This window comes from Nothobranchius furzeri, chromosome 15 (genome assembly GCF_043380555.1).
Source record: "Nothobranchius furzeri strain GRZ-AD chromosome 15, NfurGRZ-RIMD1, whole genome shotgun sequence".
In the NCBI taxonomy this organism is placed as follows: domain Eukaryota; kingdom Metazoa; phylum Chordata; class Actinopteri; order Cyprinodontiformes; family Nothobranchiidae; genus Nothobranchius; species Nothobranchius furzeri.
In genome coordinates this window covers 58,775,983-58,832,727 of record NC_091755.1, presented here as the reverse complement: position 1 = coordinate 58,832,727, position 56,745 = coordinate 58,775,983, and the positions used below count along the sequence as shown (strand labels likewise).

Sequence of the window (56,745 nt, the reverse complement as noted above, 5' to 3'; positions counted from 1 at the left end):
TCCAAATGCGTAAAATGTGCATCAGCCGCTAGTTAGGCGCGCCGCGCGCACCGTCAGCTACGTCAGCCCAGACAAGAGCAGAGCAAACAGAGAAAGAATAGAGGATAATTGTGTCTGGATGTGGATGGAGATTACATTTTACAGCAGCCTGATCATCATTTAAATACGTAAACCATCACCTGTCTTCTAGTCCACGCTATCAGCATTATTTTAATTGGTGTGTGTGTGTGTGTGTGTGTGTGTGTGTGTGTGTGTGTGTGTGTGTGTGTGTGTGTGTGTGTGTGTTTTCCACATCAAACACTGGTCTAACCAACCAGACCAGCGTGTCCAGTAACTTATTAATGTTACAATTAAACAGTTTCACTTCATGTAGGCTAGGAACATTTCACCTGCCGTGGCCCGACCGCTTCTGCTCCACATAAACTTTTTGCGTGATCAAATGTCTCTACAGGAGCTTTCTGAGCTGAAAAGGCTATTCTGCTTCAGACTGGATGCGTCATGCGTCTCCATATTAGAGACGAGAACAAGCGCTGTTCAGCCAAAGTTTAATAATTCCATGAAAAGAACATTTTTCCAAGTGATTCTTCCCTCAGAGAGACCGGGTTTCCAGACTGCTTCAGTGGGAGGAAATCTCATCGCATGCACCGTGGTTCTGCGCTGCGAACCCCTCTGCAGATCTTCAGCCCACTGTCCACCGTGGGCGCTCCGAGCCGCGCTGAACACAGTGTCCAGTATAAAGTTCTGATGTTCTGATGGGAATCATGTCTTGATTGATTTAGTTACCTCCGCGATGTGCGTAACGATTAAAATGTCAGCTCATCCATGCGCATCCGTGTGCGTCGGGGTAATTCTTTCAAAACAACCAGCATCCTTGAGTTTATCCGTCAAAATAAACAGTCAAATGGAAATTTCTGTAACCTGCCATTTAACTGTTTTGCCTTCTTGTGAAGATTGTTGCAAAGAAAAACAACTAAACTTGATTAACCCCAGAGCCACGCGTACTAAGCTGTACTTCGTGACTGTAAATGAGGGGGAAACGATTTAATTGGATCCTTTTCTTTTCGACATGGTTTAATGTAAAGTTTCATTCAGTACAAACTTTAGTTGCACCAATCTAACGAGACAGAGCCTGGATTTGTGTTCTGAACAGTTTAAACATGTTTAAAACGGAGACATGCGTGACACGTCTAAAATTCGCACCTGCTCCGCTATTATGGAAATTAAACTAACAAGACGAATAACATGAACTTATTTTAGGCACAGACAACATCCCCCACAATTTTGAAAAGCTTGCAACACGCCTGGTCGCTCGTGTACGTCAAAGTTATCTTTCATAAAAAAGATAATCAATAAAACGATTTATATAAAGTGGATCCAGAAGTTGTAGCCCGTCTCTGCCTACAATATTCACCCTGTTGGTGGTTTTACTGAGCAGGTGCCACTTTTGTCATACGTTTCTTTTTAAAACATGTTTAGACTGTTCAGAATACAAATCCAGGCCCTGTCACATTTGATTGTTGTAATTAAACTTTGTAGGTGGGAAGGTCAGAAAAGGATCTGATCAATTTGTTTTTCCCTCATTTACAGCGACGGAGACAACGGCGCAGTGCGCCTGGCTCTGGTGTTAATCAAGTTTAATTTTATCTCTTTGCAACAATTTTCACAAGAAAACAGAACAGTTAAAAGCAGGGCTTGTGTTGTGTTGACCGGACAGTTCTCGTATTTGACTATTTATTTTGACGGAGAAAGAATAGAAAGAATTACCCCGACGCATGCAGACGAACTGACATTTTATTCCACTTAAATCGCAGATGTAGCTAAATCACTCAAGAAAAGATTCCCATCTGAACATCTGAGCTGGACATTGCTCAGCGCAGCTCGCTGTCAGCGTGCACTACATAAGGTCCACAGCGAGCTGAAGATGTGGAGAGGGGCTTGGAGCGCGTCGCAGAACCAGAGCGCATGCGGGAAGGTTCCTCCGACTGAAGCGAGACTTGTCACTTAGAAAATGTTCCCTGATTATGAAACATTGGCTGAATAGTGCTTGTTCCTGTCTCCAATGTGGCAGGAGCCGTCTGAGGAGAAGCCCAGAATCTCACATCCTCGTCAGCTCAGAAAGCGCCTATGACTACGCACAAGAGTGACGCGTCAACCCGGTCTCACAGTAAGACTGGGTTGGAACTGTTCAGGTTTACGCAGACAACATTTACATTTAGAATTGGCATACAGATGTAAAATTAATGCAGTAAAATATAAAGCATTTTATTTAAATATCCATTCATTATTTTACAAGCACAGAGAGCCGCATCAGATGGATGGAAGAGCCGCATGCGGCTCCAGAGCCGTGGGTTGCCGACTCCTGTGCTAGCCTACTTTATTGTCCCCAGCAATTTTTAAACCCCACTCAAGTGTATGGTTATTGTCCCCAGCAATTCTGAAAACAAACTGACGCCCTTGGTTGGATGAATTCATCATAGGTAGCTAGGTCCCGTTATCATTCAAAAGATCAAACACAAACATAACACCTTGATCATACCAGTCTTTGTAAAACAGAGTCTTGTTCTTGTGAGCCATATGTTGATTGTTGTTCCATAAATTACATGTGTGAGGGAAAAGTTGTGTTTGAAAGCCATTTTCCAAGTGTCCAGGGCTTGTTTGTGAAAGTTGGCAAGTTTAACAGGCAGTTTACCTGAGGTAAAGTTGCATGAAAGCAAGAACTTTAAGCTGCCACAAAAAAAAAACCATGGTTCATTATTATGTGAAAGACAACCAATTAATTTTGAATATATTGTTGATAGTTTGGAAATCCAATACAGTAGTACCCCCCTCTGAAATCTTTCTAATAAGTGTTTTCCTCTCTACATATTCATTTTTATGTTTCCAAATAAACTTAAATAAAAGTGAATCAATAACTGCACAGGTTTTGCTATCAACAAATAAAAGATAAAGCTGGGTATACTAACCTGGATAATCCTTCAGCCTTGGAGAGTAAAACACGACCTATAATGGTAAGATCCCTCTGCAGCCAGCAATTAAAGACAGATTTAGATTTTTCAATTTTGGGGTTGAAGTTTTTTGATATTCTTTCACTAGAGGATTTGCTTAATGTGATGCCCAAATATTTAACTTTTTTTTTTTTTTTTTTACCTCTGTGCCATTTATTGATACGGTGTCTAAATCATGTATGGCTAATATTTCACATTTTCTCTTATTAACTGTGACACCAGAAGCATCCGAGAACCTATTTAAAGCTTTAACAATAACAGGGACTTGAAGATCATTTTGAAGTAAATTGGTTGCGGTCTACATTACCCATAAGGCAACGCTACAACCCCGGAAGCCCTTTTCGTTCTTTCCGCTGTTGCTGAAATCCCTTTTGGATTTACACCGGCGGGTGAGAAGACACAATCTAACTTAATCCGCACATTTTTGCCACTATATTCTTTTTCTGACTTGCTTTATTGAAAACCTAAATTCCGTTTTGTGTATGTGGGGTGATATTATACGTGTTATCGCCAGCCGATGGCTTCCATTTGGATAGAATGATGCCCTGGTGCTTTAGCGGCTAACTTGCTACTAAAGCTTTTCGTGTGAATGAGCTTGTATCACTAAGCAAAGCCTGTCGTGTAGTTGTGTCACATAAATGCTTTGTGCAATGATTTGTGTCAGACAGCTTGTTAAATTTATCAGTTATAATTTATTATCAGTTGATTTGTTGAAAACAAAATGGACGGAGTAGAATAGCATGTCTTGCTACATAGCCAAGGTGCTAGCATGCTAACGTTGATCAAAACGTTTACTCAGTCTATGTAGTTACTCCTGTTGGCAGGCGGTTTGCGTCAACGATGTCCTTGCGTTTGCATATAGCTCGATAATTACATCTTTATAGACATTTGAACGTCAGGCAAAGCTGACCTTTGATTCTGATTTTGTGTTTCAACTGTTTCTCTTTAGCCAACATGGCAGCCCTCAGACCCCTAACAAAACCCAAGATTGTCAAAAAGCGAACAAAGAAATTTATTCGCCACCAGTCTGATCGATATGTCAAGCTTGCGGTAAGTGTGTTATACCTGTACACAAAATCACCGATTATAGGGAAGAATTGGGACTATTGGAGCTGAGTTTCACCAAGTTATTTTCATTTTCTCTTGACAGAAAAACTGGCGCAAACCCAGAGGTATTGACAACAGGGTCCGCAGGAGGTTCAAGGGCCAGATGTTAATGCCCAACATCGGTTATGGTAGCAACAAGAAGACCAAGTTCATGCTGCCAACTGGTTTCAAAAAGTTCCTTGTGCACAATGTCAAGGAGCTCGAGGTCCTGATGATGAGCAACAAGTAAGTTGTGAATGCTTCTAAGTGGTCATAGTTTATTGTAGCTGTTGAAAGAAATGAACGAAATTCGTGCACGGGTTATGCTGAAGTTAGCAAAGTAGCAGTGGAGGTTAAAAACCCTTAATGTCAAACTGCTAGTATTAAAGGAAATGCAGTGGCATTTTCTGAGTGAGGATAGTCCAGTTGGTCTGGAGTCCTCTGGTATGGAAAGACAGGGCATGAAGGAGCAATGGCTACAGAAGCTCTCTTTATTTTGTGGTTGAGATGTTCAGAAGCAGCTTAGATGCTGGCTCAGTGTGATGGTGAAGCAAGTCAGACTTGTTTTTGTTCATTTCCTTGAACTACATCTTAAAAATAAAGGGTAGCCCGTGTATAGAGGTGACTATAGGAGTGATTTAGTATTCTCAGTTAAGAAACTGCTGCATTTGTAATTGTAAACCAGTTAACCAAATCGTAAACGGGGAATGGCAGTTGATAGACATGCAAAATACTATTTGTGCCCATTTCAGCAGTATTCTGACAGGAATTATTGTAAATGCAGAGGTTTTCTGTCAGAAAAAAACAGTTCATAGTTAAATCATAGGTTTAGTAATGCCCGACTACCAAAAGTACTGCAGTGCAGTTCTTTCATAGTGTGCATTTAAGGGAAAATACGATAGAGGTAAAAGGATTATGAAGTAAACAGTTAATATTTGTTCTAATAATTTTAAGTAGTGTTTAGATCTATTCAAGATATTTCACTATCATAAATATTAAATGGCAAAAATAATTATTTTAATTTAAACAAATTATTTAAATTAATTAAAAACACTGAATAGCTATAGCGACTGTAGGGCTGGGCAAGAAATCGATAATTTATCATAATTGAAATTTCTGACTCTTATCAATCAATTTTCCCGTGTCAATAAATTTTATAATAAAAAAGTTAAGATGTGTGTACGTTGGCAACGTTCATGTCCCTTTAAGAAGCTGTACCACTTTGAATCTTGTAAAAATGTAACTCAACTTAATTCATGTAACAGCCCCATCTAGTGGACAACTTTTGTTTCTGCGCATACCTGTAGTTATCGTCCCTTTATTTTTATCGAGGTGAAATCCTCAATTTATCATGATATTGATTTTAGGCCATATCGCCCAGCCCTAATCGACTGTGTTGGACAGTTTTACAGTCCTTGGTTCTGAAGGTGAATAAAATTGTTTGGCATTTTGATTAAAATTTGAAGTTGTTTACTTATCATAGATGATCTAAATGCATTATTTTGCAGCCAAATACTATTTTCAAAAGTTGTTTTCTTTCACTGAGCCATTTCACTCCATCTTTGCTTAAAGAGCAAGTCACCCCCTACCAGAGCCTTAACTCCACTCCCACTTCATGTTTGAAAAATGCAACAAATGCTGTTGCCTGGCAGACCGAGAGGGCGGAGCTGCTAACAAATACACACAAACAGGCTCACGACAGCATTGTGACATCATAATGTACCAGTTTACATCATAGCATACCTCTTAGCCAATAGCGGTGGCAGATTTAAATTCAAAGTGCAGCGTAGAGTTTTTACCTGACAACGGCACAACACTGCCAGTTTTAGGCAGAATATTTAAATTTTAACTAAGATGCACTGAAGTGCCAAATTATTGACGACACGTGTCTGCAGCACGATTAGACCCTCGTTTATTTAGTTTATCAGCAAAAAAAAAGTTGATTTGGGGGTGACTTGCTCTTTAAAGATGTGGAACACTGAAAACCATGTTTTGATTATTCTGATTATAATGGGTCACTAAGATTTTCATGCGGGCTGAACATGACGACAGTCTTCTGCAATAAGCTTGGTTTATGCTTGATGCATTAACTTTCCGCTTGGTGATGCGGCTCGCGGATGGAACGCGCTTCACAGCTCGCAGCGTTAATGGTTCATGCGGCTTGTCTCTGCGGTGAGCCAATATTCTCCCAAACTGAACGGGGCAGCATGGAGCTCTACAGCATGCATACAACACTACACCATAGTAGAAGTAGAAATTACTGTTTACAATAGGGATGCAAACAATTAATCGATTATCAATTAATTGTCGATAAGAAATTACTCAAGAAAAATGATTTAATTGCAATTAATTGAAATTTTTGTCCGTAATTCCCCGCCAGTCCTCGCGGGGTGTGCTTGTTGCCAGACGTAGTTGACGCACACGCAGAAACACAAGCAAAGCTGGGCTCTGACGACAACAGACAAAGGAAAAACGATGGGTACACTGAGGATGAAGACGTGAAAATGGAGTGGTCAACGATAACGACCCCAAATGCACAATATGTGGAAGTATTTTGAAGTACAATTCCACAACTTCGTTGAATTACCACCTAAATGTGCCACATTCAGCCGTGCTACAAACAGCGTGAGGTTCTTAGCCTACATTCACCACAGCGTTGGGAAGAAGGGTGTGTGACTCCATGAAAGCAGAGGGCATTACCCAGCTAATATGTAACATGGTTACTACAGACATGCTGCTGATAAATGTTGTTGATGGACAGGGATTTCAAGAAGTGATAAAGTACATTGAGCTGGGGTACAATATCCCCTCTATAACAACCATAACAATTAATCTTTGATTAGGGAATATGGTTTGCATTTTGTCTTTACACGATACAGAATATAGCATTTTATGTTACGTTTACAGTAGATGGAACCGATTCAGAGGGAAGTTCAACTTTTCAGAAAAATTGCCACTTATCAATTAATCGATCATCGATCGATAAGATGAAACAACTATTGATTATTGAATTACTCGATAATTCGCATCCCTAGTTTACAACATGTCATTCCAGCAGTTTTTAACAGCGTCCTCATCTTTTCCGACAGTGCGAGCTATTTCTCTCCAAGAATTATTAACAACATGTTGATCACGGTGATCTCTGAGAGCTGAATCATACAAATGTCTGTATTTACGAACCTCTGCCATACTAGTTCTTGCCAGTCCACCATGTTTTTCCGTGTCCGACCGTCCACGTGGTTAGAAAATTTCCTAGGTGCGGAAATTTTGGGCCGTGTGGAGGGGCGTGGTTGTTGAAATGACGCAATTTCGCCGCACGGAGCGGTGCGAACCTCGCGGACGTCAAGCATAAACCAACCATTAGCTGCTGATGGTGAAACGCTGGGATTTTAAAAGCCTGACGGATCTACATCACAAGTGTCACCTAAAATTAACGGATTCACCCTTCTTGACTAACGACAGGGAATGTTGTTGGTTTACGGTCCAGAAAACAGCTGGGAATCAGAATGAGGTTTTATTGCCATATGTGCGAGAAATCACATTAGGAAATTGCTGCGGTACTTGGTGCAAAAAGAAAAAAATAAGAGAAATGTAAATAAAGGAAGTATAAATATAACCACGATACAAAATTATAAAGTGGTGGTAATTACTAGAAGCAGCTGCTATCAGTGAAGGTACTAAACAGAGCAGATCAGTTCAGGTACAAACACATAACAGGGTCGTGAGACTGAAACAGCGACTGGAGTGGGCAGCCCTAGGATTGTCATTCATGAGTCCCAACAACAGAGGGAAAGACACTGTTCTTGTGGCAAGTGTTGCTATGAGAATGTTTTAGCTAGTAGATGCTAGCCATTAGCATTAGCAACTCCACCACACATCAGAACTTCTCCAGGCTTGTGTTATTTGTGCAGATAAAACATCAGCGTTTTAGGGCAAACAGTCAGTGGTAGAGTTGCTGCTGTTATCCAATCAGAGGTGAGATTTCCACATATCCGACTACAAATCTTGTCGTCTGAAGCTGCTTTCTTCTCCATGCTGACACAAGTGCTTCTGGATAATGTTGGTGTTAAAATATTGTCCATGATGTAAAGAGCTTCCTTTCATTTATATCAAAAGGCAACTGAAATCACTGAATGAATTAAAAACCTAACCTGATCAGCAGTGGCTTGGTTTAATTTGATTTATTCTAATGCACTTGTTTAGATTTGTGGTGTAACATTTCCTGTGGAATATCAGCGTGTTCTGATGCTGCGTGTTGTCTTCACTTGTGTAGGACTCACTGCGCTGAAATCGCCCACAACGTCTCCTCAAAGAACAGGAAGCTGATTGTGGAGAGAGCGGCTCAGCTGGCAATCAAGGTCACCAATCCCAACGCCCGGCTCAGGAGCGAGGAGAACGAATAAACGGGTTCACAATAAATTCTTTAAAATCAAACTGGCTTGTGGATGTTTTTTGTTTGGGTCTCGCTGGGGTTTTCACAGATCTAGAGAATTTGTTCTTGATGAAAAACAAAACGGCAAAGCTGAAACGTGGTCTCAGGTTCGATTTGTCGTCCTCTGGAGATGCTTCCATTAAAGCGCGGCTTGTAGGGAAAAATGCTTTGAATTAGCCCGCTCAGTTCCTACATTGTTTTACAACGCTGGACGTAAACTCCCCACAGGAAAGGTTTCCATTGCATTCTGGCAGCCAGGCTGTGCCCCACAGCCCCAACCTCTCTGCCATCTGTTCCTTGAAACTGACGAAGATATAAAAAAAAAAAGGGATCATTCGGCCATTCAGCTTTGTGGCTGTGTATATCTGGAGGTAACTGACTAGTTATGTTTGAGAAAAACTTGGATCAGGATGCTTTTGCACTGAGAACCCACACCTGATTTGTGGAGTGTCCTGGAAGACTCACCTGATGGGACTGGACGTCGTCCAGAGCTGAGATGAGAACAGCAGGGCAGACGGAGACTGCAATGTCTAGATAAACAGCACCAGAAGGACGTATCGTTTTCCTTCCTTTTCGTTGGACACTAAATGAACATGTCAGCCAGGATAGTGTTTGGGAAAGGGCGGCTTGCTCCCAAACAGCTTTCATTTGCCCTCTCCCAGACAGATTCCCTGAAGAAAGGTAGCCGGTCTGCAGGAGGAAAGAGGAGGATGTTGTCTTTTTCTCTCCGATGTCACCTGGGCATCATCAGGGGCAGAGCTAAAGGTAAAAGCTTAAGATGAGTTTATTTGGACGAGTCTGCATTAGCCACTCGCTTCATAAGTTCGATGCATACATAAAATTTATTTTCTCCTGCAGCTTGAGCTGGTCACCATAAGATGGCAGTATTGTTAGTTTGTGTGTGTTGTAACTGATCAATAAGAATATTTGGTCTTAGCTTATTTCACATAATGACGATTTTAGCGGTTTCATGTCATTTAAGTTAAACGCACTATTTCTCTGTTTACTACATCGTTGCAGTTTCCCTGAAAGGCTACTCACTGTAAAAGAGGAGCTATTCTTTGCCAGTGTGTTTTATCCATTGCAACATTAACTGCTGCATGCAAAAGTCAGTGAAACATGGTGTATGAGATCTGTTCAAAATGTGTGCGGGGAACAAGCAGGGTGTCTTATATGCAGTCTGGATTTGTTCTACCTGTTATTTTTATTTCTCTACATATTCGGTGTCTGCAGTGAAAAAATTAAACCAGGCAGAGGAGGTTCAGAGGGGGGCTGCCTGTGGGGGTCGGGGACTGGCAGGCGTCTAGGCTTGTGTGCATGACAAAAGGCCACAGTTGCCTCTGTGTTTGAGTTAAAGGATCCCAGTGGGTCAAGAATTAGCAAAGGGTCCTTTAGACCTCTTCTCATGTGGGAACAGTTGTTTTCAGAAAGCTCCAGTTCTGTTTGTTTCTTCCTTGATTCATTTTCACACAATTGCAGTTTGAATGTGTCACCTGTGGTCAGCAGCGGCAAAACACCCAGACAGCTGTTCTGCACAGGAATTTTGAATATGCACTTCCCACCATGTGTGTATTTAAAGCTCTGCAACATGGCTGTATGTGAGAAAAACGTGACATAGTCTGACAGCAAATGTGCAGGTGGTGTTAATTGTGCCACCAGTTTTGTGTGTGTGTGTGTGTGATTTCGGTGTGTGAACTAGATGTGTGAGTGCGTGTGTTTGAGGATGTGGTGGGATAAAGTGTGAGTTTGTGTGTAGTGGGGGAGTGACTTCTCTGTGTGTGCCCGCCTCACTGAGCCCCTCTGGCAGGGAGGAAGAGAGCAGATGCAGAGAGAGAGGGAAGGAAGGAGAAAGGGTGATGTGTGAGCTCATGTTATGTACAGGGCAAGAGTAAATCTCATCTAAACACACGGACGGTTTGTAGGAACAGCTCAGAAAGCGGTTCAAATCTTCAATCTCCAGGTTTGGGATTTCATAGAAGATCCCATTGGATGGCACTTACACGTGCGAGGAAAGGGAGGAATCGTCCAGCAAGTTCAAACAGAAGAAGAAACGAGAGGCTATTTGAGAATCTGTAGCTCTAGACTTCACAAACAGGATGGAAATCATTCACAGAAATGTTGGAGTGAAGAAGCAGAGATGATTTTTCTAACCCATGTGAGTGCTTGAGACCTGGTCTCTTGGGTACCATCTCAGGTGGAACCTCAACCTCCTCCTCTGTACCCCAGGTCAGCTTCCTGAACTACAGCCATGCTGTGTGGTCTGAGGAGAGACACCAAAAGCAGCATTGGTAAGAACAGCCTCACTTTGATCTCCAGAGTCATCTTGCATTTGAGGCAGCTTGCAAAAAGCTGCTTAATTAGATAAATGCTCTCCTGAGAAGCAGCAGAGCTATCACAATGCATTTCCCACGGATGGATGTGTATGATCGGTACACTGCATGCATAATGGCTTTGATAGACTGAAAGAGATTTAAATGTGAATGGACTCTACCACCAGCCATGCCATGTGTAATTGGGGCAGACATGGCAACACACTGGATACGGGAGTGCTCATTTTATTAATAGTTTTCCATCTGAAAATAGCTTCATGATTCCACTGCTATCCTTCTCCCCGTGTTTAACCTACATTCTGGTTGGATGAGAGGGATGTCACACAGTACGCCGGTTCAAATGACAGGTTACCTCTAAATGCATTTTAGTTCTGCTCATCTACTAAAAATAAAGAACCAATAGATAACTTCTACCCGCTGACACATCTGCTATAGATATTTGTATCAATCAAGCATTAGTTGTTCCATTGTTGGGGCTGTTTCTATCCATCTCCACCCATGCCCTGGCTCTGAAGGTGAGTGATGGTTATTTTAAGCTGGAGGAGGATAGCTGACGGATAGCTTGATGTTACAATAGTGTTCAGTCACGTGTGGTCCATTGGGTCTGTGTAACCCACAGCTAATGTTGCCTTTTGACTGAGATGACAGCTGCTGGACTGTCAGGGCCCCCGGGAGCTCGTGTGGTTACCAAGCTTTTGCCTGGCCTAACGTGTTCATGATGTGTCATTCTGTGTGTGTGTGTGTGTGTGTAAGCTGCTGGACAGATGTAAAAAATGGGGAGATGAGTGAAATATCCTATGCATTTGTGTGTCTGCATAGCAGTAAATCCAATAGAGATATTTTTGTGGTTGAAGGCTGACTCATGCAGCCACTCTGAAGGCTGGAGATTCATCTTTACTCTTCGTGTCTTGGAGCTGCCCAAAGGTTTCAGGTCAGTGACGGTATGACGAAGGATCCATATCTCCCTGCTGTCTGAATGTTTCACTTCACTTAGACAGATGTGGAAAGTAACCGATAAGAGTGGATTTGATGTCTGCCTCGGTCTTGGGTTCAGTTCTCATAAAACAACACTTTTATGAATAAAAGGAGCAACTTTTTACTTCACAAACTGACAAATCAGTAAATTTGACATGTTAATTCCTGACTTGGTATCTGATGCATCCTTTGTTTTTTGTTTTGTTTTTACTTGTTCACACATAATTTGGAAGATATTCAAGTTGTTCAAGGGGGTGATATAACATTGAAACAGGCTCAGTGTATGGAGTTAGTATTGGGATGTTACAAACCCTGAAGCTGTTTAGGCGTTGTGGTAGAGGGGTAACATAAAAACTGGTGCGGAAAAGGAGGGGAGTGTAAATAAAAAGTATTTTTTATTAACAAATGCAACCACAATCACTCAGTCCTTGACTGGAAAATACAAAACGGATATAACTGATGAAGGCGACAGAGAAAAACTCAAAACACCTGAGACAAATGGTCTCAGGGAAGAAAACACGAGAATATCGGTACTAACAAACAAAAGACAAATGCCAGAACTAACTAACTAAAACAAATCTCGACGGCTATCTCTATTCTAAATATTATTACAAACAAAACTTAAAGCGAGCTCTAAAGCGGAAAACAAACTGAAATTCAAGCACTAGGGCAGACAAAACGGGATCACTAAACGAAAACGACTAATAATTACTCGATGGTAACACAAAAGGAACAATCTATCTTAATTATCACACTCATTCAAGTTCTTTATCGAATTTCACCAAATCTAAGTCGTTTGTCACTAAGATCAACCGAGGAGAGAAAGACAGGGTGTTAAGCTGTGAATCTCTCTCTCTGAGAAACTGAAGCTGCAGTCTTTTAAACCATCTGTCCTCATTAGTTGATGGTATGCAGCCGGGACAGCGGAGGCGGGCAGAGGTGGAGGCCAGCCTGACGAAGGACCTGTCCAAGGTCCTGAACAGCAGGGAGGGAGCAGGACTGGGCCATTCAAGGTGCGGGAGCCCAGGATCTGTAACATGGGACAATGTTACATGTAACTTGTACCAAGTTTTGTAACTTGTAACATATGTTTTAACTGTATATTTTGTTTTGTAGCATGCAATTTATATTTTGTAATACGTAACTTTCATTTTGTAGCAAGTAATTCAAGTTTTCTAACATATATTTTGTTTTGTAACACGTAATTTTCATTTGGTAACATAACTTTTCTTTTATGACATTTAATTCTCGTTTTGTAACATGTAACTTTATTTTGTATAATGTAATTCTCGTTTTGTAACATGTAACTTTTATTTTGTATAATGTAATTCTCGTTTTGTAACATGTAACTTTGCATAACATGAAACATTCATTTTGTAACTTGCAGAAAAAAAAATCAATGTAGAAGTTTCAAATCACAACTCTTAAAAGACACATCCCAGTCTACAGTTACCAAACTCAAGGCTGCATGTACAATACAATCTACTGTCATCTCCCGCCTCGATTACTGCAATGCCCTACTAACTGGTCTTCCAGCCTGTACTGTGAGGCCTCTTCAAATGGTCCAAAACGCAGCGGCGCGTCTGGTCTTCAATCAGCCAAAAAGAGCACACGTCACCCCTCTGTTCATTGAGCTCCACTGGCTACCGCTAGCAGCACGCATCAAATTCAAATTGCTAACACCAGCATACAAAGTCCGAGATGGTACGGCTCCCATCTACCTGAATCCTCTTGCAAATGCTTAAGTCTCGGCCCGGCCGCTCCGGTCATCACAGGATCGTCGGCTAGCAGTGCCCACACCATGCTCAGGACAATCCAGACTCTTCTCATGCATCGTTCCACAAATGTGGAATGACCTTCCAAGCACTACCAGAACAGCTGCTTCCTTTACAATTTTCAAGAAACTCCTGAAGACCCTGCTCTTCAGAGAGCATCTTCTTAACTAGAACCTTCCCTGCACCCGTCCCCCCTCTCTACTGCCCACTCCTTGTCCCCTCCTCTCCATGATTGATGCCAAGTTGTTGTTGTTATTGTTGTTGTTAGCCTCAAGGGCAACATGCCGATTATCACTTGTAAGTCGCTTTGGACAAAAGCGTCTGCTAAATACATAAACATAAACAAAGCATTTGCCCCAATTACAGCTTCCTTCCCAAAGAACCAATGACAGGCTTTGTCTTATCAGCCAATCATGTGTCTCAGAAATAAAATCCTGCTCTCATTCAAAATGTAAATTCTTTATTTACATCAGTTTAATTTTTCTAAAAACTACCACCACATACTGGTAAAGAGTGAGAATGTGAGCAAGTTTGGTTGTGAGCAGTACAACAGAGTGCCTTCTTACCATGATTGGACAGGAATCCATGACTCGTGATTGGCTAGTCAGACAAAGCCTGGCATTGGTTGTTTGGGAAAGGAAGCTAGACTTAGAAACTTTTTTCTGCAAGTTATAAAAGTTTCATGTTACGTATTGAAATTTACATGCTCCAAATGAGAATTACATGCTACAAAACAAATGCTACAGTTAGCAACCAAGCTACAAGTAACATGTAATATTGTCCCAATCCTAGCTCCATATAAGTGAGTCATCCAGTAGACAAAATCCTGAATCCCACAGAAATAGCTGTGAGCACTTCCTCATGAAGTGGATCTGTGCCTGCAAAGGTTCTTTTAGGTATTTTAATCCTGGATACACTGATTCATTGATTTTGACTTGAAAGGGTTGCATTTAAACTCAGATCATCTCAAATTGAGAATATATACAACTATCCATTTTGGCCAAATCTAGAGAAAAGAAGACAATGAACATTCTCATATGTTATGTTGCACATTCTGTTCAGACGTCTTTTATGAGTGACTCATTACAGTTTAACTCCATATCTGGTAAACTATTATTTTGCTAAAGTTGACCAGTCGTGGCAGCCATCCTGAATCAGGTGCACAAATGCACACAACTTTCTGAATATTTTAAAACGATTTAAATTGATTCAAGAGAGAATTTGACATTGCACACTTTAACAAACACACACATGCACAGACAAAGGCAAAAACATCCTCATCCTATCCCATTTGCTTTTCAGCAGCGGATGATAACAAGCTGGTGTGTCCAAATTTCATAACTGGATGAGTGAGAGTTTGGATTTTTGCAAGAAAGCAGCACAAAACCATTCTGTAGTGCATTTCTAAAGCAGTCTGTTATTCTTGCATGGTGAAAAGCAGTCACTTGTCCCTTTAGTGTAAAGAGAAATTGACTCGGCTCTTCCGTGGTTTTTCAGTGTAATGTTTAATCACTGTTCTGGACACCTGCAAAGGTTGATCCACAGTGGACAGGATTAGAGAAGTGCCAAGTCAGTTCCCCTCATCCCCATGACTGCAGGCATGGCTGCATTCAGGTTCAGATGGCTGTGCGGGGCTCTGTTAATCTGTGGACACTCATTTCTCACTGAGGATGAGAAACAGAAAAAATAAAATCTGCTTCTCAGCAGAGGAAATGGAACAGTTTTTTCCCAGTAGCAGCTGCTGCAAATGACATGAAAGAGATCCTCTTTTCCCTCCTTAAAGAACAGTTCTTTAACTACATGCTGGTTTCATGTTTAAATGGGTGAAGTTAATGTATCCATGTGTTAAACTAAAGGTGTTTTCTGCAGACAGAAAGGTTCTACTTAGTTTGGGGTTGTTGTGGAAACAAAGTTAGCTGAGCTGTCATGATCCCGGGTGCCATCTCTGCTCCAGTTATTACCCAGCGAGCACAACCATTGCTGCAATGATGCTTTCCACGGGTCTGATGTCTGTTTTTGTCCTGAACAAGCAGTCATGTTCATTTAGTCGTTTGCATAACCTTCTGCTCCTCTCTGCTGTCTCCACAGATGAAGGGCCATACTCAAAGGGGAGCAAAGAGGCAACTGACCAATCCCATTCGTCCCGCGGACACAGCCTTTCAGGTGCTATACTGTCAACTTTGACTCTACGTCATTTAGTTTAGCTGTCTGTCTGGATCACACTACCACTTTAAACTTTGCCTGTGTCCTTAAAAAAGAGGTTTCCTCTCATTTTTGTAGGATGACATTTGATGTTTATGTGTATTCTAAAATGTACCTCCCAGATTCCATTTGCTTTTGTTATAAATGCTTAGATAAGTTGAAAAGATGCTGGTGTGGCATACCTGTCATGGGTACTAAAGCACACTTGGCAGATTTCATGTTGGGTCATTTAGCAGCACATCACAACACAATGTTGACCACAAGACAGAATGAGTTCTCCAATGATGCCATAAAACTAAATATCCACCAATCCAGATCATATTTAATTAAGAACAAACTGGATTTTAAATACAACTAATTATAATTGTTAAATGCATTTTTATTTGATTTTCAGTTTTGTATTTTCTGCCGGTAAAAATAATTGATAGATTACAGATTATTTGCAAGTGGCCTTTTCCAGGTTAAAGCTGCAATGGCAAATTTGGTAAACAAATGAACTTAAAGCATTTTTTCATGCCTCTTAACAACGTTCTAACACAGTACAGCTATAAATATGTTGCGGATATTAAAAAAATGTTTTAAGAAAATGGTTCTCTCGCATTTGTCGCATTGTCAAAAGCAACCATTGGACCATCTCATTGGCGGTCTCACCAAACCGCCGCACTTCCGCACTTTTGTGGGTCCTCCACTCATTATGGACCCGCGCAATTTACAACAGAACACCACTGGTTTGAGAAGTTCTCCACTCAATAATATACGAGAAGGAGAAACAGCCAGCTGCTACCACTTCAACTTTAGGACAAACTACCAGAGACCCAAAAAGAAAAACAGCATTTGAAGTCACGGACAACTAAATGGCGACTGGTGTTTAGCACTATGTCATGTCCTTCGGCATCATGTGTTTCCAGTTCCATCAGAAGCGTCTCAGGGAAATATACCCATGGGGGGAGGGGTGAGTTCAAAACCTAGCTTGTTCTGTAGTTTTGCTAGAACAGCTTTAATAACCATAAACACGTGTTTTTCTAAAATCCTTACTAATGTCTTTCTCGTCTTTGGCATTCTGTTAACACACACTTGAATGCTCCAGACTAGCAAACCGTTTTTGTTTAATAATGAGTGAAATGTATTTAAATGCAACAGATAATTTTAAGTCATTCAAATTGTACAACTCCATCTCCCTCGTTGCCCTCGGACTTCAGTCCATCATTTGAAGGGACTAAGAAAGCACACCAGAGTGAGAACACATCTGTGTCTTAGAATAATTTGTGAGTCTTTCCTTGCCTCACAGACGGGGCAGTGCTGTCAAGCGGACACTAATTCTCATTGTGGATCTGTGCCTGCGTCCGTATCTGTCAGCAGAGGAGTACAGGGGAGTGACCACGGTGGAGCTGATGAAAAGGGAAGGCAGCAGCCTCGGCCTCACCATCTCCGGAGGCTCCGATAAGGATGGCAAGCCCAGAGTGTCAAACCTACGGCCAGGTGGGCTCGCTGCCAGGTGAGATCTTTGCTGTGTGATGTGAACCTGGCAGCTACCTCAAACTAACCTGACGTGTCGTTCTGCCCTCACTAACACATAATCCAAAGTATCACCATTAAAGGAAGGTCTTTGTTCAGAAGGTCTCTAATGACAGCTGATTTACACAATCGACGGTGATGAAACACAAATCTATGAAAACATCCTGCTCATCTATGCCGTTCCTCATCAGGACCGGAGACTTTTAAAGACATAGTGTGTTAATTTTTCTCAGGAGCTTGTCTTCACGTGTGTGAAACAGCTGGCTTAATGGGCGGAGACGCATATGAGGGTGGGGGTCAGAGAGGATACTGGAGCTCTGTGACGTCAGCCTGTGCCCGGTTAAGACACTTCTCTGTCTGCTGTCACCTTTGATTGGCAGCAGCCCAAAGGTGAGAAGGCCAAGATGGGCGGAACATGTATGTGATTAATTAGCTCTCCAGTGAGTCACGTGTTGACTCAGAATGCCAGATGTGAGACAGCATCTAGTCATCGCTGTCAGTGTCAAAGAGGGACAGACTTTCAGCCAGCTCGCCTCAGAACCCACGCTTTCTTCTACTGAGGTGTTCATGTGTGTTTGTCTGCTTCCTGCAGGAGAATACAGTCTAACCCTCCTTGATAGGCTTGTAAACTGGGTATCAGACACAGTCCATAGTTGGTTCCCATCATATCTCAAAGACGGGGGGTTTGTTGTTTCTATTGGTGATCCCCATGATATGTGAAGTCCCCCAAGGTTTGATTCTTGGACCACTGCTCTTCAATCTCAGCATGCTCCCCCTGGGTCAGGTCATACACAATAACAACATTGCCTATCATTATGATGCAGATGACACCTAGATCTACTTAGCTCTATCACCTAGTGACTGTGGTCCCCTGGACTCACCCGGTCAGTGTTTAGAGCAAGTCAATGACTGGATGCAGTTAAACTTCCTCCAGTTAAACAAAGACAAGACAGAAGTTATTGTCTTTGAAAATAAGAAGGATAGGATGGAGGTTATTGCTCAACTTGGGTCCAGAGGAATAGAGACAAAGATTCAGGTTAGAAATCTTGGTGTAATTGATTGAGACCTGAGCTTCACTGGTTACATTAAGGCTAAAACTAGATCAGTTTTATCATCTTCATCTGCACTTCCGTCACCAGAAGTCTCGACTGCGTGTTGCTTTACGGCAGTATTATGTAGACTTGCGGTTTAGAGACTTTAGCAATGGCAGATCCACCAAAGAAAGCTAGAAATCCCTTATCAGAGGAATGTAGGAAAAGAAAAAGAGATCGCGTTAGAGCAAAGACCAGAGTTAATATTGGGCTGGCTTTTCCTCACTGGAGAGCTCTTCTTGAAAGAACGGCATGTAGTACAGACACTGACCTAGCCGTGCTGCTAAAGGATAGGTAAGTACTAAATGATTTCACCGGGGTTATTGTGTTTGGTCAGGCATTAAGTTCTTATAAATCCCTGATAAAACTTTATTCAATGCTGAAACGTCGCTTGATGTGTTTGTTTGGGCATGCGTGTTGGAAAACAGCCAGTAAACATGCCTCTTATGCGCGACAGAGAGATTGAATTTTACAACGGTGACATAACGCAACACGCCTCGAGAGGGCGACAGAGAGCAAATATCTACAAAGTTCAGGAGTGTGTCTTTAACTTTGCCTTTTTATCTTAATCTTATATCTAATTGTATTTGTGTTCTTAAATGAGATTTTTAAATCTGCTGTTTTATATTGTCATGTTGATTTTAGTGTTTTATGTTCTTGCTCCTGGAAAGCACACTGAGTTGCTTCTGTGTGTGAAATGTGCTACAAATAACGCTGCCTTGCCTTATACAAATAAAACCACTAGCTACGATGAATTTTGTAAATTGTCATATTTTAGTTTTCCTTTTTCACAATGAGAGATAAATGGTAAATGGCCTGTATTTGATATAGTGCCTTCTAGAGTCCTGGAACCCCCCAAGGTGCTTTACAACACAGTCATTCACCCATTCACACACACTTTCACACACTGATGGTGATGAGCTACGATGTAGCCACAGCTGCCCTGGGGCGCACTGACAGAGGCGAGGCTGCCGAGCACTGGCGCCACCGGCCCCTCCAACCACCACCAGCAGGCAACGTGGGTTAAGTGTCTTGCCCAAGGACACAACGACAGCGACAGACTGAGCGGGGCTCAAACCTGCAACCTTCTGATTGCGAGGCGAGCACTTAACTCCTGTGCCACCGTCGACTCTACAGCAAAACAAATGATCAAGTTTATGAACAAAAGCAAGTGGTTTTGTAGATAATAGACCTCAGTGATGCAAGGCAGTTTCCTGTATTCAAGGATTTATCTTAGTGGTCTGTTTATGATGTGTCCGCAGGAGTGATCAGCTGAACATGGGCGACTACATCAAATCAGTAAACGGCATCAACTTGTCGAAGCTACGGCACGATGAGATCATCAGCCTGTTGAAGAACATCGGGGAGCGTGTGGTGCTTGAAGTGGAGTACGAGCTGCCTCCATTTGGTAGGTGAAAAGCAGACTAAAACAGAACGCTTTGGGGGAGAAGTACAATACTAGGATGTTGTTTTATGACTGATCTGACTTAGAAAATGTCATTTAATTAACAGAGATGAATTAATATCAAATCTTGTCATCAGCTGGCATCCTGCCTGCAAGATAAGCTGAGAAAAACACGTAGAAAACGTTTGTGTATTTAGGGAAAGTGTGATTGAAAGCTGTCACAACAGGGTGTTAGAAGTTAAAGGAGACACGCTGTTGGGCATTCGTCTCAAACACAAGCTCTTTTAGCCTCAGCATCACATCGGTAGTGAAGAAAATGTACAAAAAAGAGTCATGTTGATTCCTTTTGTGCTTCTTACCTGTAACTTTAACACACCTGGCTATTGCACCGTCATTAGGGCTACAGATCAAAAATGTATTTGAGGCTTTTTGGATGACTTTGCCCCTTTCTGAAGAGAGAACATCTGCAACAACCACACTGTCTTTCTACTGCATCTTTTAGAAGTGGCTTCAGATGTCTCCAGGTTGTGCTGATTTCTGTTTTCAAAAGTACATTTAGTGGGATAAATCCAGTGTTCCATGCTGTGGTGTTTCTACGTTTACTGAGTGGTTTTGCTCAAACAAAAGTCAGCCCACCGTTTTGGGGTTTGATACCAGATGATTTGAAAAAAATACCCATTTAGCAGCATCATTTTCAGACATGATGAAGTAATGAAAGAAAGTAAAAATGTTAGAATAACTTCAGGAAAGACGTGCACTAATTAAAATAGATTTTTGCTAACTTTCTCAACGTCAGCTCAGATTTCAGATTGCACAACCCAAATCCGTGTTTGAGGCTTAAACACTGACAGCACACTGGCTCTGAGCTTGACCCCTAAGCGGTGCAGGTCACATTGAGGTCACTGCACTTCCATGAGGCTGAAACACTCACCCCATGGTTTCCTTCACAGTTGAATTTCCTGTGTGTGCTCACAATTAAACCTAAATATTTCAACCTGTTTTGACAGTAAATCAACACACCGGTTCACACTTTACTCAGTGTGTATGGACTGTTAAGGATCCGCTCGTTCAAGTTGAAATAAATCAAATCTCATCTGCTGAAACGGCAGTTTAGGCTTAAACTTCATCCATTACAATGTTATATCTGTGCCTTTAGCTCACGTTTAACTGATGATCAGTTCTTCAGTCTGTCCTGTCCTCCTGTCTTGTAGTCCAGAACCCCTCGGGAGTCATAACCAAAACCATAGAGGTGTGTTTACACAAGGAGGGAAACAGTTTTGGCTTTGTCATGAGAGGTAGGTCGACGGGATGTTGCTGAATTTTATTAGCTTTTAAAACTAATTAAGACAAACAAGGAGGAGGTGTGAAAATGTAGAGGAAATAAACGAGTAGAATATTTCTCAAACAATGGAGGCCTGCTGTCCCCCTGGCTCTGACTGTATTTGCTCAGGTTTCATTGTTGTGTTTTGTAGCTGTGGGTTTGTTCTTTCTGTGCAAACTATAAACAATTTAGCATTTTTTTTAATTATGAGTTGCTTTCTTGTGGCTGCTTCTGCAGCAGTATCCACAGCGTGACTCAAAATTGTCTTCAGTCCTCCATAATAAAAGTCTCAAATAGAAATTCTTAAAAATCTCTGAAGCTTAGAAAAAGAGCATATTAACCTGTTGCTCTTTTATGCACTCGATGAAAACTATTTTTCTAAGCATCAGATTTCCTCGGGGAATGTGTGTTAGACTCTTGTTGTGAAGGTTTTGGAGGAAGTTTTTTGAGTAATCCTGTGGACTGAAATTTTTGACCAGTGCGTCTTCATCTCCTCCTCGTTTCTTCATTTCCTCTCTGTGGCCCTAAAATGCCATCATACCCTCATTTTCTTTCACTTGTGAATTTTCAGGGGGTTTCCATGAAGACTGGAGGAGGTCACGCCCTCTGGTGGTCACCAGCATTAGACCTGGGGGTCCTGCTGACAGGTTATCAATCAATCAAATCAATCAAAGATACTTTATTAATCCCAGAGGGAAATTAGAGCATTAGAGAATTAGAAGTGTTTCCTGTATTTATTGTATAAGCTGAGCCGTTAATCTGGACTGTATGCTTAAATCTGCACGAGTCATCCTGCATGTGCCAACTATATACTTATAGCTTCATTTTAAAATATGATCAGAAAAGAGTCCGTTACCCATGTGAACATAATTGCTGTAGCACATCCACGATAAATCTACGTAGACGTTGCCGTGTCTAATACTCAGACACGGCAGGAAATTGTGACTGTGATATAAAAAGTATCTACAAAACAGAAAGGGCACTGCTGATCCTGCGGCCAACACAACATAACACTTTGCTCCCTCGATGAAAACTGAGCTCCGAAACACTGATGCAAACATAATCCAGCATCAAAGTCTTCACGGCCATTTATCTTGTTTATCCTTCATCTCACCTGGGAGGAAACACGCACTGCTTAAGCACTGACTCTGACCGGTGCTTAAACGCTTCCATGAGCACACCGCTCTGCTCAAGTGTGTTGTGTTTTTTCTGTTTCACCATTTCTCCATGTGTGTGTCACCAGAGAGGGCACGTTGAAGGCTGGAGACCGAGTCCTGAGCATAGACGGGATGCCTTTGAACAGAGAGAGGCATGCTGATGCTCTGACCGTGCTGATGCAAAGCGGCCAGGAAGGTCTGTTCCTGATTGAGTATGACGTTTCTGTCATGGGTGAGCAATCACACACCCACACACACACACACACACACACACACGCACGCACGCACACACACACACACACACACATGTGTGCACACACACTCTGTGGAGGCATCATAGGGCAGCGGTTCTCTGAGGCTAAATAATGTGGTTGTTCAGCTGCATGGAGACGCCACCAGAGGCTTACAAGCCTGAGATCACATTGAGCATATAAAGGTTAGAAATATTAGGCTCTGTATTTGATCAAAATAACATTTTATCCTTCTAAAGTATGACACTAAAAACATAACTTGAAAGTTTTATATTGATTTTGCTAGAATAATTTTATTTCTTCATATTTGGGAACTAAAAACCAAAACTAAGTCGAAAGCGATGATTGGCGCCCTGCATGTAGGAGTCCAACTTTATTTCAGAGCAAGCGCTGAAATGACTTCTCCTCATTAAGTAAAATAAACCACCAAACACATGACATGGCTAAAAACCCAATTACAACCTCTGTTTGGTCATGGTGACTAATTCTAACTAATGTACTATGCGCAAACTGGGGCAGGTCACTAAGGACAGCTGACACACATTAAAAGTGTGTGTGTGTGTGTGTGTGTGTGTGTGTGTGTGTGTGTGTGTGTGTGTGTGTGTGTGTGCGTGCGTGCGTGCGTGCGTGCGTGCGTGCGTGCGTGCGTGCGTGCATGCATGTGTGTGTGTGTGATCTAGATCTAGAATAGAGAAATTGTTAATGGGAAGCAAACTGTCTTAATCAGTCCAGCTGTCTTAGATGGTTTTCTTTAAGCTACATTGAGCAGGTGATCTTAGGAAAGGAGAAGCCATGCTATTAAAGTTTACATTAGAGCCGATTACACAGTAATGCACATTACATTCACTGTAATGCACTTTCTATATTCTTATTGTCTAAGTCTTTATTTGCACTGTTAAAGACAAAATGCTGAAATTCAATCCTGAGTCAGCTCTGCATCATTAAGATTTCCAGATGTTTTTTTGTTTGATGTGAAAAAAAACTGGATATCCATAAAATAGCAAGTTTGTCAGCTGAAGGCAATTTATTGAGTTTGTTTCAATAGTTCTTTATTTTATATGGGAAAAACTAAATTAAAGATAGACCAACGTATTACACACCTGCTTCATGTTACACTGATAACAGTCCCCCACCAATCAGTGGGTACCCAGGCTTTTCGTTAAGGAAATTACATGAAATGTTGGTACAAAAGAAATAAACATAAAATAAATAAATGGTAAAGCAACAGACCAAAATGTCTTTCCTAATTTTAAAGCAAACCAGAGAAAAATATATTAATGTGATCAAAATTTGTCCAATAAAGTGAGAATTTGTTCTAATGTTGACAAGTTGTGTGAAAAAAATAGATAAAAAGTTGTTTTTCCATCTTTTTTCCTCACATTGTTCAGTAGTAAAACCACCAAAAGCAAGATGTGACTGTGAAAGAAGACACAGTAACACTTTACAATAAGGCTCCTTTTATTAGCATCACTTAGTGCATTATTAAGCATTAATAAACTATCAAATAAACCATTTACAACTACATAATATTAATGTTATTAAGTAATGCATTACTAAGCAGACACCCCCACCTGGCCCTTTGTCCTAACATTAATGACTCTTAATAGTTAATATTGGATATGTTAATAAAGGGATCATTTATTTATTAATGCACTAAGTAACAGTTATAAAGAGACCCTTGTTGTAAAGTGTTACCGAAGACACAACATACTGACGTAAGGTCTAGTAACTGAAGCATCTAGTCTAATCGGCGAGCTGATTCATGGACTGTTTTATTATCTGTTATAAATAGATTGTAATTTGTTAAAGTGTAATATTTGTCTGTTCCAGAGGCCGTGCAGCAGGCCTCTGGCCCCCTGCTGGTGGAGATCGTGAAAGGCCCTTCAGCCAGCCTGGGGATCAGCCTCACTAAAACGTTATACAGAAGCAAACAGGTTGTTGTTATTGACAAGATAAAGCCAGCAAGTGTGGCAGAAAGGTGAAGGAAACACTCGCTACACCACACAGAGTTTCCTGATAGGAGCCATCCTTGTAGAGTCTATCTCTGTCTCAGGTGTGGCGCCCTGCATGTGGGAGACCTCCTGCTGGCCATAGATGGGACCAGCACAGAGCTCTGCTCCCTGATGGAGGCCACACAGCTCCTGGCCAGCTCCTCGGAAATCCTCAAACTTGAGCTTCTTCCAGCCAGTCAGAGCAGACTTCCCATCAGGCCACACGACGCCGGTAGGTCCCAGAGGTCACACAGAGAAACAGAACAACACACACCTTTACAGAGAAAAGGCTGGGTAAGCAAGGCCTGCAGCTTCTGACAATTTAAAGTTTTGCTGCTTTTTTAAAAGCATTTTTAGCAATTTTGTCCGACTGAAAATGTCAAAACATTAAGGGAGTACAGAGTCCCGGGAGTGAAGCATCACCCTGGGTTTGTTGTGGTGTGTTTACCTTCTAATAATAATAGTTATAAAACAGAATCGATGTAGTTTTCTAGGTATTGTTCTAATAGGCAATACAACCCAAACATGTGGACTTACAGAGAGAGAGTTCATTTGCTCTGAAATGTTACCGATTCTAAAAAATCCCAGCTAATTTACTTATCTCTCCAAAACCAAGACCATGGGTGCTGTTTCTGGGAATGCTGCTCTGCTCCTCTTATCTACTGTGACGGCTCTGTTCTTTGCTATTTTACCTGCAGCTGTAAAGAGCTTGGCTGCCTCTCAGCTGTCTTTTCCCATACAGTCTGAATCAGGCCCAGTGTGTTTTTATGCGCACGGCGCACCGATGGCTCCAATCCCGCTGGCTTTGGCTCTTATAAACCATACACACACACGCACACACACACACACACCTTTTTCCCTGTCAGATGCTCTTGCCACATTCTGCAGATTTATCCTTATGGTCAGCAGCTGTGAGGAGCTGCTTCCTATTCCTGCACAAAAAGAAGCAAGAAGAAGAAATGCACTAAAGCAAAAACCATCCAAATAAATGCACCTTCCCTTAGAAAAGATTTTCTTTTGTAATGATTTTTACTTTGCACACAGTTCCACCATTGGGTTTAAATAGCAGCAACCCTGGAATCCTTGATTATCTGTGAAAATGTTCTTTCAAATGAACATTTTCCAGTTTTTTATTTTAATTTAGAAAACACTGAGTTACAAACACATGGCACCTGCCTTGCAGACATTTAACTAAAATACATAAAAATGTATGTGATTCTGACACTGATGAGTACACGTTTCCCCTTTGATCACTGTTGTTTCCAGCACATCACCTAAGCTGCTTATCTGTAACATTACAGGCGTCTTCTGTAATTTTCATCAAGAAACTGTACTTAAACGAGGCATAGTGCCATTATGAAAAGGCAATTTTCTCACAGCTTCTCTCCTCCGTGATGAGGCGTGATTAGAAGATGCAATTTGTTTAATCTGCTCAGAGGATTTAAGGCGACTGATACGACCACGAACAGATTAGGAGCTAGTGTTTTTCAGCTGAAACTGAAAGCACAACTTCTTGGAGTCCCTCAAAGTGAGTTTAGGATAAGCCACGAGAGCTGGAGCAACAGAGAAACTGGGGAAAGGTCCAGAAGTTCCGCTGCATGTGTATTTAGCAGGATTTGACCAGATTTCTCATATGAGGCAATCGTCCCAGCAACAGTCAGCAATCTTTCCAGCAAATCCTCCATCCATATGATCACGTTCTCACAGATTAGACCCCTCCAAATGAGGCAGCAGGGATTACTGTCGCATGTAGCTGTCACATGTAGCATTCAGTGACAGACCCAGCTGCATGAATCTCTGAGGGAAAGTTAATTACTGAGATGAGTGTCACACAGGAGGTCAACTGCTTTTCTTTGGCAGCTTCATGAAGGCGGTTTGACTCAATCAGAAGGTCGAACATAAAGGAGGAGCTGCCATTCAACATAAACAACAAGCAAACGTTTAATTCAGAGATAATCGTAAAAGAGAGAGATGAAGCTCATTATCAGAGGGAGCCAGATGTCTGCATTAACACCAATCAGCTCTCAGCTGTAGCCAATCAAGCCTCATGCCTCCCAGCAGCCAGTAGAGCTTCCTGATCCATGCAGCACTAGACTTACTCCCACTGTTTGTGCACCTTTAGGCTTTTGTGTGGATGTTAATGGTCAAAATGATCATCAGCTTGCTCGCAGTGTTTTGCAGACTTGCTAGTATTTGTATGTTTATTTATTTTTAACCTTTTCTCAATTTCCCCTAAAACACCGTTTCTCCTAATTGATTCTGAGAGGCTCCAAAAACACATAAAACTCCAGGATTTAATCTCGTGCGCCATTCCTGGGACATTAAATATCAATTACGCGTCTCTGAATTATTCTCTGAGCGTCTCCACAGCGCGGCTCAAATTTAGACACGAACATCAACCCGTGACAGCCTTTTGAATAGATGGAGGTGTTTTGGAGTCTCTGTGGAGGGGTGCATGCCTCATCTCTTAAGTGGATGTGTTTTCCTCCTTGCTGCTGCAGTTAAAGTGCAGAAAAGCAACCATCAGCCCTGGGACCAGAGCAGCAACTACTGCCATCACCCACATGCCAGCCACAGCAAGACATGGAGCAGCCCCAGCCACCCACACAACCAGCAGGACATGTGCAAATGTAAGTTATCACTTGTGACAGCTGTGCTGCTGGCAAGACGATTTAGCTGGAGCCCTTACATCAGCACAATCATTCAACCCGTCTGGGGTGTTCAGCCTCTTTTGTTGCCTGTGCTTGATGAGTGTTTTTGCTGTTTGATGCCTGATAGTGATGCTGTATTTCTGTGTTTCAGCTCTGGTGGGTGGGGGCTTCTCCCCATCCTCTACAGCCACCTCAGGCTTCAGTAGCCAAGGCAGCAACACTCTGCCTTGCCCCATCCCTCCCATCACTCCCAGCAGTCCTCGTAGCTCCACTGGTAGGAGGAGGATTAGGAAGAAGGACCACAAGAGCTCACGTATGACCTTCTTACTACTGAGGTTAAAACTGAGCAAGTGAGCTCATGTAAACCCATTTGAACTCCTTTACAAGTGCAGCATGATCACACATCTCAGTCAGAGTACATCTGATCCCCTGCTGACGTAAACATGACTCATTTTCCTTGTTTTCTTGTCTCTTCCTAAACCATCTCCAACAATACCTCTGTGCTATGTTTATCTGCCACATCTCCACTCATATCTGGCATGCACTCCCTCTCTCCACAGTATCCCTGTCGTCCAGCTCTGTCGGACCAGGGGGACAGGTTTTTCATGTGGAAACAAGCGAAGTCGTCCTGAGGGGCGATCCGCTCACCGGTTTTGGGATCCAGCTGCAGGGGGGTGTCTTTGCCACAGAAACACTATCTGCTCCTCCGGTCATCCGCTTTATTGAGCCAGACAGCCCAGCTGAGAGGTAGCAAACATAAATATTACAATGAAAGTCGCCTCACACCGGAGGCTCTCACTGCTACTCATTTATGAACCTAAACCTTTTTTTACACCAACAAACCCTGAGCAACAATTAGTGGTTTTTGTTCTTTCCTGTTTGTTTTAACCCTCTTTATATCCATAAAATGCAAACCATAAACTTGATTTGTAGGACTATTTATAGAGACAGATGCACATGTCATGATCTATTTTTGTTTCTTTCAACCGTCGTGTTCAGTCAGCATAGTCTAGATAAACAAACCCCTGCATGTGAAGAGTCACTTGTGTAGCTTATTAAATGTATAAATGATTGTTAACATCATCCTTTCTTTTGACTTTATGATGTTTCAGAGCCACAAATGCAGCCCAGAGCAAACAGAAAAAAGTTTAGTTCATGAGTGAACACACACCTGTGTGTTCATGTGTGTATTAAATGCATCTAAACTAATTAGGAAGAAAACGTGATGAAACTATTTAAAATCATGTTGAAACTGCCTGACAGAAAAACATATATTAAGCGTGTCTGAATGCTAGAGATTCATGCAAAGATGTTCTTTAGACTGTGAGGAAAATGTAGTTGTGTTTGCACTAATTGGTTACATAAGCATGCATAAAGTCACAATAATTATGATAGTTATGCAAGGTTTAAAGTGTGCGCATTTCAGGCTGAGATCTGTTAAATTAAACTTTTTTGAACCATCTACTTTCACATTTTTATTTGATTATTTAGATTATTACATAAACATTTAGAATCATTTTAATCCAAATATGGTTTTGAATAATATACGAGGCTGAATGCGTTCAATGTTTTTAGTGTAACTTTAGCGCCCCACATAACTTATCTTCTGTGGCCTTGACGCACAAAACTGAGATCAAACTTTACAAAATACTTGTTCACCAGTTTCATTGATCATTTATGCACAGCGCCATGAGCTGGAACCACTGAAAGGCCAGTGGTGTTACTCTGAAGTGGGTGAGAGCAGCAGAGGGGGTCACAAGATAAATGTGATGGGACAACAGATGACTAAAAGCAGGAAACGCATCTGCTGCGCCTCATTTTCACAGCTATGCTGCTGGCAGCTCGGCACAAGGGACATTAGCGTTGGTCAGTTGGTCAGCCGGCCACCACTTATCTGCTAAACTTGTGGCGCTCCCATCTGCTTTGTGATTGGTCTGTGAAACTCTTCTTCTTGGCAGGGTTATAATCTTGGTAGAGTATAAACTGTGTTAGAATATTCCAGTTAAAATAAACTTTTTGATAAGATTACTGATGGAGGCTATTATGCACACCAACAAGGTGTGTGTGTGTGTGTGTGTGTGTGTGTGTGTGTGTGTGTGTGTGTGTGTGTGTGTGTGTGTGTGTGTGTGTGTGTGTGTGTGTGTGTGTGTGTGTGTGTGTGTGTGTGTGTGTGTGTGTGTGTGTGTGTGTGTGTGTGTGTGTGTGTGTGTGTGTGTGTGTGTGTGTGTGTGTGTGTGTGTGTGTGTGTGTGTGTGTGTGTGTGTGTGTGTGTGTGTGTGTGTGTGTGTGTGTGTGTGTGTGTGCGCGTGCGCGCATAGGGCAGCATCCCCAGGTCCAACAGGAGTGACTCGTATACAGCAGACATGTTTGGTGCCTCAGCCTTCATGCAAGGTCAATAAGCTGCAGAGTTGGGCGAATTAATCTCACTTGACAGCGCTTTAGCATTTTACTGCACAATTAGGGCTTGGCTCAGCGTTAATTTTAGTATGTAGTTAACCACGCTACAGTTCAAACGCGTGCATGTGCGTGAGTCTTTTCTATTTGTTAGCTGGTGAGACAATTATGAGGTTCACATGAAGTCAAAACATCTGTCTAGTCTGAGGGCTGCATTGTTTTTATTTATAGTTTCCGTTACAGCAGCTTTAAAGCTGCAGTGTGAGACTTTACACACACCAATAGGTGTGTTTGCAAAAACACAATCAGGCTCATATTTAGGTGTTTCACCTGTTTTTATCAAGTTCCTATATTTTTTGGTCCTTAAGAATATTGAAAAGCTCACTTATATTTGAACCAGAACATGTTTGATGTTTACTGGACAAAAAAGAGAACTATAATTTTTGGACAAGCGCTCTCAAACGTACAAATGCTTTGAGCATTTCCTCTTTTTGCCAGAAAAGGGACACAAAGATACTAAAGTTTAAAATCCTCTCTTTCAAAAACAGTGATTTAAATAAGCAAAATTGAGTTAAAAGTAAATAGATGCTAACAGATAATTGTTTCTTTGGAATAAATCACCCACATGAGTAATATTTAGCATTTTTCATGCATTCAGGCTACACCTAAATACGTAGCCAGGTTTAGGGTTACATAAGCCATCCTGGATATGTGAATAGTTCACTACACTGTAAACCTTAATAAGTTCACATAACTCAAATTATTTTGCAACAGATTACACAAAAATATTTAAGTGATGTTTTAAAATAATTTATGTTTACATAAAATAAAATGGTGCCATGATACAAAAAGTAAAACCACATTTGCAACACTGAATGAAGTAATAACTAAGAACAACAATCCCCCACAATAAACATGCATAAACAACCCAAAGTAGAACAAAATAACTAAAAACATGACTACCCACAATGCACCTCACCCACCAGGTCTTTACTGTCCTGAAATCCACCAAAATTGCTTGTTTGTGGTTGTTTTTTCCCTATAGATCCCCAAATATTTAGAAAAATATAAGTCTGTTTATCAGACACACTTTAAGTTTACATATAGATGAATAAAATAATAGAAAAATAAAACAATTAATATTTGTTTAGTTAATTTTACTCATTCAAATGAAGTTGTTCTTTATTGATGTATTTAAGTTATGCTCACTATAAATAAGTGAGTTCTGTGTACTCAAAACAAGGAAAAGGTTGAACTAAAACAACAAGTTTATGATTTTCACTTACTGAATATATTTGATTATTTTCAACATTTGGGTTTACAGTGTAGGCTGTTAACAACGTGCACTTATTTCCTTCTCTGCTGTTGTATAGATAACATTTCAGATAAACCATTTCCTGTTTTTATGTGATTGTTAAACTTGAAGTTGTGGGCTGCTGCAAGTTGGAGACCGAGTGTTGTCCATCAATGGCATCCCGACTGAAGAGGGCACGTTGGAAGAAGCTCATCAGTTGCTCAGAGACTCTGCTCTGGCAAACAAAGTCACAGTGGAGGTTGAGTTTGACGTGGCAGGTATCACGAGAAATAAATCTTTTATAATTTAATTTCCTATAAATCCTTGCTATTTTGATATGAGTGTCCCCCTAATCAAAACTAGAGTCTGTGGTTCCAAGCAGCGGCACCTTCCATGTGAAACTACCAAAGCGGAGAGGAGTGGAGCTGGGCATCACCATCAGTGGTAGGTTTACAGAGAGCCAGCAGGAGGCAGTGCTGCTCAGTGTCTCTGGACGCTGTGATCCATAAAACTTGTCAAAGCATGAATACTCATAGCTCATTACCTCTGAATAATACAGGCCTGTGCAGCATCCTTCATTAACCTTTCTGCCCTAAATAGCTCAGGGGGAAGAGTACAAACCAGACACCAACAAAAGTGAATGCAGAGTTCAAAATGTGTAGAGGTCACAGTGGTATATAAAAATGTGTTTTCTGTTTTTACCAGCAAGTAAAAAACCAGAGAAGCCTCTAATAATCTCGGACATCAAAAAAGGAAGCATAGCTCACAGGTGTGTATCATCATCCTTGTTTCTGCAGCACAATGATAAACAGATTCATCTGCCTGCTGTGTAATAATAATCTAATAGGACTGGATTATCAAAACTGGATCAGTAGGGCAGCTACATTTCAGAAGGGTTCAGTGATGATTAGGTTGAGGGTGAGGCTACGGTCACCCCCACGGAGCCTACTGAGATGTGAGGTTAATAGGATTTGGCGAGCGATGCAGGATAGTTGTGATCCTTTTCGCTCTTGTCTGTCAGAACAGGCACCCTGGAGCCTGGAGACCGGCTGCTGGCCATCGACTCTGTGCGTCTGGAGAACTGCACCATGGAGGATGCCATGCATGTCCTGCAGCAGGCAGAGGACATGGTCAAACTGAGGATCCAGAAAGATGAGGACAACATTGGTACGCTGAGCTGCGTCGATGGCAGAAGTGCAACACACTTGTTTTCAGTGTTAGCAGAAAATCTGCTGCCGAGTTGATACTAGTTTTAATAATTCATTATTCAAGCTTAAAATACAGTTGAACTAAATGTAATAAAATAACACCAAACAAATAAAACAAAATAAAATGACACTTCAAATGCAATTATAGTAATTAAAGCCAACAAGTTAAATAAAACTTGCCTTTAAAACATCACATATGTTTATAGTCCTCCTTTAGCAGGTTGGTGGTGATGCTTTTGCTTGTGTGTGTTATCAAAATCAAACCAGAGGACCGATTAAACACCGTAAATAAGAGACTGGCTGATAAGCACTTCTGAAGTGTACTTGACTAAAGCTAATTGACACAGAAAACGCAAAAAATAAATAAATAAATAAAAAATCCGACACAGTCGCTTTTACACACTTTGAGCTCCTGTCTGGTCTTTGTGTTGTAGAGGAGTTGGAGATGTCTGGCTCCATCATCTACACGGTGGAGCTGAAGAGGTATAACGGACCTCTGGGCATCACCATCTCTGGCACAGAGGAACCTTTTGACCCCATCGTCATATCTGGCCTCACCAAGAAAGGTCTGGCTGAGAGGTGAGTGAAAAGACGTCTCGTCGATGTGAACAGTTTTTTTAGTTTATTAATAAATGAGACAGTAAACAATGGCTGTCTAGTCTCTCCCTGCAACAACAAGCCTCTTTGTTCCTTTCTTGGTGCGGGCTCTGGCAGCCTGACAGCATGCCTGTTGGTACTGTCTGGTATATTCTGGTGTCTTTCTGTCCTCTGCCTTCTTGTCCCCTGCAGGACTGGGGCCATCCACGTTGGGGACAGGGTTCTGGCTATCAACGGAGTCAGTCTTAAAGGAAAACCTCTGAGCGAGGCCATCCATCTGCTGCAGATGGCCGGAGAGTCCGTCACTCTGAAGATCAAGAAACAAGCTGAACGTATAATAATATTTTTTAACTGGTTTTTGTTTCAAAATAAAAAAAGAATCATTCCTTCCTGCTTTAATGTGAACCTGCTGCTTCGTTTGTTCAGAGTCTGAGTGCCGGCGACCCGTTGACAGAGAAGCCGGGTTCTTGAGTGACCCCGAAGACGAACCCCCAGACTCCCAAAAAACTAGCAAACACTCAGAGATGTACTCCGCCACAGTGCCCAGTGTCGACTCTGCCATGAGCTCCTGGGACAGCTCAGGGTTTGATGCAGGCTACATTAGCCAAGGTGAGCCACACCTCTCACAGGCTGGCCAAATCACTCAGCTTGCTTTTCTCTAACTAAAATGATTGTTTTCTTTATTTTTAGGGACATATCTGCTCAAAAGCGCCGACTTACTGCTACATCCACCAGAATGGAGGCGCCCAAATCACAGGGGCCATACCACACCCAGTCCTGCAGGTCTGGCCCACCAAGCAGTGCTGTATGATGGGAGATTTACAGAGGACGAGTGGGACAAGATACCTGGGTAAGCGGGGAGGACTGGACTTTGTTTACAAAGTCCTCAGGCTGCAGGAAGTTTGAAGCCATGAATTCACCATTTCTGTTGGGGTTGATGAAGCTCACACGTTGAGTATGTGACAAGAGTCCAGCTTTTCATCATCATGTTTGAATGAAAATGATAGTTTCTTTGTGGAGCCAGCTCTGTTACAGACTTCTGTCATCTGTCAGTGTAGCTTTTGTTTATGTCCTCATTTCTTTATTTACCTTTTCTTTAGTAATACAGTTCTGGTCAGATCATGTCACCCAAAAGCACAATGTTGATGAACCAAAATACCAAAAAACCTCAAAGACCTTAAGATCATAAAGTTGTGAACTTTGTTTTATAGCAGCAGGTCATTATGTCACTTCTGGTGTATACAGAAGTCGAGTCAAGCAGGAGTTTTATTACATTTCTGGACAGCAGTAGCTCAGGACGTCGATCGGGTTGTCCAGTAATTGGAAGGTTGCAGGTTCAATCCCGGCTCAGACCAGAGAATGCTGCTGTTGTGTCCTTGAGCAAGACACTTAACCTGCCTTGCCTGCTGGTGGTGGTCGGAGGGACCAGTGGCGCCTGTGTTCGGCAGCCTCGCCTCTGCCAGTGCGCCCAGGGCAGCTGTAGCTACATCATAGCTCATCCCCACCAGCGTGTGAATGAGTGTGTGAATGGGTTGATGATTGTGAAGCGCCTTGGGGGGTTGTTGAACCCTAAGAAGGCGCTATACAAATACAGGCCATCACCCATTTACATTTCTACTAAATAACCGCTGATGCTAACCTGAGAGCATTGTGGCGGTTTATAGAACGGTGCTACTTAAACACCTGTGTAAGGTTTTGGGTTGGGCTGTTTAAAGATGGCAACAATGATACTAGCTGTTAGCGTATCACTCCTGCAGGCCATAAACTCTACTTTCCTGACTAGAGGCTGTTTAATACCCTACACACAACTAGTGCTACAGTAATTATTCACAAAACGGCTCCTTCTAAATGGCTAGGATGTCAGTTTCCTAATTTCTGACCAGAGCTGTATTCATTTCTTTTCCTTTCTTGTTAAGTAGACTGAGAACTTTTCTCCACTCAATAAATGTTTTATCATGTTGTGTTTTCATGTTTTGTGCTTTTTCCAAACTGTACTTTTGTGTTTGTTTTCTTTTTTCTCAGGTGTTCTTTCACTCATCTGCTTTACTAACTGCCCACAAGCTCTTTGGTGTATCAAATAGATGCGTCTCTTCCCGTCACCCCTTTTATGTAAACAAAAGATACTTAAATGGCTCAAGGATGCATCAGCCTTGTATGTCTTCCCACGCTTGACCTTTCTGAACTTTGTGGTCTACGTTTTTGATTTCCTGCTTTTTTTTTCTTTTTTTTTAATGGGTGGCTTTTCTAAATTTGATGGCTTTGTTTTATCTGGTGGACTCATAGACTCCTCAATAAGCTACAGTAAAACTTTACTGCGGTCCTGAGAGATTTTTAAAGGGCCTCTTCAGTTTTGCAGCTCCAAAAACTGCATTTCCCATGCTGCTTTTGTATGCAGCACCCACCTCAAGCCTTGCAGGGTTGCTTTTATGTTCTGGTTCCTGCGTTGTCGTAGATTCGTCAGCCCCCCTCGTTTCCATGGCAGCATGAACAAGGAAGACAGTTTCTGGTCTCAAACTCTGCAGGACCTGGAGACCTGCGGCCAGTCAGAGATTCTCAGGGAGCTGGAGGTAGGAGCTTCCTGTCCTCCATCTGCTTTGCCCTCATGTATCTTAGACTGGTGTCAGCCTAAATGAACATGCTCGACGAAGCATTATAATAATCATCAGTGTGTAATCTGTTATTAAATCTGACAGGACAATCCAGGCACCTGCTGCTACTCTGAAGGATTTTGCACACTGCCTTGGCCTCTGTGCATGCAACACTGGAATTCATACCGTAACTATTGTTCATCTAGTTTAATATAAAATAATTCTTGTCCCTTTTTCCCAGGCATCTATGACCAGGAGTGCTCTGAGTTTGTACCTAGAAGAGAACAAGACAAACGAAAACTCAATGTTCCACTCTGACATCAGTCCCTTACAAAAGGGAGGGATCCACAGTGAGGCTAAACACAAAAACCTGTCGTCTGGAGTCAGAGATGGACCATCTAGAGCCAAGGGGGGCTCCTCAGAAATCCTGTCCCCCACAGGCTTAGCCCTACACAAGGTGATTTATCTATTAAACACTTTTCAATAATCTGGGAATGGATACATTATAGAAATGGCATGTTATGTTTATTACTCAACAGTTGAAGGATTTATTACTCTTTCTCTGAAAGTAGTATAGAGAGTGGCTGGATATTGCTGAAATAAGCTAAAACTGTGTAATTGTTCTCATTTTAAACACCTGCAAAGTGCAAAATCTGCTCACAAAACTATGCAAAACATTTAATCTCCCTTGTTTTTACTAGATGTTCATTGTGGCATATTTTCTTGTAATACGTCATCTTTATCCACTTTTACAGGTTTCCTATGATTTGGGAGGATTTACACTCCTAAACATCATAAACAAGAATTGCCAACCCTGGGAAGTCCTATATACAGCAAATGAACCATCCCTGCTAGTCTTATTTTTAAGAAACAGAGGAATATAATCGAAGAATCACTTTGCTGGTGCTAAAATGCTATCATCTGTGTCTGACAGATTTATTGTTGGCATTCCCTGTGAGTTAAACTAAAGAATCAAGGAAAAGTCATCTGCATGCATTAAAAATGTCATTTCTGCAAATCGCTCAGTGGTTTGCAGAAGTGCTCATGAACTTCCCACACAGAATTTATATCTCAACTCCGTTATTTGATCACTTAATCCTTACAGAGTCAAGAAACCAAAGTTGCTTCGGGTTGCATTTCCACCTGCACCCTTCCCTTGCTTGAGTCACAACTTGGATTTACAGCAAACAGCAATTGGGTCAGATTTGAGCACTGGCCGTGACCAAGGACAGTACCTACATCCTCTGTGAGCCACGCTGTGTTTTAACAGACAATAATGGAGGATACAGGGATGAATGCAGTGTTTAGCCTTGACACAATGTCCCAAAGCCTTTTAAAGCTGTTTCTAGTTTGGTTAAGAACACGTCTGAATCCAAAGAGAAACAAATGAGATGGTGTGATGCTGTAGTCACTTTGTTTGGTGTTTAAGCAAGACGATGGACACAAGGTTAAAGGAAAAAACATGGTGCAGCACCAGGATTAGGTTTGCTGTTTAAATTTGCTTCCAGTCAAATGTCATTAGACTGCTGTTGATCTGAAACAGTTTCCAGTAGAGAAAACTAATACTTTTTCCAAACCGGGACTGTTCTTTGCACTAATCTCATAAGGCAGGTTTTTAGAAACAAGATGGTTAAACTAGTTAAAAGCTCGGGCTCCGTTTCTCACCAGGTTAAATCCTTTTATATCAACATTTCCACACCAGTCCGTGACTTTTAAAACCTAATCCTGTTCCTTGTGTGCAGGTGTCCATAAGGAAGGACCGTGAGAGCCGTGACTTTGGTTTCAGTGTGTCAGATGGGCTGCTAGAGAAAGGAGTTTATGTGAACATGATCAGACCAGACGGCCCTGCAGACCTGGCCGGGTTAAAACCTTTTGATCGCATTCTTCAGGTATTATCAGAGTGTGTGAAAGTGTGTGTGAGGTGCAGTGACTGATAATTGACATGCTTGTGGTCTTCCAGGTGAACCGAGTGAGGACCAGGGACTTGGACTGCTGTCTAACTGTGCCTCTCATTGTGGAGGCTGGAGACTGCCTGGATCTGGTCATTAGCAGGAATTCGCTGGCAGCCAGCGACGTGGAGCTGCCCGGCAACTGTGACGAGTCCTCAAACTCAGTGCTCTGCTTTGCCAACTACAGGCCCAACAGCATCGCCCTGTGAACGAAGAGGAGGAGAAACACAGCAGCTCTGGGGGGACCCCCTCCCCCGCCACACACACCCTGTTTTGTTTGCTCTTTAGTAATCCTGACAACAACAAAAAAACATCTCCCACTCCAAAAATTACACATTTGTCCATGAATGCCATTTCTAGTCACTGTTGTGTGCAGATGATGCCACACACACACACACACACACACACACACACACACACACACACACACACACACACACACACACACACACACACACACACACACACACACACTGGAGGCAAAGCCACATTACAAGGTTATGTAACAGAGGAGTCACAGCTTCTGATGGGAGTGGAACACACACACACACACACACACACACACACACACACACACACACACACACACCCTGGAGAGAATCACATGCTGCTCACTCACCGTTTTGGTGAACTTCATGTTCTCATTGTACAATTTTTGTTTTGTGCACATCACACAGGAGGTTCAAGGCACTCTGCACTTATTTGAGTTATTCCAGCCCCGAGTTGGCTCACAGCCTTCATTTCCAGCCTTTCACCCAGGACCACTGGCCTGAAGAGGACAGGGGCTCTTTGATAGACGCCAGCAATCCGCAGCTACCTTCTAAAGCCCCTTAAACACAACGTCATCCTTTCTGTTTTATAAACACAATCCTCGATTTAACCTTTCGCTCTTCATGAGTTCACAAATCTTTGATTTTGGTTTTATGTTAAAGACTAAATCACACCCACAGATTTGGTTGTCAGGTTCACATTATGCACGTTTTCACTCAGCTCCTGTTTTCATTTATGCACCTAAAGGTCAAGCCCCCGCTTCACTGAAATCTCAGTTTGAGGTGCCCTGTGCTTACATGTTGGAATATGTTAATGATGGCACTAAATTGCAATCACTGAGATTTTTTTAAACTTATTTTTAATAAATTTCTTAGGAAATGAGACCTTCAGATCTGGTTTCATTTGATGCGTTTGGTGTGAACATGGTACCTGTTGGTTGCATCGTCCCATTGTAGCAGCCTCCAAGCTTCACCCAGTGTTGGGACATGACCTTCAGATTTCTCTATTAAATGTTCTGTCTGCTGAGTCCCATTTGTACAATTTTTTATTGATTTACTGTAATAGTTAAATTTTATTGTCAGACATGATTATAAAAGCACAATCGTTTGGTAACTTCATGTGAACCGTGATGCTGAATGTGGTCGTTCTTTTTTCCACATTCAGTCTAAATGTGTGTAACTGGGTCAAATATGTATGTTTATTTTTTAAATGTGTCATTTTTTTATAATAAAAGTCAAAGACCATTTTAGCTGTTTAATGAAATTCAGTTTGGCTGTCCTTCTTATCGGTGTGTATAAGTCACTCAGTGTTTCAGTTTAGTTGTTTTTATTCTGAGATTATAAACGGAGTGAGCCCTGCAGAGATTGAGATGCTCTTCTGAGTTCCTTTGTGCTTTGAGGCCAGGAGATGTTGCTTCATGATATTTTTATTTCTTCATGTCAGGTGGATTCTTTTTACCCTTTTTTGTCATCTTATAGATGTGAAATTGGTGAGAATGACTGGATTATCAAAAGCAGAGGGGCTAAAATAGTTCTAGGTTATAGCTATGGAAATGAAGCATGACTGCTTATCTAAATATCAGATTGAGAAACTAAAGGAATTTAAAATAGTTTACTATTCACATTAACAAGGATTTCTAAAATGTACAGTTAGAAGCTGCCATCACTGAAAAAGTAAAATGTGTAGACTTACAGATGCACAATAAGTTCAATGGAAGTGAAATGCCTTAATTCTACATGTCTGGTAGTGATGAGGCCTGGGTCTGGCTGCAGAAACTAGACTCAGCGTTCTGAATAATTCAATTAAAACCTGAAGAAAAAAATCACACTCAAGGAAAAAGATGTTTATTTTTCTGTACAGAGATGATGCAATGTGCATCTTGATGGGGATTAATCTGTGAGACATTAAAAAAATAAACTTTGGTACATTTGAATTTGCAAGTTAGCAAGATTCTGAGGTGGCTCCTGGACACATTTTAGAAATCTTTAGATTTCATATCCAACTATGTGTTTAAATGTCTTACAGTTACACAATTTAAAAGTGCAGAATATGTATACTTTGAGTTATTGTGCACTGAGAAAGTCTAAAACTTTCATTGAAACAATGAGTCATGATGGTGTTGATGTATAAAATTGTTAGAAAAAGGCAAATGTGATTTAAACAGTTGAAATCCTATAAAACAATTACAGCTCTACACTATAAAAGCTGTCAGCCTGTTTAGAAAAAAAGTGTTTAAGTGCTGTTCTCATGGATCCCACTAATAATTATTAAGAGCATCAAAATAACAGTCTCAACTCTGTCATCCTAGCACAGCAGCAGCTAAACGCTCCGGATAAAAATCTCACAATATCAAAAAGTTAGAAGCTAAAAATATTTCCTCCGGTGTTGCAAATTTAGGAGCGAAACCTTTGCACGATAAGAACAAATACTACAATAAAGGTGAAATGACATATTAAGTGCAAAAAGACAGTTCAATAAATGCACTGGGGCTGACTTTAGTAGTCACAGAGGCAGCGCACATGTACTCTAAAGTGCCTCTTCCCTTTTCTCCTCAACTCCTTTCTTAACCTTTTTTTCCCATTTTTCTGGTTTTTGATGTGAATCTGCATTTCTCACAGCTCATGTCTGAGACCTCGTTTGACACATACAATTAGCTCCTTGTTGCCCTGGGATTATTTATTCTTTTGGCCATCTTTAATTGTGTCACAAGCTACTCTTGTAGACCGGAAAAGGGGATTTAAAAATGTATTTTTTTAAATTAGAGATCAGTCTGGGCAACAAGATCATGTAAAGAGTGATGAAGTGTCGTGTTTTTTAGCGACTAACCCATTTATTTTACCTGAATTTGTGAGAAACATCTCCCTTTTCCTCCAGAACGTCCTTTCCACCAACAATCTCTCTGGAATCTACTGAGCGATCGTAAACAATGAACGTGTTCTTTCTGAAAATATCTGCCTAAACCTAGATCAGTGCCAGCTACAGCAACAACAGTAACACCAATATCAGTGAAGTAAAAAAATTACAAGAGAAAAAAATTACAACAATAATGTATATATATATATATATATATATATATCTTAATAGAAATCAACCCAGAGTATCTCTACAATGAATATATTGAACAATGTAAACCTAATCTCATCAAAGTTAGCTAGTATAACGCAGCAAGCACGAGTCTTTTTCCTCTCACAGAGAGCGCTCACATCATTGTTTCTATGACGGTGTGGGTGGGCTTGATCAAGCCATTGTTCCCGTTTGGGTCCAGGGGCTGTGTCAGTTCGCTGCATTTCACATTGTACTCTTTCGGGCGAGAGCTCACGCCTGACTTTGCTGGGGCTGCCACCGCTTTGATTCTCTGAGGGAAGAAGATGAGACATTAGACTAATGATCATCAGAGATGTTCTGGGGCTCCAAATGACAGTGATCAAGTTGAAAATTAAAAATGTCTGTAGCCGTGCATCTGCACAGAGTTTCTGCCATGCATAATCAGCCTTTTCAACTCTTCTCTTGTCTAAACATGATGATGGGCCTGTCGCTGAGCTCCTAAATCGAAGCCGATGGGTTCTGATGTGGTGAAAGTTATGTTAAGCTGAGTGACTTCAGTTGCCCACTATTTTTGGACATTTATGATGGAAGAAAGATGATCTGCTTGCAAGCTTGTTGATGCATATGAAAGAAGAGTGCGAATAAATCATTTTAAACTTGAGATTTTGTCAAAGACCATCAGACACAGAATTCAAAACTGCATTTACCTTGTTGTTGTTGTTGAATACAGGCAGACGGGGTCTCTAATGAACTGACTGAAAAGTCTGTGCTGTCTCCGACCTGCTTTCCTATGCAAATTAGTGCTAATGTAATGGTGGTGTTATGCCGAGAACAGCCTGCCTGCCGAAAATTGCATCCCCTGCTGCGGAAGCGCGCATTGCAATGGCTATAAGATATACTCGTACTATTACCATGTTACTTATTTATGTGCATCCTGAAAACTTTATATGTTGTCACAGTTGAATGTATATAAATATATATATGTATATATATATTTTTTTTTTAAAGAGAGAAATCCCGGGTTTTATACAAACACTTTTGACTTGAATCTTTACTGTGTCCCAGATGTATTTTCGGTGCTCTGCTGTTTTATGTGTCATATTCTCTGCTTTTAGCATAGCAGGTAAAACATTTTATGACGTCTAAACCTTTTAAAGTATTGATTAAAGGGCTGATTCCGTCGCAAACAGGACACAGTATGAGTTTGTCAAAAGTAGTAAAAAACGTTCTATCCCCTTTTCATGGCAGACTGCACAATCTCATGTTCGGTTAATCTAATAATTCTTAAATAATAGTCTTCAGGGAAAACTGTGTGGGGGGAGGGGGATGTTACGTTATTGAGGTTCCTTACGTTAAAACAGTATTTTATTTATCAATAAAGTTTTTTTAAACTACTACCTGCCTGCTTGTCTGTGTGTTCCTTATATATATATATATGTATGTATATATATATATATATATATATATATATATACATATATATATACACACATTCAACTGTGACAACATATTACGTTTTCAGGATGCACATACATAAGTAACATGGTAATAGTACGAGTATACCTTATTGCCGTCATGTTGATGATATTTTAAGCTGTTTCCTCATCGTTATCAGCGAGTTTACAACAATGCGCGCTCCCGCGACAGGGGATGCAATTCTCGGCAGGCAGGCTGTTCTCGGCATAACAGCGGCGGTTCACTCTGAGAATACCTGGTATAACGCATCATAGGTGTAGACACAACCCCTTGAATTCGTATGTCGTATTTCAACACCAGCAGTATTAAAATGTTGATGACGATAGTAATAACCGCAGATCAACATTAGCCAGCGCTAATGCTAACGTCCTTGGTGGAAGAGAGGAAGGCAACAAAGGACAATGTGATGTTGTAGGATGTAATGGGAATATCCAGACTTTGACTGGATGTAGCTAATGAGTTATCAGGATTCTGTAAATACATGTACAGAGTTTCTAGCATCAGGCATTTATAGACCCATCGAGATAATCCAGCCAATCAGCATGCAGCTCTTTTCACAGTCATGTCCTGGCAGAGTGGACAGGGTAAACCAGTCTTTTCATTGTAGAGCTTTGTTACATGGCTGCATTTGGCATTTTATCAAGGCTCCTGGGCCATTTTGATTCCCAGCAAAGTTTATTTCACATATATAGGCTTAAAAAACAGTTTCCAATTGTTAACAAAAGAAAAGAAAAGTTTTTCTACGCTCTTTTAATATTTCTCGGCCCATAGTGGGGTCCCAACCTTTGGCAAGCACTGGACAGCTGACTCTTTATGTGGGACTAATCATGCTTCTTTACAGAAGAAACAAAGCAACAAAAGCCTCCCTGTAGAAAGCAGCGCTTTGTTTGCATCACTACACAGGTGCTGATCTGTGTGCAACATTAGTAACCGAAGGTCACCGACACTGGACGCTACAATAACGACCTTGTGAAAAAAACGCATCAAGTTCAGACAAAAGATGTTTGCTCACCTCGATCAGAGGTCCTTCTGACTGTAGGATCTTGATGACCATCACCATGGGGATGCAGATCATAGAGGAGAGAGCCAAACACCAACCCAGGCCGATGGCCCATTCGGGGTACTCGTACACCTTGTTGTATGTCAAAGGCTTGTACTTCACCAGGGAGAAGACAAAGCACCCCTAACAAAAACAAACACATGTTGCATTTAGTACAAGCCTAAAGTCACCATGACCCAGAAAGACTCGCCAGTAACATTTATCTTCACCGACAACATCTCCAACCCCCCTTCACACCACCAACCATCCCAAAAAAGTAACACTTCCTCTCACCATGCAGAGTACAGGAGTGATTATGGTCCAGCTCCATTTCATCCACGGGTTTGGTCTGTAGCCAATCATATCCTCAACTGCGTCATAGAAATTATCAGCTCCTGTTCAACACATGAAGAAAGTCAGGACGTACTTTTTCTGTCAGGGAAACCATAATTCCATCTGTCTGAACATTGTTTCTGCTTGCAAAATGATCTTCACGCCAACCTGCAGGGACTGAAAGATTAATAAGCCCTCACCACTAATGTTTACCAAAAGCTGCTGCTTGTTTTTTCCCCACTGAGACGTGTTTTTATGAGTATTTGCTGCAGACAGCCATAGCTTTACCTGGGTAGGTCATCAATCACCTTCCTTAGCCAGCCACAGATTATAGAGATTAGTAGTAGTTTGGGGAAAAAACGCCTTAATTGTTTTAAATCTTTGTAACAGATCATTTTTTGTTTAATGGCTTTTTGCAACGATGAATAAAATCATAAATTAAGCAACAGCTACAGTAAGAAGAAACAGGTATCAACACTTCCTGACTCTGGTGTCCTGTTCCACCATATTTTTTATAATTTTAGTCTTGAACGTTGGGGCTTTATTATCAGACGGTCAGCACTTTTATGCACAAAGTTCACAAGAACAGAGCTTCCATTCAACAGCAAAACAAAGTTACTGAGAAGAGTTGTGGTGAGATTCAACCACAGCAGCATCAGTTGTACAATGAAGCACTGCTTTGGTGTCACTTCCGATTTTCCCTTTGGGCTGAGTTTTGTTTTTGCTAACAGTAGGAGGAGATGATCTGACTGGAGTCGGCTCTGGAAGGCCAATCGTAACCCAGCGGGAGGCCAACTTCATTCTCATTTCCTCAAAGGCTGAACACAGCCTCCCATTTAAACTTATTTATTACTGACGCGTGAAAACACCCTCTGCCTTTGTTTACTGCCATTCCTTCCGGCCCTTTTTATTTGACTCCTGTGAATCATTTGCTCAAATGACACAGTTGTAGGTGTTGTCACTTACCATAAACCCAGGCTACAGCAATGCATTCAAAAAACGCAACCCATAGAAGGCACACACCGCTGGCTGCATAGTAGTCAAAGAGCTGAAACACGTACATGCCACCCTGGAAAAAACAACACAGGACAAAACCTCAGTTAATTACATCTCTGATGTGCGTGTGGACAAGGGGTCTTACAGCATGACCAGGGGGGAATGTTTTAAGTAGGACACCAGAAGGCTGGCGCCCAATCAATAGAGGCAGAGTTCAACAGGTGCTGAGGTGCTCTTGTGGTCAGATAAACCTCTAAATGGAAAACAGCATGCCAAAGTTTTCCATTCACAACAGGCTAGGACCAATGACCCCCGTAGGGAGCCGTATTTGGCTACAACAACGCAGCAGCAAACAAGCATGTGGAAATCATTGACATTTTCTCTGCTGCTGATCTAAACAAAGAGCCATCTTTTCGTTTTCTGCAAACAGCTGGCAGAAAACAAGCAGAGACTCGTGGAAGGGAACTGAGGGGACTCTTACTTTCGTCACCATGGCGAGTCCCAGGAGATAGCTCATGAAACACATGGTTGCAATGAAGATCTCTCTGCGATAACCTTTCCTGAGAACGGATGGATAGAGATCCACGATGGAGGTGATCTGTCCTTCCACTTCAACAAACTGTGGGACGAAAGGAAACATTACAAAAGAATAAATAACAAATGTGCTCTTAATAGGAACATACTCATTTGCTGCACAATACCTCTTTATATAAGAGCATAAACAAAAGCTATAATTCACAGCAATACAACATGGAATCTATACTTTATCCATCAACACACAAACACACACCAGCCCCATTTCTATCTCATGGAAATAGCAGCACTTGCAGGAGCATTTACATGTACTCAAATTTAGAGCGCTGGTCTGATCTCGCTCTTGGCTCTGAGGTGTGGAGCTGGCCATGTGCAGGACTGACTTAGTACTGGAGTAGAATTACACTTGGAAGCAGGAAATGCGATACAGCTGAAGAATCCCGCGGGCGTACATTTGGGTTTTGTCTACTTAGATTATCTCGTCTTTATCAAAGCTTGGCCTCGTATCAAAGGTGGGCAGCTTTTCTTTAGGCGATCGTGATGACTTTCGCTGGCCAAACGTTTGGCAAAAATTCAACTACTTCTAAAAAAAAGTCAATTTGTGAAACAATAAATCATAAAACCGAACAGCGAAGTTGTTGTAAAATGCCGTTGTAGGAACAGATTGCTGTTCGTGTCTGTCAGTAAGCTGACACCGTGGACGTGCCAGATATGAATCACAGAGACGCTGTTTGTGCTTCACACATTTGAGCCGACGGGAGCCGACACACACGGAGGATCTGGGAGGGATGGGACGTTCCTGTGAAAACACTCACCTGGCTGTCGAGGCCCAGAAGCAGCAGCATGATGAAGAAGAGGATGGCCCACAGCGTCGGGAGAGGCATCATGGACACAGCTTTGGGGTAGGCGATGAAGGCCAAGCCGGGACCTGGAGAGAGAACAGAGAGGGGACGGGGAGAAGGGGGACGAGGACATGATTAACACTTCTATCTGGTTTCACTTTGGACGACCATCATAAGATAACTATGCAAGGTAATATCTAATGAGAGGTATACAATTTATTGTGTCCAAAAAGAAATAAATAGGAGATCAATTTAACGTTAAAGTTAACAACATATATTAAAGAGCATAACAAAATACAGCAAATATGACTGCCAAGGGTCATGTATGCCAAATTTTATGAGATGCAAAAGAAACATGAACACATTTTTAAAACATCAAGACATATTTCTGATTTGCATGCATTTTAGATTTTCTCTTTGGATAAACTCATGAAAACATGTTTGACATGTCCTCCAAGCATCAATTACTTTCATCCCTTGATTTTGGTACTTACTGTATGCAATGAGAATACACTAACAAGCACAGCAGGATGTTATAAAGTCAAGATTCACATGGTATTAAAGTAGATTTCTGTTAAATGTTTTGAATAATCTTAATGCAAATCTTTAAATGACTTCAATGTGCAGAAACAGACAAAAGGAGTATAAGATGTTAGCGCGTCTGTCTGGACAGGACTAGACTGTGCTTCTTTAGATTGTGGTGGTTCAAACAGGAATCCACTACAGATAAGATCATAAACATTCATCATTTTCCAGCTAAATCTAATTTCTAAATATCTAAATGATCACTCTGAGAACATCAGACAGAATCAGCAATTGAACTTAAGTTTAACAAACAAAGAAACAGATCATTTTCTTCGAAAATAATTCTAGAACACTTTCGTTTATGTGCTTTAAAATGTGAGCTGAATATCTTATAATGTTATTTTTAAAATGTGGCTAAATCTGATGTGGTTATTGTCTTAAACAGCAAAGGTGACTGTAAATGAGCAAAGTTAGGCACAGCCAGAATTTCCATCAAAGATCACAAAGACGATGCAGGAAGACAGCAACAGGACCAGGGGCGTCCACCTCAGATCCACAGCATGTTAACAGGTTTACGGCGCAGTGCTGCTGGTCAGAAATGTCACCTGAGGGTTCAAGTTCAACTTAATACATTCATGCAGTGCCAATCGTCTCAGCAGTGTCCGATGGTCAGAATGATACAGAGCTGCCGAACTGTATGAGCAGCCTAAATGTGGGACAAGTTGGCCACCATCTCCTTGGCACAGCAGTTAAGACAGACCAACATCTGTCTGCAGAAAACAGCGTGACTCACATTCTGGAACAACCTTTGATCTTTTTTGAGGGTTTTATTCAAGGAGTGTGCAATTGCCGATACCTGCATCATTTTCTCCGATGCTACTCTTACTTTTCTAATCTTCTTTGGACTCTAAAGATTTTTTCGTTCCCAATTGTCTTATTTTTCCTTTAGGCAGCAGTGCCCACCATCACTGCTGCCTTCACCTTGGACCCTCGTACCTGACTCTGCCACATCGGCAATGTCCACCCCTTGTTCTTGTGCCATGAAGCCCAGGACGGAAAATATTGCGAAGCCAGACACAAAACTGGTACCGCTGTTGAGGCCTCCAAGCAGCAAACAGTCCCTATGTCACACATATGTCATGGAGGTTGTTAATGAACACAGGTGGAACCGAAGTTCCCATTTTCTTTTTCTTTTTTTTCTCTCTTTTTTCACAACCGTCTCTGACACGAGTTGCTCTCACTGTTATAGTCCCACTCCTCCCAGTGGAAACTCAGCTCACCTGTAGCAGTTGTACTTGTACTTGTTGTAGCTCCCCAGTGAAGTCATGGCGCCCAAGCAGATTGCGTAGGAGAAGAAAATCTGGGTTCCTGCATCGATCCACACCTGAGGAAATGGGTGATTTTCAATTTAAACTCCCAAAAAGTAGTTGCTGGAAAAACTCCTAATGGAGATGTCAGCCCAGTTCAGGAAGACCACCCCAGCCAGCTGACCGTAGAAAATGAAAACACGGCCATCAGTTAGACAGTTTTATAGATATTGAGCCAAAACTCACTGTGGAAGTTGATGAAAGTCATTTGTAACATGAGTGTTAAATGATCAGGATGGTTTCACAAAAAGATGCACTGGTTAGCTCAACATTAGATGATGTTATTTTTCAACCCTGGCGTGAAATGTGGCGGTGTTATGTTTTCCATCTATGGTGGGTCTTTATCTTTATCTGCACAAACAGACAATTTAATGTGGATCGTTATTGATGAAGTTAATAAGTGGAGGAGTTTAGGTAGTTCAGGGTCTTCTTCACGAGTGAGGGAAAGATGAGGCAGGAGATCGGCAGGTGGATTGGTGCTGCGTCTGCAGTGATGCGGGCATTGTGCCGGTCTGCGTGTCGAAGAGAGAGCTGAGCCGGGAGGTGAAGCACTGGATTTACCGGTTAATCTAGGTTTCAACCTTCACCTATGATCACAAGCTTTGAGTAGTGACCGAAAGAATGAGATAGCGGATACAAGCAGCCTACAAGGGTTTTCTCCACTGGGTGGGCTCTCCCTTAGAGATAGGGTGAGAAGCTCGGTCATCCAGGAGGGGCTCAAAGTAGACCCGCTGCTCCTTCGCATCAAGAGGAGCCAGTTGAGGTGGCTCAGGCATCTGGTCAGGACGCCTCCTGGACGCTTTCCTGGTGAGGTTTTCCGGGCAGTTGAAAAAGTAAAGATTATTCACGGAATGTAGGCAAGGGCAATATTTATTCTGATCAATAGAAAAGTAAAAGGCTAAACAATGAAGCAATGGAGGTTATTGCTCAACTTGGCTCCAGAGGAATAAAGACAAAGGCTTGGTGTCATAATTCAGACCTGAGCTTCACTGGTCACATTATGGCTATAACTAGGTCAGAGTTTTATTATCTTCATCAAATGGCAAGACTCAGAGGTCTCATGTCCAGACAAGACCTGGAGAAACTCATTCATGCATCTCCAGAAGCCTGGACTGTTGCAATGTTCTTTTGACTGGTCTTACCAAAAAAGCTGTGAAGCAACTCCAGCTTATTCAGAATGATGCTGCCCGAGTCTTAGCAAGAACCAAGAGAACCGAGCACATCACTCCTGTTCTCTCTTCACTGGTTACCAGTAAACTAAAGAATCGATTTCAAAGTGTTACTACTAGTTTATAAATCACTCAATGGCATGGGGCCAGAATACATAGCAGATCTCCTCATTGTATATATGCCCGGCAGGGCTTTGAGATCCTTAGGAAACAGTCAACTGGTAGAACCTCGGGTCAGAACCAAATAAGGGTAAGCTGCTTTTAGCTATATGCTACATGCAGATAGGATCAGCTTCCTCATGACCTCTACAATGCCCCAACTCTAGTAACTTTAAAATCAAAATTGAAAATCTTTATGTTTTTCTCAGCCTTTGAATGAGTGTTTCTTATGCTGCACCTTCTGCGCTGTAACTGCTCAGCCTCTAACTTTAACTTTGTTTCTTTTTACTCCTTAAATTGTATTTTTTGCCACATTTAATTTTAATGTTCTTGCTATTGTTGCTAATGGAAAACACATCGAATTGCCTCTGTGTATGAAATGTGCTACATAAAAACAGCTGCCTTGCCTACGAAAACAAAAGGGATGAGCTGAAAAGTGTTATGAAGTTCCCCGTCGTTTTCATGCTCGTTACAAAAAGCCACTGCTGGCATATACACTGCTACTGGAGCTGATGGTTAAAAATATATTAATGCTTTTGTTAAATATGCCATGAATGTAAATACATTACAAATCATCTATGTTTTTCTGTCGTTTTTAAACATTGGTTTATCAAGTTTATTTCAGAATGGGCTTTTTACATGTTTGCACAGTTTGATTGTATATGTATGGGCTGCACAGTGGTGCAGTGGTTAGAGCTGTTGCCTTGCAGTGAGAAGGTCCTGGGTTCACTTCCTGGCCCGGGATCTTTCTGCATGGAGTTTGCATGTTCTCCCTGTGCATGCGTGGGTTCTCTACGTACTCCGGCTTCCTCCCACAGTCCAAAAACATGACTGTTGGGTTAATTGGTCTGTCTAAATTGTCCCTAGGTGTGAGTGTGTGTGTGTGTGTGTGCATGATTGTTTGTCCCGTGTGTCTCTGTGTTGCCCTGCGATGGACTGGCTCTCTGTCCAGGGTGTACCCCACCTGATTGCCCATTGACTGCTGAAGATAAGCAACCCCCCCCCCCCCCACACACACACACACACACACACAAACGACCCCACGTGGACAAGCGGGTTCAGAAAATAGATGAATGGAGGGCTAGATGGTTAATGTATTTAAGAATAAATAGTTCACAGTCTTGGAGAAAAGCAAAGGAACTTCCTCTTGCTCCCCTTTGTGTTTCAATAAAGCTCCTTTGTCTTCTGCTGCCTGTATTTTGGTTCCACCATGTATACTGTGCAGACAGATCCAGGATGTCTACAGAGTCCTTAATGGCTGCCAGTGTCGTGAAACATAAGGTGTATTTTTTTCACCCCGGAGCATGCTGTAGTAGTGACAGCAGCACTGACTCTGGCTATTTCTGCTACAATACGCACAACATTGCTTGAGATTTATAGTATTAAATAAACAATGATGTTTACATCTAGTTTTCAAACACAGATAAATCTGGACACAAAGGACTCAAAAAGGTTTCCAACCTACCTCTGGATCCTGGAGACGGGTAAGGTCTGGATAAAGATAAAATTTGATCCCTTCAGCAGCTCCAGGCAGAGTCACGCCACGCACCAGCAGTATGATCAGCATCACAAAGGGAAATGTTGCGGTGACGTACACAACCTGAGAAATACAAAGAAATGATCAGCTAATTGATACTGAGATACAACAAGAAAAGCACAAAACAATTTTTTAACATATTTGAGTCTATGTTTTAAAATGAAGTTTACTTTTCACAATGGGAGGTGATCTGACACTGAACTGACTTCCATGAGGGAAATTAAAGCACGAATAGCTCTTTTTAGAGTTTCCTTTTATCAGAGTTGCTCCTGACCCAGTTTCTGTCCTGCTAATCTGACAACAGCCAAAGATCTGACTGGTTATGGGGAAGCATCGTGGAAAACGTAGAGTTGAATTTGTTTTGGATTATGCTGGGATTTTTAAAGCAACTTCTCTGTGGAAAAAAAGAAAGAGATACAACACAGTAAGTTCAGGATGTGGCTGCGCCTCAGCACTCACTTTCCCAGTGGACTTGACTCCTTTCCAAATACAGAAAAAGCAGATGATCCACACTGCCAGCAGACACAGGGCCAGGTCCCACTTCAGGGGCCCGGTGTCCTCTATCCCAGTAGAGATACTCAGGACGTTGCGCCTGCAGAGGCAACAGCAGATGACAGTAATTTAACAGCCTCAATTATCTGTAGGTTCATTCAGCATCTATAAAGATGTCCCACAGGAATATGTTTGAACGTTTAAATGTGGCTATTTGCATCAAAATATGATAAATGCTATGAGACTTCTCAGGAAGAATAAAGCATCTGATTTCTGGATTCAGCTCTATAACCTCAGGGAGGTCCTGGAGGGTGCGTGGGAGTCGCCCAGCCAATTTACATGTTTTGTGGATTTGGAGAAGGCGTTCGACCGCATCTCTCATGGGGCCATGTGGGGGGTACTTATGGTCCGCAATGCTGGCAGTAAGTGAGGGTTGGACTCTGCCAAGGCAGCCTTTTGTCACCGATTATATTCATAACTTTTATAGGTACAGCCAAGGTGTTGAGTGGGTCTTTTTGGGTTGGCCTTTGGGTTGGGTCTCTGCTTTTTGCAGATGATGTGGTCCTGTTGGCTTCCTCAGAACATAATCTCCAGCAGCACTGAAACCGAGTGTGAAGCAGCTTGAATGAGAATCAGCTGTTCTAAATCTGAGAACATGTTCTTGGGTCTGAAAAGGGTAAAATACCTTCTCCAGGTCAGGGAAGAGATCCTGCCCCAAGTGGAGGAGTTTAGGTATCTGGGGGTCTTGTTCACTAGTGAGAGAAAGATGGAGCATGAGATCTGCAGGCGGATTGGTGCTGCATCTGCAGTGATGCGGGTGTTGTACCGAAGGTGAAAAGATTGCTGAGCCAGAAGACGAAGCTCTTGATTTACTGGTCAATCTACGTTCCTACCCTCACCTATGGTCACGAGCTTTGGGTAGTGACCAAAACAATGAGATCGCGGATACAAGCAGCTGAAATTAGTTTTCTCTGCAGAGTAACTCTGCCAGGACGCCTCCCTGGTGACATTTTCCGGGCACTCCACCTTGGTGGAGATCTAAGGGAACACCTAGGACATGCTGGAGGGACTATGTCTCTTGGATGGATGGATGGATGGATGGATGGATGAATGGATGGATGGATGGATGGATGGATGGATGGATGGATGGAGGGATAGATGGATGGATGGACGGAGGGATGGATGGATGGACAGAGGGATGGATGGATGGATGGATGGACGGACAGATGGATGGATGGACGGAGGGATGGATGGATGGATGGACGGAGGGATGGATGGATGGATGGATGGATGGATGGATGGATGGATGGACGGAGGGATGGATGGATGGATGGATGGATGGATGGACGGAGGGATGGATGGATGGATGGATGGATGGAGGGAGGGATAGATGGATGGATGGACGGAGGGATGGATGGATGGACAGAGGGATGGATGGATGAAAATGAATTTCTAATTTCATGACGAGAGTTCAACTTTCAGCTGCGTTTAAAAGTTTCTCATAAATGGCTTCAGATCAAAAGTAAACCATACAAGAATGGAGCACAGTCAAATGTATTTATGCAAGCAAGATAAAGAGCCAGTGTTTGTTCAATGTATTCACTTGTGTGTGAGTGAGCTGGGCACGCCCCTCGATGAATACTCACTCCCAGAACTCTGTGACAGGGGAGGTAAAGTTGGTGAAGTTGGCTGCCAGCCAGAGGGTCTTGTTCTTGCGGACTGTGTCTTCTATGCAGTGTGCCGTGTTCCAGGGTTGGTTGCATTTTGCCCATGGGAGCTCCGGCTGAAAGCACTGGAACAAGTAGTAGAGCCCCCAGGCCAAGATCACGATGTAGTAGATGTTCAGAAGAGACACGATCACAATAGAAGCATAGCCGATACCTGTAGGCCGTTAGCAAGAACAGGAAGACTTTAACTAACAGTGAGCTATCATTTGATTTCACTGTTAATATTCTGCTGGAGGGAGAAATAACTTGTTTAGATCTGCACATTTTAAACTGGTTTGTCACACAACCACATGTAATAAACCCATTAATGCGCACAAATTAACCATCAAGCAGGCGTGGAGCAATAATTACTTAAGGTTATTTTTTGTGATCAAACAATGAGATAAAAAACTTTCTTTCGTTTCAACTTTACGAGCTGGAATCTCACTTCCATGCTGAAGCCTGAGTTGTTTGCCTTTGATGTTCTTTGCGTATTTGTGTTATTTTTAGATGACTTTGCGACAAACGTGAACACAGAAATCCCCGGTACTCTTCCACTACTCCAGAGTATTTTTAAACTTATCATCTCTGTCACCCCCACCTCCTCATTCCCTCATTCCAAACTTGAACTGACTAGCATGTTTGTGCTGTGACAGGTGTGTGTGTACTGGACTGTGTGCTGTCACTCTGAAAGTAAAGCGTTTGATGGAAAAGAGCCGAAACAAAATAAACAGGCACGTGATTGGCTGTTTTCTGCTTTGCCAGGTTAGGGTTAGTCTGGTGCTAAAGATAAGCTGCCAGAAAGTCTCCTCCCTCTTTATATGACTTCACTTGAGTGGACATGAGTGAAAGGTGTCATGGCAGCTGCTGGGGGTGCGGCACGCCAATGCTTGTCTACAGCTGTCCCTCAGAGTTAAAGGGAGATGCATAAAAGTGGTGAGGCAGAGCCTGAACGGTGTCCACTCCCTGGGACTGAAGACATGTAATATTTATAATCTTCCAAAAGATAAACAGATGAAAACAGTCCAAAGAAAGAAAATAAATGATATGACATCACTGGTTAGCTACTTGATGTTTCTATAGCAATCAAAGACTGAGAAGACTACAGAAAATGTGTTTTAAAGCATCTTTATGCACATTTTCTGCCATTTGTTGCTGACAATGATGTTTTTGCCTGTGTCTGTCTACGTTTTAGTAACTGATAACCTTTCTGAGTGAATTTAATCCAAGATACTGACTGAGCTAAAATAACATGTGGCTGGATCACCTTCTGTGTGCCAACAGATTAGACAAGATGATGCAATGTTACTTAAGGTTGCACATAATGTTATTTTCAAGATTTTGCTAAAGCTGTCGTTTCAGCTGAAAGACTTTTTGCACACAATGTGAGTTAGTGTGCTGTCTCTGATCTGTTCACCAATGTGAACAGAGTGATCCTCTATGCTCAGTTGCTTAACTTGTAATTGTGTGATGATGTATTTTCAAAATAAAATGATAAGATTAGACTTTTTAAATTGGCTTTCAGAGAGGTGAGGACGCCTGCGCAGGACTACATTTTTGGACCATAAATGTTGGAAGAAGGGAAGACAGGACAGACGTGTCCAGATAAATGACAAAGGAAGTGATCTGTGCAGCGATGTGGAGCTTCTATGTGCTGAAAAGTGCTTGTTTCTGTTTGGACTGACCAGTAAAGATGGGGCAGAGTTTGGCCCAGCAGGTGATCCCTCCCTCGGAGGTGTACTGACCCAGTGCAACCTCCAGAAAAAACACAGGCAGGCCTCCCCCGAACAGGAAGATGAAGTAAGGGATGAGAAATGCACCTGAGGAGCGGACATTAACAGGTGAGACACCTTCTTTACAGGTGTGATTAAACTACTGCCTTTCATCTGTGCCTACCTCCACCATTTTTATAACAAAGGTAAGGAAAGCGCCACACGTTTCCCAATCCGACGAAGCCTCCGGCCACAGACAGGACGAAGTCGAGCTTACTCGCCCACTTTTCCCTCTGAGGGACTTTTCCTTCAGCCTCATCCTCAGGCCGTGTACCCGGACTCTTTCCCGGAGAAGGTTTAAGGGTGTCCTTGTGGAAGTCCTTCAGACACTGGAGCTTCTCCTTTTGAGCCATGCTACAAACAGAGAATTCAAAGATAGTCAACAGACAAGTTAAGTATGAACACAATGAAGGAGAGAGAGGTGAGAAGGATAAAACGGACAGAGAGCAGCATTAGGGAGTTAATACTGTCCTCTGACTGCCTCACAGCCTGCTGCGTGAGCACGATACACAGTTCAGTGCTGGTAATCTTGCTAATCTAAGGTCAATCAGACTAAATGTTCAGGGAATTTACAGAGAACAAAAGGGTAAACATTCTCAGAAGTCTGTAGAGACTAGTGCAAAACTGATATCACAGGACTTAAAAGGAGAGGCAGTGCCTTTTGAACCCAGCTTGAACCTGAAGGATCATTTTATTTTATTTTATTTTATTTTATTTCATTTCAGACTACAAGATTCCTTCCTTTCCAAACACTGTTTGCTCTCCGGATGCTACTACGGCTCAGGATCACATGACTGTTTACACTGTAAACTGCCTTCACAAGACAGATTTGTTGTTACTGAACAACATGTCTCATTTCCCACATGACCCTAGGAGGAAAGAAGAAATCATAACATGGCAAAAAATGACCTGATGTAGCTGGGTAAAATGGTTTGAGGTTACTTTTAAAACTCTTGCAAAAAAGCTTCCTGCTTGTTTTTAATTTCCTGTCAAATGAAGAAGTTTGCAGAGCAGCACAAAATACTTCCTCCTAATTCTGTGTGCATGCCACAAAAATGAGTTAGACTGCAAAAGCTGGGACAAAAGGGCAGACAAAAGAGTCTGTCCTGAGTTTACTTACTTTAGCAAAAGGAACAATAAAAACGGTGTAACAACAAATTCATTACCATGACAGTCGTTTTAGAGCGAGGACATGTTGACCAGCAGCTTTCACGTTCCCACTGGGGGAACTTTAGGTCTCCTTGGTTCACTGAAGCTGTGTGCAACACTTTGTCCCATCATTTTCAAGCATTTCTCCCTTTCTCTTGTGCATGACAAGTCAGCTTGAACTGCTTTCCCTTCTCAGACCTGCTTACGTAACCGGATCAGCTCCTGCACATTGTTTCTCATCCTGTTTCTCTCCCTCCTTTTCCCATTCGCCTTTTCTAACTCTCAAGCATTCGCTTCTTCACCTGCCTGCCTTTCTGTGAAAGAAGACCATCCATCGTCCCAAAAGTTAGAAACAGGAAAACATGAGGCTTGGGTGCAGAGACATTTAAAATCACTTCCAAAAGTAGCCTTTTATAATCCATCCTGAGTAGAAAACCTGGTTAAAAAATAAACTCTTAGGGTAAATAATGACAAAACAAAAACTTACAGTTCCTTCATGGCTGCAGCTACGTATAGTGTTCCTCTCCCTCAGCTGTCACCATTCCTCTGTACTGACTGCCTTTATGCAGACAGGGGTCACAAGAAGTGGAGCTGACAGCAGAGCCCGCCTCTTGGCTAAAGACAATTAAATCCAAAGTGGAGATTGGACGCAGCCTCGCTGTCACTGACAACTCAGGTACCAACGTCGGAAACTGTAAATTTCCATTACTCCTTGCCCACAAACACACACACACAGTCCAACGGTGGGGGATGAGTGAGTGTCTCACACACCCACACACTTCTTACTCATGCTGGAGACAGAGAGGGCATTTCAGAGGAGGGCTGAGCGTGGGCTAATGTGGGCAGATCTTGATTTGTGTTCTGGAACAAAAAGATGCAGCAAGAGCTGAACTCATATTTAACCTCTCATACACAAAACTTTCATCATTCGCCTCATTACGTTTCATTCAAGCATCCTTACGTCGATTAAAAGCTCAGATTATTTCTAGCACAGAATTAGTTTTTTTAACTGGACCCGTGCAACATGTGCTTCCTTATCTGGGAAATGTAAACAAGCAGAGTGTTAGCTTATAACAAAGCCTAATAAGGCAGCGACTCTTCTCTGCTTGTGCACGCT

General features: G+C 41.9%; 3 protein-coding genes across 7 annotated transcripts; 2 read left to right on the top strand and 1 right to left on the bottom strand.

Moving 5' to 3' along the window:
- Window positions 1–3,303: 3,303 nt before the first annotated feature.
- rpl32 (ribosomal protein L32) lies at window positions 3,304–8,525 on the top strand. The gene is made up of 4 exons (XM_015968118.3): window positions 3,304–3,394; window positions 3,955–4,055; window positions 4,156–4,337; window positions 8,365–8,525. The coding sequence occupies exons 2-4, from the start codon at window positions 3,960–3,962 to the stop codon at window positions 8,492–8,494; spliced, it is 408 nt and encodes a 135-aa protein (XP_015823604.1). The 5' UTR covers window positions 3,304–3,394; window positions 3,955–3,959; the 3' UTR covers window positions 8,495–8,525.
- Window positions 8,526–8,961: 436 nt separating this feature from the next.
- LOC107391065 (glutamate receptor-interacting protein 2) lies at window positions 8,962–37,695 on the top strand. 4 transcript variants are annotated; one of them, XM_015968114.3, is made up of 25 exons: window positions 10,454–10,678; window positions 10,750–10,811; window positions 15,692–15,766; window positions 17,165–17,300; window positions 19,674–19,819; window positions 21,028–21,111; window positions 21,709–21,784; window positions 22,381–22,526; window positions 24,376–24,523; window positions 24,599–24,768; window positions 27,038–27,166; window positions 27,339–27,500; window positions 27,748–27,934; window positions 31,008–31,153; window positions 31,239–31,319; window positions 31,581–31,644; window positions 31,897–32,042; window positions 32,518–32,662; window positions 32,873–33,012; window positions 33,107–33,289; window positions 33,371–33,530; window positions 35,133–35,247; window positions 35,510–35,725; window positions 37,011–37,157; window positions 37,229–37,695. In XM_015968114.3, exons 2-25 carry the CDS (start codon window positions 10,772–10,774, stop codon window positions 37,424–37,426), a joined length of 3,240 nt encoding a protein of 1,079 aa, XP_015823600.3. In that variant the 5' UTR covers window positions 10,454–10,678; window positions 10,750–10,771; the 3' UTR covers window positions 37,427–37,695. The 4 variants fall into 4 exon arrangements, with proteins under 4 accessions (XP_054601970.2, XP_015823602.3, XP_015823598.3 ...); XM_015968112.3 differs by lacking the exons at window positions 10,454–10,678; window positions 10,750–10,811 and adding an exon at window positions 8,963–9,288; XM_054745995.2 differs by lacking the exons at window positions 10,454–10,678; window positions 10,750–10,811; window positions 37,011–37,157; window positions 37,229–37,695 and adding exons at window positions 8,962–9,288; window positions 36,024–36,353.
- A 2,761-nt stretch (window positions 37,696–40,456) lies between these two features.
- Window positions 40,457–56,261, bottom strand: slc6a6b (solute carrier family 6 member 6b). 2 transcript variants are annotated; one of them, XM_015968117.3, is made up of 14 exons: window positions 56,116–56,261; window positions 54,604–54,833; window positions 54,393–54,527; window positions 52,648–52,882; window positions 50,969–51,101; window positions 50,438–50,572; window positions 47,558–47,661; window positions 47,274–47,398; window positions 45,726–45,838; window positions 44,858–44,995; window positions 44,347–44,449; window positions 43,342–43,442; window positions 43,021–43,191; window positions 40,457–40,842 (listed from the first exon to the last, which is right to left on the bottom strand). In XM_015968117.3, exons 1-14 carry the CDS (start codon window positions 56,124–56,126, stop codon window positions 40,687–40,689), a joined length of 1,890 nt encoding a protein of 629 aa, XP_015823603.1. In that variant the 5' UTR covers window positions 56,127–56,261; the 3' UTR covers window positions 40,457–40,686. The 2 variants fall into 2 exon arrangements, with proteins under 2 accessions (XP_015823603.1, XP_054601971.1); XM_054745996.2 differs by lacking the exon at window positions 56,116–56,261 and adding an exon at window positions 55,646–55,799.
- Window positions 56,262–56,745: the final 484 nt, after the last annotated feature.

Bases quoted from the DNA above. Each gene is read 5' to 3' on its own strand.
- rpl32 (XM_015968118.3), top strand. From the start codon at position 3,960: ATGGCAGCCCTCAGACCCCTAACAAAACCCAAGATTGTCAAAAAGCGA. The intron at 4,056-4,155 runs GTAAGTGTGTTA...TTCTCTTGACAG, and splicing joins ATCGATATGTCAAGCTTGCG to AAAAACTGGCGCAAACCCAG. The intron at 4,338-8,364 runs GTAAGTTGTGAA...TCACTTGTGTAG, and splicing joins GTCCTGATGATGAGCAACAA to GACTCACTGCGCTGAAATCG.
- LOC107391065 (XM_015968112.3), top strand. From the start codon at position 9,111: ATGAACATGTCAGCCAGGATAGTGTTTGGGAAAGGGCGGCTTGCTCCC. The intron at 19,820-21,027 runs GTAGGTGAAAAG...CCTGTCTTGTAG, and splicing joins GTACGAGCTGCCTCCATTTG to TCCAGAACCCCTCGGGAGTC. The intron at 31,645-31,896 runs GTGTGTATCATC...CTTGTCTGTCAG, and splicing joins AAAGGAAGCATAGCTCACAG to AACAGGCACCCTGGAGCCTG.
- slc6a6b (XM_015968117.3), bottom strand. The intron at 51,102-52,647 runs GTGAGTATTCAT...TTGCCTCTGCAG, and splicing joins CCTGTCACAGAGTTCTGGGA to GCGCAACGTCCTGAGTATCT. The intron at 43,192-43,341 runs GTGAGAGGAAGT...TGTTTTTGTTAG, and splicing joins TCACTCCTGTACTCTGCATG to GGGTGCTTTGTCTTCTCCCT.